Here is a 60,948-nt window from a genome sequence, read left to right as displayed (position 1 = left end):
ATTAAAACAAAAGATCCAAATTTAATAGGTGTTTTAGTTTGATCACTAAAATTAATTTCTCACTAAAGAATTGTTTTTGCAGCAGTACAATCTCTATTTGGAAGAATCAAAATGGTTGATGGGGATGGGGAAGGGAAGGGAAGATGGGGCCTTTTTTGCTGACAAGCAATTTTAATTGAATTTTTCCTCATAAATTTCTATGGATCATGTTTGAATTGGTTTTCTAAGTTCAATGTAGAAATATTTCTCTTATTCTATAACTTTGTGAAATAAGAAGATTGAGAAGAGAGAGAGATATAACATAACACGGTCTAATCTAATGGAGAAGGGAGAGTGGCACACTAATGAGGCATAGAGAACACAGAACTGCAGAAAAAGAGTAAAGAAAACTTGGGAAATTATGCGAGTTCAAGCAACATGAGCCATTAAATGTAGATGTGTATATGTGGTGTTTTGTCATTAAAAGCTTAGGAAGCTCCGCAAGTTAAAGAGGTTAGGAGAGGATCCGTGTCCTTACGAAAATTTTGATTTAATAATTTTTTTTGTTTTGAATTACATTTGAGAGTGTTGCTTGCTTTTTATTAGACCATATGTCACAAACTGAATAAAAAACTCTTAAGTGATAAATGAATAAATTTCGAGCACATATTGTGAATATAAATCAGATTTTGAAACACCAATTTAAAAAAAAAAAATTGAAAATGAATCATTTTGGTTTGGAATTTTCTATACAATTTATTATGCTTTCCATCACAATGTACGACAAGCCTCCATCTCTAACGTCTCATAAAATGATTTGACATTGGACATGATATTGCGTGCTAGAGTGAATTCTTTAAAATTTTGTAAAGAACAGTGAATAAGTAAAATTCTTAAACGCAACGTCTCCATAGCATAGGTCATTGGAAATAAACATCACAAACGTGTGGATTGTTTTCTAGTGTTTCATGCTACTTTTCCTAGAGGAAAATTATGATCTTCATGGCTTCACTCATCCCCTTTCCTTCTGTAGTTACTATTCATCTCCCTTTCTCCCTCTCACTTGATTTGCAATCAAATCATGTGAATAGTTATATATGCAATAAATCAGGTGAGAGAAAAACAAAGAAGCACAAGGACAAGGAGAAAAGGGTGGTGTGACTAGTGATTAGTGAGTGGTGACAGGGGTCTAGTCGATCATCTATTCCAGTCTTCCTCATTGAGGAACAATGGTCAATGGAGGTGACTGGTGAGTGGGTGGGCGGTATGCTATTCCTCACCAGATGTGGACTGCTGATGAAGGGTCCAATTCAAAAACTCATTGGGCTGATTCAACGTGCTGCCGAAATCCATTAGCTTCTTCTTTCCTTTACCACCACCACCACCACCACCACCTAGTATGTAACCCAACGATGGGGTTGGAAGTGTGTTCTTCCTTTCTATGGATGGCTGCTATTAGCTGCATGTGGAAAGGTCAGTGCTGGTGATGCTCATAATGATCGACCACTTTCCGTTTGCTGTTTGGGTTATGATTACAATTGAGAGAAACACGTAGTGCAAGGCAATCAGTGGACGAATTCTGTGATGCAGACCCGATTTGCATTATTTCTGACCGCTTTCATCATTGTCAATCCTGTTGGGATCGTTCGGGTCAAAAGGGCTACCTTTTTTAAGGAAGTCCGATTCCCCACCAGCACGGCCTTCCAGTTGCATACAATTATGTGTTTTTATCTCTTCTAAATAGTAGTCACTCGTCATGCACAATAAGAGAGATTTACACATGGTTGACTATGTCAACGGTGATGGACAGCAGTCGATGATTTTGGACGTGTAAGAGACGAAGGCACTCCTGGTATAGATTCGAAGAGAAAATGAAACATTTCAACTGGCTGGGGAAGAACATTGAGGAACTAGAAATAGAATGAAAAATTTAACCTTTTTTTTTTTTTCAGTCAATGGGTATTTGAAACTGTAATTGAACCTGACAATCAATTATGATGCAAATAATTTACACCAAGAATAGAATTGATCATCTTGATCATTTTCTATAATTCAGATACACTAAGCAAACTTCATGCCCTATGCAACAATCTTTGAAGAGGTATTTATCTCTGAATTCACATTCATCAAACCAAATCAAAGATAATTTGGGAAATAAAAATGCATAAACTTTTATATCACATCAAAACGCTGCAGTAGCACTCTAAAATCTAAACCATTTTGAAGCTGGAGATTGTCACTTGTTAGTCAGGATGCCAAAGATATACCCCGATAGAGTCTCGCCATGGGAAATGGATGACAAAAAGCATAATTTTGAACCAATCATCGTTTTACCAGCAGCCTCAAATTCTCAACCCTCCAGCAAGAAGCTGATCCACACCTCAACCATTGATAAACATGAATGAAGTAATTCTGTAGAGATATATAAAGTAAAATTATGCCAGCACATTGCCGAACAGCTCAACTACTTGCACAAGCAAGAGCTTCTTCATTCACGATGTTATAAAAAGAACTCAATTTGCTTATAGCAATTGCCTCTCCATAGAGTGACGCTCTTGTAGACTTCTGAATACGGACTTCAACATAATCACCCACTTTGGGATTCCGTTCCTCATTTGAATCAGCATCTCGATCTGGTAATGGCACATTGATGAAAGAAACTCTATGACCTCTGTCACTCTTGCCAATGAGTTCTGTATCCGGAGCTCTCTTATTAGGTCCTTCTACTAATACAAGTTGGGTAGTTCCCACTTGTGAGTCATAACACTGGCCTGTGCTCTCACGGAAAGCTTCAATAAGTTCAGTCAGCCTCCTCTGCTTCACTTTCTCCAGAACATCATCATCATAGTTTCTATTTGCATGGGTTTTATCTCTCATGCTATATGCAAACATGTAAGCCATATCATAACCCACAGCCTTTACAAGGCTTATTGTCTCTTCATGGTCCTCCTCAGTCTCCCCACAAAATCCTGAAAAAGATCAAACTAGTTAAGAGGGAAAGCACTACACATGCTAAAACAAAAGGAAAAAAGTTTAAGTAACAGTTTAGGCATGCAAACATGTATTAAAATCTTCTAGTGCAAAAAAGGGTGGAAAATTGTCAAGAAACAACATTTCAGCTTCTCATCTCAGATTCATAAAAGCCAGATCAAACACTGAAATTAGGCAATAGAAAAATGAAATGGCCTTGCAAGCAAGTAACAATGCAGTTGAATTAGAAAATGATCCATAAAATAAATATTAAAAAAAAAGAAGAAGAAAAAGAAAAAGAAGAAGCAAAAAGCATAAACTAGAGAAGAGCGGGCAAACAATATACACCAAAGTATGACTTGTTCGACTGTTCCAATTCTTTAGACAAAGGTAAAAAGAACAAAATATATCTCTAATGTGACAGGTTGCTGCTAAGAATCAGTCACTTTAGGGCAAAAATGCGTAGTTGAGAATGAAATTCAGTCCAACAAGCATTGTCCAAGTTCCATAAGCAAGTATATAGAAATTGTATACAACTGTTTTAAGACTTCTTACCACATATGAAATCACTACTGATGCCGACATCTGGAATAATCCTCCTTATCTTTTGCACGAGATCTAAGTATGCCTCCCGGGTATAGCCCCGACGCATTCTTTCTATAACTCTGCTACTACCACTTTGAGCAGGCAAATGGATAGAGTTGCAAATATTATGTCTGTCTCGCATTATATAGAGTAACTCATCAGGGAAATCTTTAGGGTGGGGGGATGTGTATCTGAATCTCATCTCTGGAAATTCTGTGGAAAGTCGGTCCAAGAGATCAGCAAAACGTGAACCTACTTTTTTCACCTTACACAAGCTGGAAAATCCTTCACTGTAGTTCCAATTAGTTCCTGCTTCAGCTTCCTTTTCATACTCAGAGGCATCATTATAGCTATTTACATTCTGGCCTAGCAGTGTCACCTCTTTCACACCTTCTTGCCAAAGCTCTCCCACCTCCCTGACAATTGACTCCACAGGACGTGAACGCTCTCTGCCTCTTGTGAAAGGAACAATGCAAAAAGAGCACATATTGTTGCAACCCCTCATAACAGAAACGAAAGCACTGATTGAATTTTTGGAGATTCGAACTGGACTAATATCAGCGTAAGTCTCTTCCAGTGAAAGAAGAGTATTGATCCCTTTCTGACCATAGTCCACATCTTGCAGTAACCGTGGCAAGTCCCTGTACGCATCAGGCCCACAGACCACATCGACCATTTTGTCTGCATCTAGTATCTTGTCCTTTAACCTCTCGGCCATACATCCCAAAACCACAACTTTCGGAGGGCGTGTGGATTGCGACCTCCCTATCTTAACATTGCTCTTCCAGTGCCTCTTAAGAAACCAGAAGTAATTAAGCCGTTGCCACACCTTCTGTTCTGCATTGTCCCTGATAGCACAGGTATTAATGAAAATGACCTCTGCATTCTCAGGAACATCCACAACTTCACTATATCCAGCCTCCTTCATAATAGACAGGACAATCTCCATGTCATTAATATTCATCTGACACCCGTAAGTCTCATGATAGATGCGGCCTATCGGAGGACCTTCAGGAGCTACCACATTCCTAGACACAAGAATATAAAAAAAAAATTCAAGTATCAGAGACTGTAGGATGGCAAAATTTCGGCACAGGTATTGAAAGATGTTGTTCAGGATACAATTCGAGATATCGATTTCCAAATTCTCCTATCAACGTATCAGAAGAACACATCACAATAACATTTCAAAGCATAAACGCAACATTTACTTGAAAATTCATTCATTCCAACTTATTTCCTAGCAAATGTTGTAATGCTTATAAGAACTTATTTCCTGCTACAGAAGACTATTGCTTCAACATTTGTAAACACAACACAATCACAGTAAAGCCCTAAATTTCATAATCCAAATCCATCTAAAACCAGAAACAGACGAGTGTGAGTGTGAAACTGTGAACTCACAGGGCCTGGGCCTCGGAAGCGGTGAGAGCGGCGGCCTGGGCGACGAAGTGGCGGAGGCTGGGGCCGTCGGAGTGGTTCGGAAGAGAAGAGCTCGACTGAGAGAAGCTTCTGGAGCCAAGACTCCTCCTTTGCAGCCGAGTAGTGGTCCGCTGCCGATGGTAGTAGCATCGGATTCCGGAAGCTTCTTCCGGTTTCCAATTCAGAAACCGGAGAGCAAAACGACATGGCTTCTGGAGCTTCAGGCGGAGAGCGCAGTGAGGTTGGTTCAAAATCGAGGACAGAGACGAGAGCGAGGTCGCCATTACTGTGACTAGTAGTAGTGTTCCTGCTTCGTTCTCATAGATAGGGATTTACTAGGACCATATCACGACGTGTCGTTTCGTTGGCCAGGGCTAACGGGTCGGGTCGTCGATGACCCTACAATTCAGTTGCGTATAACTACGTTACACCAAGTTTGTTGGGAAGCTGAAAAAATGAGAATGGAGAAGCTGAGAGCCACCGGTCGTTTTCTCAGATACTCACCTAAAGTTTCAGTCTTTGATCGGCGATTGAGCTCTAATTCCGGCAAGTCAATCCACAGCTCCGCTTCAGGTACTTTACTGTGATCATAATTTTTTTTTTTTTTTTTTTTATAGCCATTTTCGGTCAAACTTTTGCTCAGTTGTGGAAAAAGAGAGCTGGGTTTGATTTGCTAGCTACATGTCGTATGAGATGAAGGAATGTGGTTAGAATGGTCTAAAAGAATGCAAAAAAGAAGAGTTCTTTATGGTTATTGGAGCTCAATAATGCTGTTATTTTTGTTCCACTATCAATATGTGGATTTTGGTTTTTTTTGTTGTTGAATTAATAAGGAAATGAATCCCCACATATAGGTTATGGGAATGGCTTTGGCAAGAAATGCAGAGATGATGTTATCCGCAAGTGGAATGGTAGGGCATGTTTTGGCTTGTATGGATATCAGGGAAAAAATTTCAGGGATTGTATGGAAAGGGGTGTTCTTGACGATACAAGGAGAATCCAGCATCGAGGTTTTGGTTCGCTGGCCGAGAAGGTGCAGAGGAATGCTTCTTTTTCGACGTTGAATTCTGATGATATTAGCCATTTCAAGGGGATATTAGGTGAGAAGAATGTAGTTGAGGATGAAGAGAGGCTGACTATTGCTAATACAGATTGGATGCACAAGTACAGAGGCTCGAGTAAGCTTCTGCTGCAACCCCGGTCCACTGAGGAGGTAGAATTCTTCCTAATCTGGGAATTCTTCCTAATCTGGGAATTGTATTATTACTATACAAGTTTTTCAGGGTTTTTATACCTTTCTAGCTCTTAAAAGCATTAGTTTTCATGTGTATATGTCTCCGATTTGATACTCTTTTATGTTGTAAAATGATGACTTCCCAATAAGTTGAGGGCTTCTCTGTATTTATTTTTTCCTTGCAGGTCTCACAGATTCTTAAATACTGTAATTCCAGAAACTTGGCTGTTGTTCCCCAAGGTGGAAATACTGGTCTTGTGGGTGGAAGTGTTCCTGTTTTTGATGAAGTATGTAGTTCTGCTTATCTGATGATCATGGATATGAGTGCTTACTGATGGCATTTTCTATCCACCTATAGTTCAGATATGATAGCTTCATTTGTGACGTGATGTATCGTTATTTTAGTACAAAATATTGATAAGCTGTGTGGTTTTGTTAAAGATCTTACATAATTCTAATTAATTCACCTGAAAAGCTTTCTGTGGTGTCCATTTTCAGGTGGTTGTCAATATGAGTTTGATGAATAACGTAATATCTTTTGACAAGGTAGACATGCAGCGACACTTATTTATTTCTGGTGCCCAAACAATTCCTGAAGTCAATTTTAGCAATGGTTCCACACCAAATCTACATGCTTATGATGTGATTCCCTAATGCCTGCTTTCAGGTGAGTGGTATACTCGTATGCGAGGCAGGATGCATATTGGAAAATCTGATTACTTTCTTGGATAACCAAGGGTAATTTTCTGTAAATTATCACGTTGTTTGCTTACAGGCCGAATTTTTTCAAATGCCTATGGTACTTATATCTCCTCCCGACCTGCTCACATGCTCTTTTCATCATTAGTAATTACATCCATCTTTTAACAATTCTTATCTCTGGCTATGCAACGTGCTTGGTTCCAAGTTTGCTGTATACTCTTCTAGAGTGTTCTTAGACATCCCCTTTTTGTATTACACCTCGTGGAAATCTAACATATCTTCATTATTGTCATATTTAAGCACTTTATGCTTGCATTCAGATTTATTATGCCACTGGACTTGGGTGCGAAAGGAAGCTGCCAGATTGGTGGAAATGTTTCAACCAATGCGGGTGGTTTGCGCCTTGTGCGCTATGGATCACTTCATGGAACCGTACTTGGTGAGAAATTTTGCTCTTTTTGATTTGATGTTGAACAGTTATTTGCTTCAAACATCAACAGTTATCTGAGTTTAGGATGCCCTCAACTTTTTTTTTTTTCCTGACTTCGGCTGAAAGGAATAAGTTTTTACTTCCAAGTTCTGACATATTCAAAACTTGCTAGAAACTTAATATTTCTGCAGCTTTAATGTCCATGGTTCTTAGTGAATCCTTCCTAATATTTGTTCTGTACTGACGTATATTTTATGTATCTTACAGGTCTGGAAGTTGTTTTGGCTAATGGTGATGTTCTTGACATGCTTGGGACTTTACGGAAAGATAATACTGGATATGACCTAAAGCATTTGTTCATAGGTGTGTACTGAACACTTCATTTTTATTTGTGTGGAAGACGATGATTTGCAATTGAGAATGTGATCACAAAATTCTTGTTTAACACTGATGCAGGAAGTGAAGGATCTTTGGGAATTGTGACCAAGGTTTCCATACTTACCCCTCCAAAGTTATTTTCAGTGAATGTAGCTTTCCTCGCATGCCAAGACTACTTTAGCTGCCAGGTAATTAGTTTCTTGGAAATTCTTGTCCTTCTTCAGAATCTTAGCAGAACAAGCCCTATAGTATGCGGATGTTGATATCCAGTTTTCGTAGTTGTTTCAATTTTATCACTTTGTTTAGCCAATTTCCCCCTTCCAAAGGGAAGAAAAATTGTGGCTCTCACCTTACTCTCTCATGTTTATCAGAAACTTCTAGTGGAAGCAAAGAGAAAACTTGGGGAGATTCTATCTGCTTTTGAATTCTTGGATAGCCATGCTCTGGATTTGGTCAGCTTTCTTTGGCCGATTTTATTTTTTCCTAATTGATGCATATCAGACTTTCCCTCTTTTTTTTGTTGTGGATTTTTTGAAATTCTGTGGAATTTAATGTGTGGTTAACATCCTTACTTACAACTAGAAAACTACATTAACTCTTTCAAATGCAATGCTAATATAGTCCTGTTCAGATATCAAATTTGTAGCACTTGTAAAATTGCATGTTCTGTGCAAACTCAATAATTTTGAACACTTCTTGTTTTGACCAAGCAGGTTCTGAATCATTTGGATGGCGTTCGCAATCCATTACCTCCCACAATTCACAACTTTTATGTTTTGATTGAGACAACGGGCAGTGATGAAACTTGTGATAGGTAACCTCTTTTCCATTTGTAATTTTTCACCTGCTTGAATGAGAGCGCTTCTGCCCTAGCTTATATTAATTTTCTTTCGGGTTCTGTTATATTTCCGAAGTGGCTGAACCAAAGTTTTCCGATTGTTGTTTATATTATTTTAAATATCTAATCTTGAAACAATTAATGGTAAAAAAAAATGACCCCTCATTATTTACACAATCATGTGACATATTCGGAGACAGAGAGAAGCTTGAAGCCTTCCTAGTTCATGCCATGGAAGGTGGTTTGATTTCTGATGGAGCTATAGCACAAGACATAAACCAAGCATCAGCATTCTGGTATATACGCGAGGTAGGCTTTGTTTATGGAACAGAGAATTGTGATATTTACGGTTATTCATGGGGTGCTTTTTGTTCATGAGTGAAGCATTGATACTGAATCTTCATATAGACAATCCTGATGAGTTTGCTTTTTACTGCCTTTGGTCCTAGATATTTTTGTTGATGATGCTAAAAGTTTATTTCCCTTATATTAACAATGCTCTCCATGGCCTGCTTGGCTGCATTAATCCTCTCATTAGCAATTTAGTTAAGAAAAATTCAGCATATCAAATTAACAGCCTTTGCTTCCTTGAGAGTTTCATGAGTACTTTTCCTTTATGTTTCTATTGATTCTTATCCTCGCTATTCATCAACAAATTGGGGGCAGGAAATGTTGTTGTAGGAGTATTACTATATTCCTTTTTATCATTTTCTTTATATTGGTCATTTAGCCAGAGAAATAAAGGTGTGCGACCATCTAATTTTTTCCTTAAACATCCTATTAATATATCCTTCAATTGTCTCTGTATATGGTGGCAGGGAGTCCCAGAAGCATTGATGAAAGCTGGTGCTGTTTACAAATATGATTTATCATTACCTGTTGAAAAGATGTACGATCTTGTAGATGAAATGAGAACACGACTTGGTAAGTGACCGTTTCTTGTTGCTTACAGTTTTTGAAATATTCTTTTGCTTCTTGTTTCAGTGGCACTAGGCATCCTCTTTAGTGGTAGGGTGTGATCACTTGATATCTAGGCTTCGGTGTCTTTGGGTTTCAGAAGTTTACTGTTTCTATTAGTTTGAGAATACTCTTTTTTGTATTTGTAAATCTGTAGGTGATTCAGCTAATGTAGTTGGATATGGCCATCTTGGAGATGGCAATTTGCATCTTAATGTTTCAACTCCACAGTATGATGATAAGGTGGAATCCTATCTCAGCTATAAAGCAATTTGTGTTTTATTTATTTTTTCCAGCTTAATTAATGATCTTCAATGAACTTGCAGACTTTGGCACAAATTGAACCCTTTGTCTACGAGTGGACATCTGCGCATCGTGGAAGCATTAGTGCAGAGCATGGCCTTGGACTGATGAAAGCTAATAAGATTTTCTACAGCAAGCCAACTGCTACTGTGAGTCAGAGTTTTATGTGATTGACAAGATGGAGATCTACTTGGTCCCTCTACCTCCATAAGATTGTACATTTGATTTGTAGAAATGCTAAAACACCAAATCTGCTTGAACAGGTGAACCTGATGGCTTCCATCAAGAAGATGCTGGACCCAAAAGGAATACTCAACCCCTATAAAGTTCTTCCGCACTCAATTGATTCTCACAGCTGAAGTAAGAAACATCACATGGGATTTGTGGGATTTGTAAATACTCTTTTTGATCCTTAATGTTCACATAGAGGACTAATTATCGTGGGATACATTTTCTGAAGATTAGGTTTTGATAGTCATGTGATCTCATGTAAACAAAAGTGGGAAATAAACTATCCTGAGTTGTAACTACCAGCTATGTAGTTCAAGCATAGTATCTTTTTTTTTTTTTTTGTCAAGTAGTTCAAGCATAGTATCTTGATCAGTCTGGCCTCCATAACCATAATGCTTGCCTCCAGTTGTAATGGTTTTTCCTTGTTCCTATCTCTAATCGTGTCATATACGAACAATTCGATTAAGATAGACATGTGTAAATAACTATTAAAATTTGAAATGACATGATTCTGTAGGCGAAGCTTGTTATTCCTAGACATGATTTAGGGTATGGTCGAGGAGTGGAAACAAAGTCAGATTATTACTTCTAATGAATTTTAAGCATCTCTCCTTTCCAAGCCAATCATCAACGTTGGAAAACTGAGCCTGAGAGGTTTCCAATGGATAAACTGTCCTGGAAAATTTCCATTAATCAAGTTTAGAATATGTTATTCCTACTTCCTAGTTTGCATTAGGCAGAGAATTTCATATTGAAAACTTAAGAGAAAAGTCAACCTGGGAGAATTTCATCTTTACTGAACTTTCTTTTTACCGTTTAGTGTGGAAAATGGTATACTGATAGACAGCTAAAAAAAAAAAAGCAGAAGAAACCACTTTCAATGGAATATATATGCACAGTTCTGGCATTAATAGGGATATACATGAATTTGGGTGGAAGTAGTGATGTGTTCAAGCGACAGTGGTCATTTCAAGTGGCCAAGGCATATACTGAAGTACGAAAGTCGGCCAACTTATTCCAAGATATATAGGAATCAATACAAAGTAGTTACAATAGGATCCAATTCCCAAATCTTTCGAACAATGGAAAGATCGATCTTTGAGCAACTGTTTTAAAATCAAATTGGGAAAATTCATCAAAGATAAAAACTATCCGGCGGAATAGTTTAAGCAAGGCTTTGTCGAAGCATAACGAGCAAGAGCATATGCAATATGATTGTGTTGATGCATGTATACATTTGTGTAGTGAAGTATCTGTTTAATCATTCAAAATGTCAAGGAATGTATTATTACTGGAACTAGAAACCCTGAGATTATAGTCAAAGAGTCTCTACCAGCAAACTGAGCACAGCTGGGATAACGAGTCACAATCCTAGCTAAGCTATAATGGCTGCTAGAACGCTAGGAAGGAAAGTAGGAAGTATATGATTGTTGATGATGACTTTTCACTATGTGCAGAATACAAGATTAAAATCTAGGCCAATACATTTATTCTTCACTAGAAATCATTAATAATATGCAAAGAATCAGCTTATTTTCCACCAGAAGCAACCCTCCCCCCCAGCGTTCTTTTTTCTATGCTGTTAAGGTTACTCCGACCTAAACTAAAGCAGCTCTGACTTCTGGTTCTAAAGCCGCCTTCTTTCTTTTTTATTTTATTTTTATTTTTATTTTTATTGTTAAGGGTTGGGCTGCTTTCGAGGTTTTTGTATATCAAGTCGTAGTAGTAGTTTTCTTACAAAAAAAGAAAAGAAAAGGATTTTTTAAGCAAAATTGCATAAATAATGCGAGGGTGTTGTACAAGAGAGCGAAACGACGTCGTGTGAACAAGGTGCTTGGCTTGTCACCAGGAGAGAGGCCCACTTTGTCAAGATAAAGATGTGAATAATAATTCAATAATTTAATAATGGAGAGCAAAGAATAATATATATAAATAAGAACAAATTGGATATGGTGGGGAGCACAGAGGCGTTGTGAAACCGTGGCCGCCCGGACCCTCTCTTCCTTTTCGTCAACACCACCACCATCTTCACATTCTCTCTCTCTCTCTCTCTCTCTCTCTCTCTCTCTCCGCTTTTTCAAGCATGACCAGCTCCTCCGCCTCCTCCCGCAAGGTTAGTTCAATTGCCCTAATCTCCATTCACCGCACAATCCCACTCTGTCATGGTTTTGATTTTTTTTTCTGTCTCTGGATTTTGATTTCTGATTGTTTTGATTGATTGTGTAGATTTTGAGTAAGATTGCTTGCAATCGGCTCCAGAAGGAGCTCGTGGAGTGGCAGGTCAATCCTCCGGCCGGCTTTAAACACAAAGTCACTGACAATCTCCAAAGGTCTTTTCTTTTCGCTTTTCTTGACTTTTTATTATCAAATTGCCGAAATTGAATAGAACAATCCACACCTCTTTATGAATCTCCTTTTGTTTTTGCTAGGTTGAGATATTCGACTGTTCGAGTTTTGTGTTTTTGCTTGGTTGAGTTGGTTTGATTTTGTTCAATTCAATTACTGTTGTTGTTGTTGTGGAATTTGTGATCTGAAGGTGGGTGATTGAAGTGAATGGAGCGCCTGGGACTCTGTATTCGAATGAGACCTATCAGCTTCAGGTTGATTTCCCTGAGCATTACCCGATGGAAGCACCACAGGTCTCTGCAAATTCATCAATTATTGTCACGTGTATTTTGTTCGGGTGATTATTATTTGCATAAAGTTGGTCATGTTAACTGATTAACAATCTGCAATCTTGTGGTGGGATGAACAGGTTATCTTTGTGCCTCCGGCTCCAATGCATCCTCATATTTATAGCAACGGTCATATATGTTTAGGTAAGTGTTTAACGGTTCCATTTAAGCTGTTGCTGGAGTTTTATCTGTTGTGTGGTATCTAGTATCTGATTCTTGTGTAATCAGTCAGTTACAGCATTGATACTCTTTTTCTCTCCCTATTTTCCTAGACCAGGATTTTCTTTATATACCCAATCTTTGAAAGCGATAGTCCTGTCCTCGTAATGAGATTAACCCTTCGTTTTATTGCTTTATTTTACACATTTTTATTTCCACTAAATATGTGGTCAATCTTGGCTGTTAGCAGAAGTGAATTTTGTTTGGGTGATAAATCTTTCTTCTGTAAAGTTGTTTTGATTACTTGTGAAGCCAAGATTGTTAAAAGGGGAGGCAGAGGGAGAGACAGATAGACAAGTAATCTCAAATTGCTTGGTTGTGTGATACTTTGTTTTGGTCATGAATATTGCCTAGTCCTAAGGAATCCTAACGAGAGTTGATTTTCACTTTTTGTTAAATTGGTCACCCCCTACTTAAATGTCCTGTCGAAGCCAAGGAAGTTACTTCGAAAATTCCTAACAAATGATGGTTGAGACAAGATTCAGCATTGAATATTTTGAAATTAATAGTGATTTTAATGGTATAATGAACATCAGGTTTAGGTCTCATTCACATGAATATCGGCCACGTTTGGCATCTAGGATAGGAATGGATTGGATTGGATTAGGATAAGATTAGATTTGTTTTAATGTTTTCATGTGTTTGGTACCCGAGGATTAGAGCTGGAATAGATTAGTACAAGAACCAAATCCGTTGTCAACTCCTCTTCTCTACCACCTCCAATACTCGGACGCAAACTCACCTCCTCTTCACTGACCCAACCTGACCCTAACCCATACCTGAGTCCATGGCCTCCACAACCAACCCCTTCTCTATCTCACTCTCCTCCAAACCACCGCCAAAGCTTCACTCTTCAAGCCCAACAACCCGGCGGAGCTTTCTCTTCGAGGTCAGAGCCACGATGTCGCGGCTCTCCAGTCTTCGTTCGTTTTGGATAGCTCCGTTGAGTGTAGGGAAATCGAAGTCGAATTCGGCGCAGCTGGTGGGCCGGCACAGTGGAAGAGAAAGACGCCGGCGCAGTGGAAGAGAAAGACTGAGGAGGGATGTCTAGCTCGCGCCGCCGCCGCCAGAGACTGAGAGATTGAGTGGAGGGATTTTTGGGTTCGATCAGATCGCACTGAGGAGGATACAAGGTTGGTGTTCGTATTTTGATTGAAGAAGGATGGTGGTAATTTGGTCAAGATCCAAGGATGGTCATCGTTATAACTTTGTACGATTGTGCATATCCCACCTCTCCAACAGGAGTTGATATCCTTCCTTGACAAGATTTAAATTTCCAATTCTTGAGGAATCTGAACCACCAAACACTAGCTTGGATTTTTTTTAGTCCTATCCGATTATTAATGCAGGCAAACAAATGCGGCCATCGTGTCCATTATTGGATCCAATTATTCTATTTAAGTTGCAATATTTTTTAACAGATATAATTTTAGTTCACTTTACCTCAGCTATATGATTCACTTTTGGATTTGCTGTTTGTAGATATTTTGTACGATTCTTGGTCGCCAGCCATGACTGTTAGTTCCATCTGTATTAGCATTCTCTCAATGCTATCAAGCTCCACTGTGAAGGTTTGTATTCCACCATCTCTGTGTCTTTGGTCCGTTCAGTTCTTTTTAGATATAAGTTTTAACTAGCAAGTTTAAATCATGGGTATTACTCTTCTTTTGTTTTCGTTTTGTAAATATAACCGGGGGTGGTTATTATTGGGGATGTGTATCTGAAGGCATCTTGTTTTATCTATACCTGCAGCAACGCCCTGAAGATAACGACCGGTATGTAAAGAACTGTAGAAATGGCAGATCTCCCAAGGAGACGAGATGGTGGTTCCATGATGATAAAGTGTAAGATAAATATGCACTCTGTTCCATCATTAGTGGTTCAAGAAATTAGAGTAGTTGGGTTTCATGTTCAGAGGACAGCTAAGGCAAAAAAGAAAGAAGCATTATAAAAAAATGGGATTTGTCCCTAATTGCTCAATAACTCTCTTATAAGTTGACTATGGCTGGTACTTGTAAAGCAAGGGGAGCAATTTGTGTTTCTACCGATTTGTAAGGAACAAACGAGGTCACAGGATGTTGGTATGAGTTCATAATTCAAGTTCCTTTCTCTTCGTGTGTTTTCTGGAGGAGGCAATTCTCCCTCACTTCCTTAGTAGTGTTGGTTTATATGTCTACTATCATTCTGACCAAGATTGATTTTAGTATGTTAATGATTTTGTTGGTGTTTTCTGCAATTTGCAGGCTTGTGATTTCATATTAGATGGTTTGATCCCATTTTTTTAACAAGATACGGTTACCAAAAGATTTCAGAGCATTCATTAGCATGGAAGTGATTATACTTGCAAAATACTTAAATTTAGAAACAAAAAGTTTTTTTTATTTTTAATTTATTTATTTTTAAATTAAGCTACCATATTGACTAATTGATTGTTTATCATATAAATTTCAATATATATATATATAGATCCCATCCAGAGCGAGGCCTCGCTTTGAAATTTCAGATCGAGGTTAGGGTTTAGGGTCATTTTTCGGTCGCATATCCATATTTCAACCGTTCAATTTCTAAGTACTAATGTATAGATTATCTCTGTAAAATTTTAGCCAAATTGATGGTCGTTAAGGTATTGATAACTGTTTTAAAGCTAGTACGATTCAGATTGGACAAATTCAGTCTTCTATTTGTTTAAGCGAGTTAGATACCTTAAAGACCATCAATTTCGTTGAAATTTTGCAGAGATAATCTATACATTAGTGCCTAGAAACTGAACAGTTGAGATGTGGATGTGCGACTTAAAAGTGACCCTAAACCCTAATCTCGCTCTGAAATTTCAAAGCGAGGCCTCGCTCTAGATAAGATCTGATATATTATATATATGTAAATGATTAAACTTTTTAATATAGGTGGTTGTTCGGTAATTTCAACTTTATGTCATTGCTAACAAATAATTAAAAAAAAAAAAAAACTGAACTCATGTCAAGTTTGGATTTAGGGTAATCTCTATTTGATCCGAGTTAGCTGTCTCGACTCATGCTAGTTATGGTAGGTTCCACAAGGCAATGATAGATAAATGATTATTTCAAAAATGTCAAGGCAATGATAGAAACATGATTATTTGGAAAATCTGGTTGATATCTATGAGATAGGTAAATACATTATTAAATGCAGCAAAACTTTTTCCCCACGGAAAGGATTGATATATTGCCCTGAATTTTATAGTAGTTTTTTGAATTGAAATACTTATTCAACTTATGCAAAATCCTTCCTATTTAGTATAATAACTTTTAGTATCTTCTAATATTTCATAGTTCATTTTTGTAACACATGAAAAATTGAAATATGTAGGGGACGACTTCAACAATTTGTTAAACTACTGAGATAACTTTTATCTATCCCCATATCTTTGTATGGCTGAAAAAAAACAGAACTTTGGTCTGTGGTTGATCATTGTAATGTTTACTATACGTTCACAACTGATCACGGAATGCATGCCTCGTGTTCTCACACTGAACTTTATGTTTAGAGTAGAACTTCCACCTACTCAAAAGAAAGACATCTCAAGCCTGTGTGAGCTAATAAAAGCCAAACGATGAGCCTTTTTATGTACTACAGATATTCAAGAAAAGAGTATTCTGAAAAAATAGATATTCAAGAAAAGAGTATTCTAAAAAAATTCATAGACTTAGGAGAACTCCTTCGTCTGGAGGAAATGATAAAGGAATACCCAGAAACGCATTTACACATTATCGATCATATGGGAAGCCCTACTCTCCTAAAACAGTTTCGGGTACCATGCACAACCAAAGGAATAACAATGTACATCTTCTTCTAAAACAGTTTTTATAAACTTCTGGAGCCATACATCCGAAATCATCTATGTCAAACATGATTTAACAAACATGAGCCCTCCTCCTTTCAAAAAAAAAAAAAAGAGTCCTCGTATAGTGTGTGTTTGTTATTGCATCCCGAAACTTTCTTAATTGTTTAGAAATGTATATTTTTCTTGGGTTTTTGTGATATTGACACATTCCGGAATTGCTTGTCAATCATATGGGAAGCCCTACTCTCCTCAGTTGGGGACATAGCCATCTTTTACAGAATCGACCCCGAAGTCATTATCCAAAGCTTGACATGTGTAGAAGTACGGGAGAATGTTCCTTTGAGGTTCCTTATTTCTACATTGAAATGAGTAAAACCTTGAAATGGTAAACCTCGACAGATTAATAAAAACCTTGAAGTCGGTTTTATTTTTGACTGGCAGTATATTGGGAAAGCTACTAAATTATTGGTACTATGACACTGCTTTAACTTTTCGATATGTCACCATTATTGTAAAGCAAATAGAGTAGTCGATATGACACTCTTTGCTATTAGGTGCATGTTTGAATACATTGTTGTTGTAGAGACTCCTGTTATTAGTCGGGAGGTTTTATTGAGACTTGAGGTGTGTTGTAATCAGGGGTTTAGGCATCATATCTACCCTTATGTATTTATCCGTTTCATTAGTAAAGGCCTGAGGGCAGCCGCATAGCCCTTATTTCAACAAAAAAATAGAAACGAGAAATCTCATTGTTGATACAATATTCATAAACAGAAATCTATAATCCTGTAATATCCATGTTTCGCAGAAAGTACAAAATATGGAGCTGTTGATACTAACTAGGATGCTTAGCATCTTCATATTTTTGTTTTTCCAGAAGTAGCGCACCTCGCTTCTCTACTAGCCCACCAACAAAAAAGGTTGATTCCAGATATTTCCCTTAAACAGCGAAACTAAACTCTCCACGTACATATATAGCTGGTTCAAGTGCCAAATTAGCAGGAGTCTCAAGAACATTCACACATGCCCTTCCGTTTGGATTATGCAGCACCAAGTACTTCCCATTACAGTTCATCAAACTTCCCCGTTCTCTAAAATGCATAAAGGAGAAAAGTAGATCATTTCCGTTTGAGGAAGTCCAGGTATCCATATCTCTGTACAAGAAATTTTTATCACTTTAGTCCAAGATTATTCCTTGACTCTATATTCTTTCATCACCCACAGTGTAATTTCACTGCCGGTATAGAAATATACAAACGCATCAGAATTGAAGTAGGGTTTTGACTGGGAGTCTTGATAGTATTTCAATAAGGAGATCATCGAATTCGATGCGAGGTCGACAGGCGGAAGGGACTAGTCGCTGCTTTCGGTGACGGTGACTGTGTTTGTCAGCCATGATTTTCTTCTCTGAAGATTCGTCCGAAATTTGAAACTTAAGTTAACGATTGAGCCCTTACTGGAGCTGAAATTTCATTAGAGATCGATAAGTCTTAACGATTAACATACTGATGATCAGATTTCCTTGTGAAAATGAAAAGAGCAATTGAAAACTTATTACGTATATATACTTACGAGCAAGACTGCAAGAACGAGCACAAGAAGAGTTTTGGGGATCGAAACTAGCTAGGTTCCTAGTTCTACGTTGAACCCAAGTTGTCCTCAGATTTACATTTGTTTAGTGAGATTATATAGACTACTTGTACAATTACCTGCTTCCGAATTTTAAAATTTAGCAATTATAATGACCATTTACACAATTTTTGCCTAAAAATTACTCACTCACTCAACCAAGAGTTTTTTACTCCCATTTACCCAATCTAACATCTGTTGACAGTATTGCCCTCATTTCACTTATCTCTCTCTCTCTCCCCTCCCCTCTACGATCTATATATTCTCTCTCTCTCTCTCTCTCTCTCTCTCTCTCTCTCTCTCTCTCTCTCTCTCTCTCTCTCTCTCTCTCTCTCTCTCTCTCTCTCTCCTCCTCCTCCTCCTCCTCCTCCTCCTCCTCCCTCACCGATACTCTCAACTTGTCTCAGACTCTCTCTCTCTCTCTCTCTCGGCCTCTCTCTGTCACTGGACTTTGCCCCCCTAGGCGACTCCGGCAACCCAGACTGCGACAGCCTCCCTCTCACTGTCACTGACGCTCAACCCAGGTCTCCATCCAACCAGGCCTCCGACGAATCAGACCGCGACGGCCTCTCTCTCTCTCTCTCACTGATGCTCAACCCAGTCCTCCGGCGAACCAGGCTTCCGGCGAATTAGGCCGCGACAGCCTCCAAGTCTGATTACGGCCTCTTGAATTATCTCCTTGGATTAGACGGCTTCTTCTCCCCCGGATTTAGGGTTTCCCAGTGGTGATCCAGATCGGAATTGGCCTAGACGACTTGGTCCAGATCGGAATCGGCCTCGACGACTCGCTGGTCCCAATCTAGATCGGAAAACATGCAGAACCGGAAAGAGAGATTTCCGGATCCTGATTTTGATTTTGGTCTGCATTTTGAATTTTCCATTTGAAATTGATTGTGATGGATTGAATGTATAAGATGGTAAAATCTGGTGAATTCAAGCCTTGAAGAAGGCAGGTCTGCAACCATCGAAGTCGAAGATGGGAGGAGAAGAAGATGTGGGTGCCCAGAGCATTTTCTGGGTGCCCAAATCAAATTTTTTTTTTTTTGGTAAAATTGGGGCAAAATGCCCAGAAGGAAAGAAAAAAGAAAACAGAAAAAAAATTTAAGGGGCAATAATCTGATTATTGGGGGGGTAATAATACGATTATTAGGGGGTAATAATACGATTACTGGGGGCATTAATATGATTATTGGGGGCAATAATACGATAATTTGGGGGGGGGGGGGGCAATAATATGATTTCTGAGTATTATTAGGGGCAATAAAATCGGATGCCGGATTCAGGTCACCGGAGTCTGCGGCCTGCCACCCATCACCTGAGTCCGGCGAGGTCTCCGATGACTTCTCTCTCTAAGTGACAAAGAAGGAGAGGGCAAAATTGTCCTAAAAATAAATAAAAAGCAATAAAAAAAAATACTTAATTGGGTAAATGGGCAAAATATATATAAGATATTGTGTAAGTGGACAATTTCTTAGAGTGTTTGGGTAAGTGGGGTTAATTAACCCCAAAATTGTGTAAATGGTCATTATAAAAAACTGATGTTAAAGAACCAAAATAACAACTATTTCATTCTTCATGCATGCAGCATTAGGGCTGTCAATTTCGACACGACCCGATAACACGACTCGAAACCGGCACGAAATAAAGCGGGTTGAACCCGCACGATTAAAAAGCGGGTTAGCCTCGGGTCAACCCGTCATGACCCATTTAATAAACGGGTCGGCCACAGGTCAACCCGCCAACACGAAATGAACCCATATAACCCGATTATTCTATACTTCTTCTTGAAATTTTGGACGTTGGGAGTATTTGATCCTAGGATCGGACAATTTGAAATATTTTGCTTCATCAATATTGGATTTAATTATTTATGAATTATATATAATTATTTATATTCTTCGTTTTATGGAGTTTTTAGTGAATTTAATCAATTTATACATTTTTTTAGTTAAATGGGTCGCAGTGTTAACCCTCAAATGGGTCATTTTGTCCAACACGACACGACCTATTTATTAAATGGGTTAAGCGGGTTGGAAACGGGTAACCCATTTAATAAATAGGTTGGGTTTAAATTTTCGACACGATTAATAAATGGGTTGAGTTTGGGTTTGTCTCTTGTGACACTACATATACCTTGACCTAACACGAACCCAACCCGACACGATCCATTGACAGCCCTATGTAGCAGCATGCTCCTTCTATCAGAGCCTCAATACTAAGAAGATGGAAAACAAGGTAGATGCAATTGTTCACCTATATCTACAACCAACTGGAATAATCGTAATGAAATCCCAATTCATATGTCCGTAGTAAACATATCTCATAATCGATCTCATCAACGAAGAAATATATATCGTCAAACCAAAACTTAGGCACCATATATATATAAAGCAAAATTTAGCCTATCATAGTAGCAAGCAAATTAGGTGGAGATGGATTTAGTGAATAATTTAACTAGTACTACATCACATTTATAGAAGTACGTAATGGCTTAACCATACCTTTCCTTTAGAAGTCGTAAACTTCTTATTTGTTGATCTTCATACTTGATCATGTTGAAATGTTTAGTTTCTTCCGATATTTCTTAAGAAGTTAATTGAATCTAATTAATTATATATTTATATAAACTAAAATGATAGGACACATAAATACCATTCATTTTACTTGTTGTAATCCATCACTGATCATATACTTTCCCATGCAACACACAGAAACTGAAAATCTTTCATGAGGATTCGTCGGTAGGTCTTCTCACTTACATCGTTGATGTTTCCTTGAATCTGAACAATGAAAAAGAATCTGATTCAAATTAATGCAATTTTCCTTTACATTCTTGATATCCAAGCATAACTTATATATCTTCCTTAAATTTGGGGTTATAATGTAACCAAGATTCAATAGAGATGTGATTGGCATCGTTTCTAGATTTATGAGCTTGTATCGTGCGTGTGGTTGTGAACTCTACGACACTTTTAAGGTGTGTAGCCGACTGTTGAAGTTCTAGGTTTGTGCACTTTAATAATATATAGCTACATGCCAACATCATCCGTTGGCACATATATAAGATTTTAATGATTTTAATGATGCACGCATGAGATTTATTATATTTTCACCTTGGTCGACCCCCTTCTGAAAATTAATTTTTGGAAATTGAATAAAGATGGTGTCTTATTATGCAAGTGATCATAATCGTAGTTGTAATTGAAGTTGTTAGTTTCTTCTAATATTTCATATGAGTTGAGAGTTTTAATCATAAACACATGATCGAGACCAAGATCCAACATGCCCATCTTCTCGATCACAATGACATGTTAATGAATAACCAACTAATAAGAAGAAAAAGGAAGGCACTAAAACTACAAGTTGTCATTGATCCATTCTCCATCTCTTCAAATGGCAAAAATCTCCACATACTTTTTTCATGGTTTCTCGATCATAGCCAGGTTAAACAAATGTATGTGATCGAACAACTACTCAATCACGCAATGCATATATTGTTAAGGGTATATAAGTGTATTTTGCAATCTACTTGACACTCTTGTATAAATAGCTGACTAGTACTCTCATTCTGAAGTAGGTTCTCGTTCTGAGTTGAACACTATACAGACCTCTTGTTCATCATTTCCTTTCTTTTTGTTCAAGAAAATATACAAAGCTTTCATATATGCCTCATGTTCTCATAAAAGTGGTATGATCAAGCTACATGATCTCATTGTGTAGCAGTGGCGGATGCAGGAATATATATAAACACTATACAGACCTCTTGCATGTTCATCATTTCCTTTCTTTTTGTTCAAGAAAATATACAAAGCTTTCATATATGCCTCATGTTCTCATAAAAGTGGTATGATCAAGCTACATGATCTCATCATGTAGCAGTGGCGGATGCAGGAATATATATAAGCAGGGGGAAAAATTAGAAGCAAATGAGTGGAAAGATTGAAGCAAATATATAAATCTGCTGTGTACATCATATAAAGTTGTTGTGTACAAGAAGCAAAATAGAAAGGAGATCCTAAAGCTGCCGTGTACAACCTATAGATAGAATTTGAATCAAATTCAACAAAGCAGATCAGTATCTTTGCAGCTACTTTAATTTGACAAGTTTTAAATCAAGCAATGATCAACATAGATAAACTATGAGATATAGTTATATAGGTAATCCATTAGAACAAACTAAATACAGGGTACAAACCAATTAACAAGAAGCAAAGGAAGAATCGCTGTTCAAAAAAAGAAGAAGGAAGAATTGCATGGCAGAGATTGAAGACTCAAAGAGTCGATCAGACTCGAAGACTAGAAGTTTGGTAGTTTGAGGATTCTCAATAGAACAAAAAGAATAGGTAAAGGTCTGGCCGTCTCGGAATTGGGATCACCCTTTACATATACAATTATATACGAAGAGAGATTTGGCGATAGGAACGGGGCCTAATCAATTATATGTTATATGTATCAAAATATCGACCCAGGTCAATTTGGAAACTGTGTCGGTAACCCAAAGGGTGAAAATAAACACTAAAAAGCTGTGAATATTAGGTGACCCGGTGACTCAATGGGTGAACTTACTCTAAGATTGTACATCAGATCCATATTGTGGACCAGCTCCAAGGCCAGCTTCTAGTTTTCTTGGGTACTTATTCAATTATTATAATTTTTGAAATTGCTTCTTTAATGATAATGAGAAAGCCTTCCGTACCCTCTTCTAGCTTGAACTAGTTCCATCTTTTATTAATTCAACCCTCGTGATTGTATGACAATATGCTTAGCTAGACATGTTTGGAAGAAGCAGAGGAAGAGGAGGATGTTCTTGTAGGATTCCTAAGAACATATAACTTCCCTTCACCTCTGGATCCATGTTGTCTGTTTGGTTTATAACGATTACCTATACGATTTAGCTTGAACCAAAATGACAATTATTATTTTTCTTTATTATTTTTTTTTTTGAAATTTTGATGCCAAAACATGCACAATAAAACAAGAACATCCTCCCGATCCGTCAGTAATCGCATAAACAAATTTGAAATAACAACAGTAAATTAGATTATCTTAATTAAAGCAAGCACAAAGTGTCTCAATTAAACAAATTGTAAATCACAATTGATCGACATAGGAAGATGTAGTATAGAAAACTAAGCAAAATTAACCCTAAGAGGACACAGCGTTGTCATTTCAGGCAATAGAAATATTGCATCCCAAAACTCAGCGCAGGCCCTGAAACTAAGATAGATATTCTAGATTTACCTAGTTATTGAGGACTACCAACCTTGATACTTAGCCACAATGGTACATAAATTCTTGTGTTACATGTTTAAGTTATCTTATAAACAAAAAAACATGTAGTCAACCTAAAAATTTCCCGGAATATTAGAAAACATATGATGTTAAAATGAAGGGAAAAATCCTCATATGGTACCTAGACTATTGTCTATTACATTTTTTGGTACCTTAACTTTTAAAACTACCCTAATGGTGCCTAAACTAAAGCACCGCTTTCCCATATGGTACTTCCATCCATTCTGCCGTTAAGTTTGCTTACGTGGTGCCAACGTGGAAATAAAGTGCCAAATAAGTTATGGGCAAATAGTAAAAAAAAAAAAAATCCTCATATGGTATATGGACTATCGTCTATTGCATTTTCTGATACCTAAGCTTTTAAAACTACCCTGATGGTACCTGAACTAAAGCGCTGTTTCCTCATATGGTACTTCCATCCATTCTGCCGTTAAGTTTGCCTATGTAGCCCATACTTATAGAGGCAAATTAATCATAACAACCAGTCCAACAAGCCAAGTCACCAAGAACACACATAGTTTTTACTATTTGCCTAGAGCTTATTTGGCACTTTTATGTCCACATTTAGGGGTCATCATTTGGCCCTAAACCCGCCTGGGCTGAAGGCCTACCCGGCCTTTGCACTAGGGCAGGCCGGCCCGACCCTTTCTCAAATATGGTAGGATATGGGCCATACAAATGAAGCCTGGTTTGTTTGAGCCCTTTAGGGCCAAGCCCGACCCGGCCTTTTAAGCCAGCCTAATTAAGCCCTAATAATTTCTTATTTTTTTATATGTTCTCTTTTTTCTATAACATACAATTTATATCTTCTTTGTAATTGACTTCCCAAGCTTTATTTTCTTTAATTTTTGTTTCCATTGTTAAATAACAATTAATTTTGGGAGATTTAGATACATAGTTAATTGAATATAACCACCTTAACTAATATTTATAAATGTTATATGTTATTTTTGGGGCTGTGACCACTTACCCAATTTTAGACAGAAAATTGCCCACTTACTCCACCAAGTGTTATTTAACCTCATTTACCCAATCTAACAGTGTTTGACAGTATTACCCTCATTTTAATTAATAAATTACATTAATCTCTCTCTCTCTCTCGCTCCCTCCCTCCCTCCCTCACGCTCACGGCCCAGAACCTCGATGCCTGGTGATGATCCTCGTCGCCTCGATGCTCGGTGATGATCCGCGTCGCCGTCGTCTCCGGTCACGAAAACCAAACCTCCTTCACTTCTCTGATGGTGGCGATGTCGAGGCCTTCGGAATCCGACTGAAACTCTGTCTCTGTCAGATCCGATTGGCGGAGCAGTACAGCCTGGTGATGATTCTCGTCGCCTCGATGCCCGGTGATGATCCTCGTCGCCGTCGTCTCCAGTTACGAAAACCAAACCTCCTTCACTTCTCTAATGGTAGTGATGTCGAGGCCTTCGGAATCCGACTGAAACTCTGTCTCTGTCAGATCCGATTGGCGGAGCAGTACAACAATCGGAGCAACCATCTCGGTGCCGCGACGCTGTCGGAGCCAGTCGGTCATTCGGACCGCTACCTTCTTTGGCGCGGTCAAGTATGGAGGCCGCGCATTCTGCTTCTCTAAGATTGGTGAATGGTTGCGTGGCACTACTGTTATGGTTTCTTCTCTAGCGCCTGGCGTTCGAGGTGGTCATGCCTTCTGGTGTTGCACGTCTCAAGGTGATGGCATGGATTGTTTTGACTGGCTACTCTGGGATTGGTGTTGATGTGTTGGTGGCTCCGAGCCCGGTGGGTAGGCCACCAGATCGAGGTTTCTCTTAACATAAGGGATTTATCTACTTGATCAGGCACTTGGAAATGGTTATTTGGAAGATAATAATAAGATTATTGGGAGGCAGTAAATAGATTATTGGGAGGCAGTAAACAGATTATTGGGGGGCAATAAAATGTTTACTGGGGAAATAATAAGATTACTGGGGGGCAATAATAAGATTATTTATTCGGATAACCCTACTAAAACTTTCAAAATTATAAACATCTTCATTTTTCATTCATTATTGATCCCTAATAAACTTGTTATTGGGGGAAATAATATGTTTACTGGGGGGCAATAATATGATTACTGGATATTATTAGGGGGCAATAAAATCAGCCACCGGAATCCAGGCACCGTTCCGATAGCCGGATTCGGAATTCCGGACAAAAGTCGCCTGATTTTGGTGAACAGTGGCCGGATTCCGTCATCGGTCGCCTGAGTCCGTCACCGGAGTCGGTGGCCGGCCACTGTTGACCGGAGTCTGGCAAGGTCTCCAATGACTTCTCTCTCTAAGTGAGAAAGAAGGAGAGGGCAAAAAAGTCTCAAAAATAAATAAAAAGAATTAATTGGGTAAAGGGGAAATAATCCCTTAGAGTGTTTTGGGTAAATGGGTTAAAAAACTGTTAGTGGAGCAAGTGGGCAAATTTTAAGCTAAAATTGGGTAAATGAGCATTTCCCCTAATTTCAATATGTGTGTGTGTGTGTATTAAATATGATCAACAAAAATAATGAGTCTTGTATTACTTATATAATTATTAAGCCACATTTTGAGGAAACAAAAATGTATTTCTTTTAGTTAAACAAAATAAGACCATTTTCAGCCCATTTCGGCTCTATTTGGCCCTATTCGGAAGGTCGGCCCGACCTGGCCCTTTCAACCCTAGCAGCTCCGGCCTTTTGGGCGGGTAAGAGTTATCCTATTTAAGCCCTGACTCTAAATTTTGTTGACTTTGACTAGGTCATGTCCGACCCAACCCTAAGCCCTAAAATTTAGGGTAGGGCTAGCCCTAGGCCGACCCATGTGTTGTGCGGAAGCGTAACAAACACAATATTGATATGGAACTAGATGAGCAACCGAACAATGAAAAAGAAAGCAAACACAAGAACACAAGAATTTATAGTGGTTCACTCAATCAATGTGATTGAGCTACGTCCACTTCGGAGCCGGCGAGAAATTCCACTATAATCAATTGGAGAGAATACAATTAGAGTTTGAGAATAAACTCTACCCAAAACCCCAAATACAATTAGGTTAATTGTCTAATCTCTCACACCACTAAAAAAATCCCAGCGGCAGCAAGGCATCTCTATATATATATATTCCCTAATTAACATAGGGATACATACATAGCTTAATTAACCTAGGGGCCTTGCCCACGTGATCACCATGGGCCATTCAATTGGATTTTGCCCACCAATTAAATAAAGCCAATATTCACTAATCTCCACCTTGGCTTTATTTTGATGTAAATTCTCCAAAATAGAACTTCAAAACCAATCACCGCTCCGACATCCCCGTAGGGAATTTCAAATTCTACAAATACCAATCAATGCTTGAACTTGCTCAATGGAACCGACTTTGTCAACATATCAGCAGGATTATCTGCAGTTCCAATTTTGAGGAGTTGAACATCACCATCCTCCACCATCTGACGAATCTTGTGAAATTTGACATTTATATGTTTAGTACGAGCATGAGTAACTTGGTTCTCTGCTAAATGAATAGCACTTTGACTGTCACAAAAAATATCCACATATTCTTGAATAATTCCCAAGTCCTCAAGCAAACCACGTAGCCAAACTGCTTCTTTTGCACCCTCTGTTACCGCCATATATTCAGCTTCTGTAGTCGACAAAGCAATTGTAAATTGCAAATTCGACTTCCAACTCACCGGTCCACTAGCAAGAGTAAACACATAAGCTGTAGTAGATCGGCACTTATCCAAATCACTTGCGAAATCAGAGTCCACATATCCAACAACACATTGACTTGTCTTATCCTGCTGAAAAACTAATCCAACATCCACAGTACCAAGAATATACCGTAGAATCCACTTCACTGCTTGCCAATGACCTTTACCTGGGTTATGCATATATCTGCTCACCACACTTAAGGCCTGTGAAATATCCGGTCTAGTACACACCATACATCAAGCTACCAACAGCACTAGCATAAGGAACTTTAGCCATATATTTCATATCATCATCTGTGCTAGGAGACATAGTAGATTTAAGCTTAAAGTGAGAGGCAAGAGGTGTACTTACAGGTTTAGATTTATCATTCATGCCAAACCGATGCAGTACCTTCTTCAAATATTGCTTCTGTGACAAACAAACTTTGCCTCTTGATTTATCTCTTTCCATTTCCATGCCCAATATCTTTTTAGCTTCTCCCAAGTCCTTCATCTCAAATTCACCACTCAATTGTGATTTTAATTTATTTATCTCCACCTTGCTCTTAGATGCAATTAACATATCATCAACATATAAGAGCAAATAAATGAAGGTCCCATCCTGTAGCTTGCGAAAATAAACACATAGATCATAAAGACTCCGAGTGTACTTCTGACCGAACATAAATTTATCTAACTGCTTGTACCACTGCCTTGGAGATTGTTTCAAACCATACAATGATTTATGCAGTTTGCAGACCCAATTTTCTTTACCAGCAATTTTAAATCCTTCTGGCTGAGTCATATATATCTCTTCTTTTAATTTACCATGTAAGAAAGCAGTTTTTACATCAAGTTGTGCTAACTAAAGATCAAACTGTGCAACCAAGGCCAATAAAATACGAATAGAAGAATGCTTAACAACAGGAGAAAATACCTCATTGTAGTCAATTCCTTCTTTTTGTGCGTAGCCTTTAGCTACCAATCTAGCCTTATACCGTGATCCTTCCTTTTTAGCAAACACCCACTTGCAACCAATTGCTCTCTTCCCATGCGGTAACTGAACCAACTCCCATGTTTTATTCTTGTGAAGAGACTTCATCTCCTCACCCATAGCTTTTTTCCATTCTACACAATCTGCATGTATGACAGCTTCTTCATAAGTAGTAGGAATTTCTTCTTCAGTAACTGGAAGTGCATAAGTCACCATATCATTAAGCCAAGCTGGCTTTTGAGCATTCCTTTTTCCCTTTGTAGTTGCAATTGGTCCATCTTGCTGTGTAGGCTCTTGGGTTGGAGTCTCTACTTCAATACTCATGTCCTCAATATTTAAATCATCTGAATCAACATTAGGACTCACTGGATCAATTGGAGTTTCAACAATTTTTTTCTTTAACTCCACCTGCTGCAAACTCTCTACGGTCATTCTCTGCTCATCAGAATTTTTCTGCTTGTTCTTATCAACCATAATAGCCTCATCAAAAGTCACATCTCTGCTTACAACAACTTTCTTCACATCTGAACACCAAAGCTTAAATCCCTTAACACCCTCATTAAATCCCAAGAATATAGCTTTCTTGGCCCTTGGATCTAGCTTGCTTTCCCTGACATGAAAATAAGCAGGACAACCAAAAATATGTAAATAATGATAATCAGTAGCAGGTTTACCAGACCATACCTCCATGGGAGTTTTTCCCTCAAGTGTAGCAGTAGGTAACCTATTAATGAGATGGCTTGCACACACAACTGCCTCAGCCCAAAATTCTTTGCCTAATCCAGAATTAGACAACATACACCGAATTTTCTCCAATAAAGTCCGATTCATGCGCTCTGCCACCCCATTCTGTTGTGGTGTCTCTCTAACTGTGAAGTGTCTCACAATGCCCTCATCTTGACATAGTTTCGAGAACGGATCAGATTTGTATTCACCACCATTATCTGACCTGAGCCTCTTAATTTTTCGACCGGTCTGAGTCTCAATCATCTTCTTCCACTTCACAAATATATCTAAGACTTCATCTTTATGCTTCATGGTGTACACCCATACTCTTCTAGAGAAGTCATCAACAAAAGAGACATAATAATGCTTACCTCCCAAAGATGCAGTTTTGGTAGGTCCCCATACATCAGTGTGAACATAATCTAGAGTACCTTTAGTCTGATGAACTGCAGTGCTAAATTTAACTCTAGTCTGTTTTCCCAAGACACAATGTTCACAAAATTCTAATTTTCCGGTCTTTACACCTTTCAATAGACCTTGCTTCACTAATCCCTGCATTGCTTTCTCACCAGCATGTCCAAGACGCATATGCCATAATTTTGTATTGTCTACATCATCATCTATAGTCTCAGATATTGCTGTTTCACCTGTCACTGTGCTCCCTTGTAGAAAATATAAATTTCTGAACCTTTCACCTCTCATCATCACAAGTGAACCAGAGACAACTTTAGCAACTCCACTTTTCAATGTAATTGTGTGCCCTTTTGATTCTAAAGTTCCCAAAGAGATAAGATTTTTCTTCAAATTTGGAACATACCGGACATTAGTTAATTCTCTTACTACTCCATCATGCATCTTGAGACGAATTGTACCAATCCCTCTTGTTCTGCAAGGACTGTTGTCTCCCATCAAAACTACTCCACCATTCAACTCCTTGAAAGTAGAGAACCATTCCCTATTAGGGCACATATGATGTGAATAACCTGAATCCATAATCCACTTGTCAGAATAACCAACTGCAGATGAACTAGCCAAAGCAAACTCAATCTCTTCTTCTTCAAAATCTTCAAAAGCTGATGAACAACTCCAAGCAAAATCAAAGTCGTCATCTTCATCATCTCTTACAACATTCACTTCAGAATCCTTCTTGTCACTATTCTTCAACTTAGGACAATCTTTCTTCCAATGACCTTTGTTGCAACAAAAAGCACACTCATCTTTTGCAGGAAATTTACTTCTTGACTTGGAACGAGATTTACGTCTTTTTCAAGTAGGTTTTCTCTCATCAGATCTGCCCCTTACTACAAGTGCTTCACCTGAAACATTCTGAAGTTGCTTCTCTTTCTTTCTGCACTCATTATTTATCAATGAATTACACACATCATCAAATTTCACATCATTCTTTCCATGCAACAAAGTTGTAATCAAATGCTCATACTCGTCAGGAAGAGAATTTAGCAAACACAACGCTTTATCCTCATCACTAATTTTCACATCCAAATTAGCCAAATCTGCAAGTATCTTATTGAAATCACTGATGTGTTCAGACACAGAACGATAATTAAATCGGAAAAGCCGCCTCTTCAGGTGAAATCGATTTTCAGCACTCTTGATCATATATTGGTCTTCTAATTTCTTCCACAACACTTTTGCAGAAGTTTCTTTCATGACAAAGAATTTCTGATCTTTAGCAAGACACATTCTGATAGAACCAGAAGCCCACTTGTTAATTCTCGCCCACTCTACATCATCTATGTCTGCAGGTTTATCTTCCAGAGCTATATCCAGTTCTTATTGACACAAGACATCCATCATCTCACACTGCCACATGCCAAAATTGTTGGTGCCATTAAACTTTTCAACTTCAAATTTGGCATTACCAATTGATGGCCTAGAAGTAGACCAACGCGAAGAACCTGAAGACTCAGTCCCTTTCTTTTTCTCGTCAACCATGATTTCCAATCAATGAATCAACTCCCAATTCAGAACCAGAGTTCTAATACCAGTTTGTTGTGCGGAAGCGTAACAAACACAATATTGATATGGAACTAGATGAGCAACCGAACAATGAAAAAGAAAGCAAACACAAGAACACAAGAATTTATAGTGGTTCACTCAATCAATGTGATTGAGCTACGTCCACTTCGGAGCCGGCGAGAAATTCCACTATAATCAATTGGAGAGAATACAATTAGAGTTTGAGAATAAACTCTACCCAAAACCCCAAATACAATTAGGTTAATTGTCTAATCTCTCACACCACTAAAAAAATCCCAGCGGCAGCAAGGCATCTCTATATATATATATATTCCCTAATTAACATAGGGATACATACATAGCTTAATTAACCTAGGGGCCTTGCCCACGTGATCACCATGGGCCATTCAATTGGATTTTGCTCACCAATTAAATAAAGCCAATATTCAATACCATGCTGACCCCTATCCACGTTAAACTAGTTCCAATTCGAGATTGGAGAAATATTATTAATTTATCGAACATTCATTTATGAAGATTTTACTTTAATGTTGAATTAATGACGGCTCTCAGTTTATTCTGAAGTAAATATCAAGCAAGTCCGTAGAGGTTTCTAGAAATTTTGATTTACTAAATCAAGCATTTATTGCTAAACAAATCAGGATTTTATTTCTAAACAATTTTTTTTGGCTTGGAGAGCTAGCCTACTATTAATAGCGGACTTTGGGTCGATCATCAAACCTAGGCCGAAGGCCTTTTTCTCTTTCCTTCTGTGATGAAAAACCCTAGTAATTTGTGTTTCTGATAGGCTGATAGCATTAGCAAAGTCTTCCATCTATCTTAAAATCATGGTTCAGCTAATGAACCCCTTTAGTCTTTTGGCTGCGAAACATGTCAAGGATCTCGTTGGTGCTGTCGAGGAAAAAGCAGAGGCTTCGTTTCTAGCAGCAGAGAAAAAGGAGAATGATGAGAAGAAGGAGAAACAGAAGCAGAAACAGAGACCGCGTCGACGTCCTGTTTCTTCAGTAGCAAAATCAAAATCTACCATCCCAATTAGTACTAGTACTGGCGGCACTGTGAAGTCCTCCAATGGCGGCCAACACCAACAGGAAGATCCTGCGGATTCTGTTTCAGTCTCCAGTATTACTAGAACTCGAGAGAGTAAGAGTGAAGAAGCAAAGAAGACTACTAAAGAGGCTGATCCTGATGCTGAGGGATGGCAAATAGTACAGTATCAAACTCGAAAGAAAGGCCCTCGCAGTGGTAATCATGAGTCTGGTCAGACTCAGGGAGAATCAAGGAGCTACTGGGAACAATCACGTCAACGTGGAAGAGGGAATCAGGCAATTACAGGAGGTTGCTAGAGGAATGAATGGAAGCCAGGGTGTTATGCCCAGAAGGCCAAATATTAATGGAAGTGCGCGGCGAAGATTGCAAAAGAATAAGGCTGGAGCTGGCCAGGATCAACAAGTCCAAGCCAACAAGAATACTGCTGCTGCTCCTCCTGATGCTACTGAAACTGCTCCTGCTCAGAAGAAGTCAACTGTCACATACACCTTGAAAGAATTTGAGATGATGAAGAAGAACGACCATAGCGACAAATCTGATGAGTGGCCCCATCAGTCTTCAGAGAAAGATTATAGCTACAAAGGGCGGCGGAAACAGTGGGGTGGTAACAGATTCAATGGTGACATTGAAGATGTTTCACGAGCCACTGTAGAGAAGGATGATGATACTTCATTTAGCTTGAATCCTGGTCAGTTTCCAGTCCTTGGAAAAACCCTGTGAATTTCCAGCCCTGGTGATTTCACCCAGGAATTTCCAGTTCTTTAGGATATTTTCTGTTCCTCTTAGAGTCTTGAAGCAGACGTGGCCATAGAGGCAATTTTGGATTGAGACGAAAACTGGTTGAATTTTTTTTTTCTTGAAATAAAGGTGGCGTGAGGATTTTTTTCAGACATGAATGTTTTTCTTTCTTTTTGTGTTTTGAACTTATGTTTATTGTCCATGATGATGATGATGTAAGTGAGAGATCGAAAGAGCCTTATATAGCTCTGAGGATATTGATAAATAAAATTCAAAGAGTATAAGATTCATAGCTCATGAATAGGTTACATATGTCGTGTTCATATATAAATACCAACACACAACCAATACGTACAGCACAGGTTGTACGTTCTTGGTTTACTTAAACTACAAATCCAAATACTAATACCTTTTAAGTCCAACAAGGAGCAGAAATAGTCCAAAGTAGTCAAGGTCATAGGCAAGTTTGATAAATGTCATTTTGAAGTTATTCCAAGGAGGATATCTAGCCTCAAGTTCAGGGAAGAAGCCTGCTCGCAGAACTGCTTTCTCATGGCTGAAAGTATCAAAAGAAAACTTCCCATGGTACCTCCCAAATCCACTGGAACCAACACCACCAAAGGGTAGATCATCACAGAGAAACTGTACACAGCAAGATGTTCAAATAAGTTAGTCTCATGTGCCCCATTTAATGGCAAAACTAATAAAAATAGAAGAATTGGAAGTGGTACTTGAATCAAGACGTCATTGAAAGTCACGCTCCCTGAGGATGTTTCTGATAAAATTTTCTTCTTAAAGTTTTCATCTTTGGTGAAGGCGTAAATGGTTAGAGGTTTTGGCCCTTCATTTATGAATTCAATGCTTTCTTGAATGTTCTTCAACTGCAGAAGTTTAGGCCATTCTTCAGAACAATATTTTCAAAGAAGTTGAAAATCACAAAAGCAGTATATCAATTCTCACAGTGATTACTGGAAGTAGTGGGCCAAAGATTTCTTCATTCATGATTGCAGCATCAAGTGGTGGATCTAACAAGATTATTGGCTCAATGAACCTGGACAGTTGGCACAGAAAACAGATTGATAAATCATAAATGTAAGCTCTGTTTTGAACTGAAAACTACATTCTCTGGATAGTAATCATTTTATTGGAACACCATAACAATTTTGCTTCCGAACTAGTACAACTACAACAGCTATGCTTCAGAGTTATCTTAACCAATTCAAATAGTCTGGCTAAACAGGATTGAGAACTTACAGGTTTTCTTCATCCAGTGAACCACCATGTACAATGGAAGCTTCAACAAGAGGGTCTTTGAGGAGATTCTGCACTCTCTGAAAGTGGTGCTTATTTACAATTCTGGCCATACAATTTGCATCTTTTGGGCTTTCAGTATAAAATCTCTTCATCGTTTTCTTTAACAATTCGATCTAAATGACATAGAGTTAGGACACTATTCATCAGAAAGGCAGTAGACTTCCATTATTCAAAGTGAACATTACTCATGACCATGCTTACCACAGTAGGAGCAAGCTTTTCCTCAACGAGCATATAATCTATTCCTATACATGCCTGCCCACTGCAAGGTCCCCACTTTCCACTTACAATTCTTTTGATCGCCACCTTCAGGCCAACACAACAAAAGCAAACTCAGTAACATTATATTTTGCAACTTCATTCCTACAGGCCAATCATTAAACTATGTAGTTAACTCAAAACCTTTAAATCCGAAGGATTGGAGAGTGAATCAAGGATGACAGGGCATTTTCCACCCAGCTCTAGTGTAACAGGTGTTAAATGCTTGGCAGCTGCAGTCATGACAACGCGCCCTACCTGCGGACTTCCTGAAAGAGGCAATATGACCATAGCTATGTAAATTTCTATGCCACATTTTACTTTTCTTGAATATGAGGCGATTGTGAAATTCAATCTGTACCAGTAAAGAATATCTTATCCCACTTATGCTGCAGGAGTTTTTCACAAATTTGTGGTCCACCCTCGATGATTCTTACGGCTTTAGGGTCCATGTATTGAGGTATGGTTTTAGCAATTAAAGAAGAGCATGCCGGTGCTTGGTCTGAAGGTTTTAGAACCACTGCATTCCCTGCAGCTATTGCTCCTATTACAGGATCCAAAGCCAAAGCTGCATCATAAGCAGAAATTTAGTTTTCCTTCTTGGTGTACTACCAACTGTTGATATGTATATTAAATAAAATTACCATATGTCCTAATCTCATATTGAGACCATTGAGATGAACTGATTTACACTCTTTTACTATTTTAGTTAAGATTGCTGAAGAAAAATGTAATAGGCAAACAGCCTTGTTAATTACAAGTTGAGAATGGATCACAGCATTCATAGATCTATAGAAGTGTCAAAACTCGAAGAAACTTTCCATTTGCACATCTTAATTATCATCACTATACAGAGTCTATAAGTAAAAACTAGTCTCAGCTGGATACAAATCATTTTATTGGAACACCATAACAGCTTTGCTTCTGAACTAGCACAACTACAACAGCTAATCTGATATTGAGAGTTTGACAGCATTGAGATGAACTGATTGATTTTACACCTTTCAATATTTTAAGTAAAATAGTATAGGCAAATACCCTTGTTAATTACAGATTGAGAATAGACAATATTTATACATCTATACAAGTGTCAAAACTCGATCGAAGAGACTAAATAATTATGTTGCAAAAGTTGCGGTCAAATTATAGATGGTGCTTATAATTAAGGAGATAAGTGGACTCACATATTGGGAAGTTCCAAGATGCAAAGATGAGAACTACGCCGAGTGGTTCCGGCAGCACCTCTCCCCTTGTCGGAAAAATAAACAACGGTAATTTACCCTGCCAAAAATGACAGAAATTCACAAAGATAACAGAAGTCACAGATTTAAACTTCAATCAGAAAAAGCCTAAAACCTTTATGGCCTTCCTATCAGAGTACCTTTGTAGGTGCCACCCATTTGTCTAAATTGCTCAAAGTATGATTGATTGTTTTCACCACAACTCCAATCTGTAATGAAACATATATACCAAGAATCATTGTGGAAATTACACAAATATAAGCATATGCATATACACAAGGCTTAAAATAAAGTAACAAATTAAGAACACCAAGCTACCTCATCCCTGTAAGATTCAATTGGGTGCTTGCCAAGATCTTGATAGAGTGCTTCAAAGACCTTTTCCTCATTATCTTTGACGAGCTGACGAAGAGCATTGAGTTGGGTTTTCCTCCATGCAACACTTTTGGTTTTACCACTCTTGAAGGTTTGCCTCAGCTCACACAGTGTTTCTTCTACTATTTCTGTCATTGCTTCAATGGTGATATTACAGATTAACTTCTGACAATGTTTGTTTCTCTCTTTCTAATTTTCGTGTGCCTCTTGCCAACTTTCTCATGGATATATCACGGATACTACAAAACGAGCTTTAAATGGCATTGAAGGCACCCAACTACAAAGGCCACGATTTTCCACTTTAGTAACTAGGAGAGCGGCTCACAGTTAAGAGACAAATGACCACCGTGTATAGATATCATCTATAAAAATTATCGAAGCCGCGGAATTAGGAAAGTTGTTTTTAAAGGACCGAATAATGAGACAATTATAATTTTTTTTTGGGGTTAATGCTCATACACTCCTGATCTATGAAAATACTTCTTATACACCTCAATGTCTTATTTTTGTTCCTCTTTACACAACATTTTCCCCCTTTCCTTCCTACCTAGCCATCTTATCAGAATTCCTACCATCAATACCCTTCCCTGATGTTTGTTGCTTTTTCTTTGCTGTCTATTTCAGTATTTACATTATAAAGTTTTGTTGAAAACATGGTGGGCCCATCAGAGTTTTATTTGTTTAAATATATATGCAGATACTAACAGTCATCCTCTATTTTTCAAAGGTAAACAGTTCAAATTACTATTCATAATTTCGATCGTTGACAGAATTGAGTTCATTGCTATCTGTAAAAATACTAGCAAAGAATTGCAAAAGGAGGAGTATTGCTTCATTTATTTATTTTTAAATTAAGCTACCATATTGACTAATTGATTGTTTATCATATAAATTTCAATATCTAATATATATATATATATATTATATGTAAATGATTAAACTTTTTAATACAGGTGGTTGTTTGGTAATTTCAACTTATGTCATTGCTAACAAATAAATTTTTTAAAAAAAAAACTGAACTCATGTCAAGTTTGGATTTAGGGTAATCTCTATTTGATCCTAATTAGCTGTCTCGACTCATGCTAGTTATGGTAGGTTCCACAAGGCAATGATAGATAGAAAAATGATTATTTCGAAAATCTGGTTGATATCTATGAGATAGGTAAACACATTATTAAATGCAGCAAAACTTTTCCCCCACGGAAAGGATTGATATATTGCCCTGAATTTTATAGTAGTTTCTTGAATTGAAATACTTATTCAACTTATGCAAAATCCTTCCTATTTAGTATAATAATTTTTAGTATCTTCTAATATTTCATAGTTCATTTTTGTAACACATGAAAAATTGAAATATGTAGGGACGACTTCAACAATTTGTTAAACTACGGAGATAAAAGGAAATCTATCCCCGTATCTTTGTACGGCTGAAAAAACACAGAACTTTGGTTTGTGGTTGATCATTGTCATGTTTACTATATGTTCACAAATGATCACGGAATGCATGCCTCGTGTTCTCACACTGAACTTTATGTTTAGAGTAGAACTTCCACCTACTCATAAGAAAGACATCTCAAGCCTGTGTGAGCTAATAAAAGCCAAACGATGAGCCTTTTTAGTTTTTACGTACTACAGATATTCAAGAAAAGAGTATTCTAAAAAAATAGATATTCAAGAAAATAATATTCTAAAAAAATTCATAGAGTTAGGGGATCTCCTTTGTTTGGAGGAAATGATAAAGGAATACCCAGAAACGCATTTACACATTATCGATCATATGGGAAGCCCTACTCTCCTAAAACAGTTTAGGGTACCATGCACAACCAAAGGAATAACAATGTACATCTTCTCCTAAAACAGTTTTTATAAACTTCTGGAGCCATACATCCTAAATCATCTATGTTAAACATGATTTAACAAACATGAGCCCTCCTCCTTTCAAAAAAAAAAAACATGAGTCCTCGTATAGTGTGTGTTTGTTATTGCATCCCGAAACTTTCTTAATTGTTTAGAAATGTATATTTTTCTTGGGTTTTTGTGATATTGACGGAATTTTACACATTCCGGAATTGCTTTTCAATCATATGGGAAGCCCTACTCTCCTTAGTTGGGGACATAGCCATCTTTTACAGAATCGACAGTCATTATCCAAAGCTTGACATGTGTAGAAGTACAGGAGAATGTTCCTTTGAGGTTCCTTATTTCTACATTGAAATGAGTAAAACCTTGAAATGGTAAACCTCGACAGATTAATAGAAACCTTGAAGTCGGTTTTATTTCTGATTGGCAGTTTATTGGGAAAGCTATTAAATTATTGGTACTATGACACTGCTTTAACTTTTCGATATGTCACCATTATTGTAAAGCAAAATAGAGTAGTTGGTATGACACTCTTTGCTATTAGTTGCATGTTTGAATACATTGTTGTTGTAGAGACTCCTGTTATTAGTCGGGAGGTTCTCTTGAGACTTGAGGTGTGTTGTAATCAGGGGTTTAGGCATCATGTCCCCTCCTATGTATTTATCCGTTTCATTAGTAAAGGCCTGAGGGCAGCCGCATAGCCCTTATTTCAACAAAAAAATAGAAACGGGAAATCTCATTGTTGATACAATATTCATAAACAAAAATCTATAATCCTGTAATATCCATGTTTCGCAGAAAGTACAAAATATGGAGCTGTTGATGCTAACTAGGATGCTTAGCATCTTCATATTTTTGTTTTTCCAGAAGTAGCGCACCTCGCTTCTCTACTAGCCCACCAATAGAAAAGGTTGATTTCAGATATTTCCCTTAAACAGCGAAACTAAACTCTCCACGTACATATATAGCTGGTTCAAGTGCCAAATTAGCAGGAGTCTCAAGAACATTCACACATGCCCTTCCGTTTGGATTATGCAGCACCACCAGGTACTTCCCATTACAGTTCATCAAACTTCCCCGTTCTCTAAAATGCATATAGGAGAAAAGTAGATCATTTCCGTTTGAGGAAGTCCAGGTATCCATATCTCTGTACAAGAAATTTTTATCACTTTAGTCCAAGATTATTCCTTGACTCTATATTCTTTCATCACCCACAGTGTAATTTCACTGCCGGTATAGAAATATACAAATAAGAGACCATTTTCAGCAATCCCAATCCGAGCAGAGATATATTTTTCGTCACGACTAGATACGACAATGGAATGAACTCCTGAAATATTGTCTCCTCTGCTAATCCAAAAGACATGATCCTTGAACTAATTAAGTACCGGCTGAATCATCACCACCTCTTCCCATTTCATTTCTCTACCCAATGTAGAGCACCAATTATCAAGCACCCCTGCCCATACAAATTAACATGATCGAGGTCATCACTCATCAATACTCCTCCATGTCTCTGTTTTGAGCTGAAACATCACAACTGTAGTTGCAAGAGTACCATTTCTTTTGCTTTTGCTGCCAAATATAAACTTGTAGTCATCAATGGTGGAGTCATAACCAAACCATAAAACATTACAGTACCCAAATCAAAGTCATTGGGCATTGGTAAGAACCTGGCAACTCTAGCACTAGGGTTCCACAAGATAACCAAATCCGAGATTCCCAGTAAACAGATCAAGCCGTTGCAAGAACCCACAATTTTCAAAATTCCAACAGATATAGGTAAACAAAGCTTACTGCTTGAGTGGCAAACTCCGTCGTTTAGTGCTTTGATGTCGATGGATTGGAAAGCTGCGACTGAGATCGAAAAGCAGCCTGCGGTGGCGGTTGGCGTTGCAGCAGCGTAGGTGCTTCATAGCCAAGTGAGAACTGGAGATCAAAGCACGCCATGACTTGCAAACGCATCGGAATTGAAGTAGGGTTTTGACTGGGAGTCTTGATAGTATTTCAATAAGGAGATCATCGAATTCGATGCGAGGTCGACAGGCGGAAGGGACTAGTCGCTGGTTTCGGTGACGGTGGCTGTGGCTGTCAACCATGATTTTCTTCTCTGAAGATTCGTCCAAAATTTGAAACTCAAGTTAACGATTGAGCCCTTACTGGAGCTGAAATTTCATTAGAGATCGATGAGTCTTAACGATTAACATACTGATGATCAGATTTCCTTGTGAAAATGAAAAGAGCAATTGAAAACTTACTACGTATATATACTTACGAGCAAGACTGCAAGAACGAGCACAAGAAGAGTTTTGGGGATCGGAACTAGCTAGGTTCCTAGTTCTACGTTGAACCTAAGTTGTCCTCAGATTTACATTTGTTCAGTGAGATTATATAGACTACTTGTACAATTACCTGCTTCCGAATTTTAAAATTTAGCAATTAATTAAAACTGATGTTAAAGAACCAAAAATAACAACTATTTCATTCTTCATGCTTGCAGCATGCTCCTTCTATCAGAGCCTCAATATTAAGAAGATAGAAAACAAGGTAGATGCAATTGTTCACCTATATCTACAACCAACTGGAATAATCGTAATGAAATCCCAATTCATATGTCCGTAGTAAAATCTCATAATCGATCTCATCAACGAAGAAATATATATCGTCAGACCAAAACTTAGGCACCATATATATATATATAAAGCAAAATTTAGCCTATCATAGTAGCAAGCAAATTAGGTGGAGATGGATTAAGTCAATAATTTAACTAGTACTACATCACATTTATAGAAGTACGTAAATTTAGGGCTGTCAATTTTGACACGACCCGATAACACGACTCGAAACCCGCACGAAATAAAGCGGGTTGAACCTGCACGATTAAAAAGCGGGTCAGCGGTGGGTCAACCCGCCATGACCCATTTAATAAATGGGTCGGCACGGGTCAACCCGCCAACATGAAGTACGTGAACCCGTATAACCCGATTATATTATACTTCTTCTTGAAATTTTGGATGTTGAGAGTATTTGATCATAGGATTAGAGATAGAGTTTTTCTATTGGAACCTCCAAATTTACTCACTTGACATCCTATGCTTTTTACACCTCCTATCAAATTTTCTAATACTAAATTTACTCATTAAACCTCACTGAATTTCCTCAAATAACCTCACTCATATAATTTGCAAACAAACTATTATCTTTAAAAAAAAAAACTTAGTTAATTCAATGAATTAATTACTCTATAAATCTTAATTACATATATATTCCTTAATTAAACAACATTAAAAAATTTTCAATAAAAAAATTAAACACAAGGTATTGAGTTTTAAAAATTAATTTCTAATCAACAAGAAAATAACATGAACTATTTTGTGTTTTTTTTTAACTTTTTTTTTTTTTCTGTTTTAGTTCTGCAAAAAAATATGAAGATTAATCATTTTTTTTCTTAACCTTTATTTTATGTATCTCAAGATTAATTATTTAAATATTTATTTTAAAAAATTGCTAGCTCATTTTATTTTTTTTTGTAAATATAATGGATAGACTTAGATTTAGGTTATAATATGATTTGTTTTGTTTTCCCTTTTCCCTCACTAATACACGTTCAACTTATATATCATATATTTTTATGTCACATAATCATAGTTTTAACTCTTATTAAATATATATGAATGCTTTAATGAATATGTAGTGAAATTGGAAAATTAAAATAGATGAGGAAAATAATAAAAGATGCAATCTAATATTATTGAATTGGAAAACTATAGAAAATCAATGCAATATATTTTTGGTATAATTATTGTCCTTAATAGTCATTTTATAGTTATATATGTCATTTAATAATTCATAATAGAGTGCGGTCAAATGAGCAGATTTGGAGGTCCCAATAGCAACAATCATTTGAAATATTTTGCTTTTTGTTCTAGAGAAACTGAATTTGAGAGGAATTTGCTGTGTATTCTCATTGATAATATGAGCCTCTTTATATAGAGGATTACAATGCATAGAATCTCAATCATACAAGGAAAGTAATTCTACATTGAATAGGATTCTAGATCCTTCTAATTAAATCCTATTACCACTAGGTCAAGTAACCTAGAGCTTGGGCTAAACACAAATTAGGTTTTCCTTGAACACTCCCCCTTGTGTTGCCCAAACGCGGTGCTTCTCTCGTTGCCTCATTAAAAACCTTGCCGAGTAACAAAAACCCAGTGGGACAAAATAACCTCGGTCGAAGGGGAAAAAGAGCACAACACACCCTTCACGTTTTGAGGTGAACATGTAGACATCTCCCCCTGATGTCTGCGCCTCCCCCTGATGACTACGATCATGGGAGTTCAGATAATTTCTGCAAGCCAATTCTTGTCACATGTTTCTCGAACGTGGATTTGGGCAATGACTTAGTAAACAAGTCTGCCTCACTGTCCTCAGATTGAATCTAGTTCACTTTGATCTCGAGGAGTGTCTGTTGTTGCTGATTATGCTTGGTGTTATCGCTTTTGATGTTGCCTTGCCTCATTTGTTCAAAACAAGTAGCATTATCCTAAATGCTCGTAGGCTCATCTGTGGTAGATTTCAAACCACAATTGTTCGAACATGTGAAATTATGGATCCAATACATTCACGAACCACTTCGTGAAGAGCAATGATCTCTGCATTGTTCGAAGATATAGCGACTAGAGTCTATTATGTAGACCTCCAAGATGTCACGGTCTTTTCCCATGGTGAACACTTAACCGGATTGGGAATGACCATTGTGTGGGTCAGAGAGATACCCAACATCAGCAAAACCTTCCAAAACACATGTCGTTTTGGGATGGGGATAGTGGACGCAAGCCAGCGTTGGCGGCGTTTCTGGTGTGTGATGGGTCCGAATCCATCATCTCTTTGTAGGGATAGAACAAGCCCATATCATTCATACATCTCAAGTATCGAAAGATATCTTTTACACCAATCCAATGGCGTCGATTTGGCGCAGAGCTATATCTAGCTAACAAGTTCACAACATATGAGATGTCCGGTCTTGTGCATTGGGATAAGTACAATAATACGCCTATTGTACTAAGTAAGGCACTTCTGCCTCTAGCACATCTTCGTCATCATCCTTTGTACGAAGATGATCCTTTTCAGCATCAAGACTACGGACGATCATGGGGGTGCTCGAAGGCTTGACCTTGTCAAAATGCCTAAGCATCTATCGACACGATGCTCAAGTTCCAAACCGAGCCATAATCGTGTTCTCCCAAAATCCTTCATCTCAAACTCGGATTTCAAGTGTTCAGCGGTTTCCCTTAACTCTTTAAGGGCTTCTAATGAAGATCATGTCCAACATGAACCGCGATAGAATCCGAAACTTGTCATAGAAACGCGTGGGCATATCCCTTCCCAATCAAGTAGTCACTTTAGTGAGCATTTCAACCTTATTGTAAACGCGCTCCATGGTTTAGAGCCACTTGACTTGGGTAAATGAAGTTCGCCATGAACCTTCATATATATTCCGTATCTAGATCCCTATAGAGATACGTAGTGACCATATTTGTAAGCTGCATGTTCAGTTATTCGGAAACTACCAAACTGACAGGGTAGTGGAGTGCAATGACATCCATTACGAGAGAATATGTCTCATCGTAGTCGATTCTAGGGCGTTTTGTGAGAAGCCTTGCGCCATAAGGCGAGATTGCCATCTCTTTTTCTCATCACGCTTTCTAACGAAGACCCATTAGTCAACAGGTTCTATGTTAGGAGGTGTTGGCATCTCTAGCTCGAAAACCTTCCTCTTCGTTAGAGAATCCATCTTAACCTGGATCGCATCTTTCCATTTAGGCCAAAAACTCTCTACGTTGGCATTCATTCATCAACGGAGCGTGGTTCGATATCATCTAACTCAAAAACTCATGGGCAACAAAATACGCAACTATATCATCAATTCTGATGGAGTTTCTATCCCACGTCTCATGTACACTAGTGTAAGTTTCATAGAGCTCTATATTCTCAGGAATAGGTTCTAACGTTGAGGCGTCCCCCAACGATAACCATAACCTGGAAGATACTCATGAGACGGATTTTGAGTCTTGATGATCAAAGGATTGGAATGTGCCAAAGTATCCTTCGAACCCACGAGCCTCCCACGCATCCTAGCTGGGGCCATGGCCTGTAACGCCAGAGTGCCACTCTCTTTGGCGTTGGCGCCATGCCTACCTCCGTGTAGGGTGGCGCTACATCCTCTCGTAGGGACGTCCTTCCTTGCAGGCATGTTTGCAGCATATTTGTGTGATCTCGTCACTTTAATAGGGATCAAGATGAGACATAGTGGGGACAGACTACGACAATTCCTGTCGTTCCTGTTGAACATTCGTGTTCTTATCTCCCCCTAACGACGGGAAGACTGTCTCATCAAAGTGACATCCGCAAATCTAGAATAAGAAGATCGCCTAGCAAGGGCATTTAAGTGGCGGACGATTGTTGGAAGCTCAAATCCAACGTAGTTGCCCATTCGTCTGTAAGGACCCATCATAGAGCGCTGTGGCGGCGCAATTGGCACATAAATGGCTCACTCAAATGTGCGTAAGTACAAAATACGTGTACCCAGTTACTAGCTGTAACGCAGAGGTACCATTGAGTGGCGGTAGGTCATAGACGAATTAGCATAGCTGCATGCGATATTGCATCACCCCAAGCGGATGTAAGAAGATTGGTGCGCATTACCAATGTTCGGACTACCATCGTAGTCGTTTCCGCGAGACCATTTGGGTGTGCTCATGGGAATATGATGTCTAACATCAGTCCCAAATGCAATAACCATCGAAAGTCTTCGATGTAAACTCACTAGCATAGTCAAATCCAATTGACTGAGTAGGATGATTTGGAGGGTGAGCCCATTGTCATATGATATGTGCTAGGAGTGTAGCGTAAGCAGTATCAATAGGTGGACAATGGCACAACACGTGACCAGCGTGTTTGCGTGTCAACCAACATCATGAAATATGTAAGCGTCCGCCAGTTGGTTGAATCAATCCACACAATCCCTACGGATTCTTTCTAAGAACAGAATGAGTATTGTCATATCCTTTGCAGAGGACGGTCTTAGTCCTAATTTCCCTAAGGAACTGGCTTTGTAAAGATGTCCGTGTGAAGTCTTTGTAGACGGATCATCATATCATGACTAGGATCATCGATCCTGTCATGACAAAGCCAATATGTGTCTAAATCCGAGAGATCTTCTCTCATAACTTTATTGGATTTAATAGCTCGAATAGTGACATAAAGTCCACTAGAGAGACACATAAACTTCTCTAAGATGCGACTTTGTTCGCAATCATTAGAGGTAACGCAAAGGAACTCATTTCCGTTCTCTACATGCATTTTCGCATGGAATTCATTGGCTATTCATAGGTGTGATTTTCCCTATGAGCGTAGAGAGCTTTTGCGACAACTGTAATCAAGGTGCCATTTGGCAAGTGGAACTTGGGCTATTCCATGTCCTTGAATTAATACTGATGGCCCAGCCATCGTAGTCACAAAGTCATCTGCTCAGAATCAAAATTGAGTCATAATGAAAAGAACTCGAAATTTTATTCATAAGCCAACGGAATACATCATTGTTTCTATGATCAAAGAAAATCTAATCCAATAAAAGTAATATGGCAATCGCCTACATCTCTTGGAAAATAAAAAGACTTAATCAAAATCGCCAATTTCTGGGTCTTGATCCTTGTAGTCTTCCACCCTTAGATCTAGATCACTATCTTGATCTTCTTGTGCCATGTAATTTGCTGCCCTTGCTTCACGATACGTCTTGTATGCGTTTGCAACATTCTGGGGTGCGGTACATGTTTTGGCCCAATGTTCAGTTGATCCACATCGAAAACAAACATCATTATGGTCAGGCTCCCTTGATCGAGGCGCCATTGGGGCGCGATTTGGACGACCTATCCTCTTGGTGGCGTTACCACCATGGTCGGAGGCTCTGCCTCTCTCTCTCTTCACACGTTGACCTCCACGGTTCCGTGCACGCCTCTCTTGGCGATTTCCTTCCTCTTTAGGGCGAACATATGGACAAGAATGTCCAGAATTGTCCCTATCCTTAGGGTTTCGCTCCTTGCGTCCTCCTAGGGGCGCAACTATAGTTAGACTCCGGAATAGGCTTAGTTCCCACGGGTCTAGCATTATAGTTCTTCACAAGGATATTGTCGTGCTTTTCAGCTACGTTCATGGCGCCAATGAGCTCATGAAACCTTGTGATACGTCCTGCATTTACATCAATCCGATAATTCTTTGAAATCATCAGTGCAGAGACGGGGAAGGTAGAGATAGTCTTCTCGATCAACATCGTATCAGTTATGGCTTGGCCACAAAACTCTATCAGAGACTTGATACGAAGAGCTTCCGAGTTATAATCAAGCACAGACTTGAAATCACAAAAGCGGAGGCTATGCCATCACACTTCTAAATCAGGAAGCAGGGAATCACGAACGTTGCCAAATCGCTGCTCAAGTTCTACCCATAGCTTTCTTGGGTCTTCCTCATTGAGGTATTCATTTTGGAGCGCGTCATTCATGTGCCTTGTCATGAGAATTATGGCTTTAGCTTGTTTTGCTTCGAAAGCAGTAGCTTGCTCAATGGAGAGCACGTTCTGACCAGGCTCTTGGATGGCTCCCAGAAGTCCATCAGCCTTAAGATGTTGGCGCACATCTCGGACCCACCTATGGTATCCTGCGCCAGTTGTTTCTAGTGGAACGAAGTTCAACTTGTTCAGGTTACTCATCCTGAAAAACAACACAAGATTAGGGTTAGTTTCGGAGCGAAAAGGCTACCACGAAAAACTATTAAATTTCTGAGCCTAGTCGCTTCCAAGAAATTAGGGATTTTCTGAGCGTAGTCGCTTCCAAGAAAATCATATTCCAAGAGGGGTTTTGGATTAGATCGAAACAATGATGTATGTGGTCGATCGTTTTCTTCTCAACAAACTTTAAGTTTGGAGGACTCTACAAGCTCCAAGCTTGGAGTGAGCACGAACCCCCACAGTTCGGCTTTTGGTCTCCCCTTAAAAGATGGTCGGAAAAGTCGTCGCCGGAAGTTACTGTAGCTGACCGGAAAAGTGGCTCGAAAAATCACCAGAAAAGTGGCCGGAAATGTCGCCGGAAAGTGGCCGGAAAAATGTTGACCGGAGGGTTGACCGACGTTGACTGACCATTGACCGGGGGAGCTGACGTGGCTGTCTGGTTGATGACGTGCCAGCTGACTGGATGCTGACTGTGTGGATGCTGACGTGGCAAACTACTGGCCTGCTGGGCTTGCTTCCGTCTTCTGGGCCTCTAGGTCTGATTGGTTTTTGGGCCGAAAGCAGGGCTGGATCAGTTGGGCCGCGCTGCAGGTTGACTGGGTTGGGCTGACTGGAGAAAATTTGGCAGATGCAGACCGGCAAGGAAACGTCAAGTGATTTACCGGATGGTTCGGGGTCTTGCCGACCGGTTCCCGGAAAAGTTCCACCGGTTCCTGGATCCTGGGGTGGCTTGGCAGCTTCTGACAAAAGATGGCGGTGATCGGTGGACGGGAAGGATGCGAAATCAGGCAGAAGATCGACGGATTCTTCTTGGGGGCCGATTTGGTCACTTCCAGTGGCCGGTTCAGGTAGATTCAGGCCGGTTCTGGGGGTGGGGCCGCCGGTTCTGGATTCCTGGAGTTGAGATCTTCAAGGTGGGCGGCGGTGGTTTCTGGGATTTGAAGGCTACGAATTTAGGATTTCAGGGTTAGGGCTCGTGCTGATAACGTGTTCTAGAGAAACTGAATTTGAGAGGAATTTGCTGTGTATTCTCATTGATAATAGGGGCCTCTTTATATAGAGGATTACAATGCATATAATCTCAATCATACAAGGAAAGTAATTCTACATTGAATAGGATTCTAGATCCTTCTAATTAAATCCTATTACCACTAGGTCAAGTAACCTAGAGCTTGGGCTAAACACAAATTAGGTTTTCCTTGAACACTTTTATAATTATTGGATTTAATTATTTATGAATATATATAATTACTTATATTATTCGTCTTGTGAAGTTTTTAGTGAATTTAATCAATTTATGCATTTTTTTAGTTAAATGTGTCGCATTGTTAATCTTTAAATAGGTCATTTTGTCTAATACAACACGACATGTTTGTTAAACGGGTTAAGCGGGTTAGAAACGGATAAGCCGTTTAATAAATAGGTTGGGTTTGAGTTTAAATTTTTGACAGGATTATTAAATGGGTTGGGTTTGAGTTTGTATCTTGCGACACGACAAATACTTTGACCCGACACAAACCCAACCCGACACAACCCATTGACAGCCTTATACGTAATGGCTTAACCATACGTTTCCTTTAGAAGTCTTAATAGCTACATGCCAACATCATCGGTTGGCACATATATAAGATTTTAATGATGCACGCATGAGATTTATTATATTTTCACCTTGGTCACTATAATTTTGGTTGACCCCCTTCTGTAAATTAATTTTTGGAAATTGAATAAAGATGGTGTCTTATTATGCAAGTGATAATCGTAGTTGTAATTGAAGTTGTTAGTTTCTTCTAATATTTCATATGAGTTAAGGGCACGTTTACTTACTTGGAAGGAAAGGGAATGATTACGGGGTAAAAACATTCCTGCGTTTACTAACACATAAAGGAATCGGAATGATTCCGGGTAAAAGAATTCCTACGTTTACTAACACATGAAGGAATCGGAATGAATGTAGGTCCCACCTCCTTATCAGGAATCGATTCCTGAATACTCAGGAATTCAATTACGAAGGGGGGTGATGGGTTTAGGAATCATTCCTCCGGAATCAATACTGATTTCTTTCTTCTCCCATTCCACTTGTCTCCGATTCATGATTATTTTCCATTCCAAGTAAGTAAACGTGCCATAAGAGTTTTAATCATAAACACATGATCGAGAGCAAGATCCAACATGCCCATCTTCTCGGTCACAATGACATTTTAATGAATAACCAACTAATAAGAAGAAAAAGGAAGGCACTAAATTAAACTATAAGTTGTCATTGATCCATTCTCCATCTCTTCAAATGGCAAAAATCTCCACATACTTTTTTCATGGTTTCTCGATCATAGCCAGGTTAAACAAATGTATGTGATCGAACAACTACTCAATCACGCAATGCATATATTGTTAAGGTTAAAAGTGTATTTTGCCATCTACTTGACACTCTTGTATAAATAGCTGACTAGCACTCTCATTTTGAAGTAGGTTCTCGTTCTGAATTGAATACTATACAGACCTCTTGTTCATCATTTCCTTTCTTTTTGTTCAAAATATACAAAGCTCTCATATATGCCTCAGGTTCTCATAAAAGTGGAATGATCAAGCTACATGATCTCATTGTGTAGCCAGTGGCGGATGCAGGAATATATATAAGCAGGGGCAAAAATTGGAAGCAAATGAGTGAAAAGATTGAAGCAAATATATAAATCTGCTGTGTACATCATATAAAGCTGTTGTGTACAAGAAGCAAAATAGAAAGGAGATCCTAAAGCTGCCGTGTACAACCTAAAGATAGAATTTGAATCAAATTCAACAAAGCAGATCAGTATCTTTGCAGCTACTTTAATTTGATAAGTTTTAAATCAAGCAATGATCAGTATCGATAAACTATGAGATATAGTTATATAGGTAATCCATTAGAACAAACTAAATACAAGGTACAAACCAATTAACAAGAAGCAAAGGAAGAATCGCAGTTCAAAAAAAAAAAAAAGAAGGAAGAATTTCATGGCAGAGATTGAAGACTCAAAGAGTCGAAGTCGGACTCGAAGACTTGAAGTTTGGTAGTTTGAGGATTCTCAATAGAACAAAAAGAATAGGAAAAGGTCTGGTCGTCTCGGAATTGGGATCACCCTTTACATATACAATTATATACAAAGAGAGATTTGGCGATAGGAACGGTGCCTAATCAATTATATGTTATATGTATCAAAATAGAGAAAATTTCAGACCACGTCCCTAAACTATGCTGCCAAGGCCAATTTGATACCCGAACTCTTAAAAGTATCAATGTGATACCCAAAGACGTATTTTGATATCAACGTGATACTTCCGTCAAAAATCTCTAACAGTGTCGTCTGTTTGCTGACGTGGCAAGCATGTGGGCCCCCCAAAAAAAGTGAAATGACTAATTTACCCTTTTTTTTTTGTTAATTCATTTTTTTTCCTTTTCATTTCTTTTTCTTCTTGTTCTTCTGGGATTTTGTTCTAGCCAAGAAATCAAAGAAAAATGGCTTCTGCTTCTTCTTCAACCTCAATCTTCTTCTTCTTCTCTCTCTCTCCTCTCCTTCTCCTCCGCCCAAACCATCACCAATGCTGCCATCATCCTCTCCAATTCCTGCAAAAAAATCAAATCTTTCTGCACCCAGAAAACTGCTCTGGGCACCCGGCAGACGCCCATATCTTCTTCTCCGCCATAACCCAGTACATCTTCACTGATCATCAAAATAACACACCTACTGGATCCACTATCACGATTCAACTACCACCTAAAATGAAACCGAAACATTTAAACACACTTTCAAGCAGAGCTCTTTACCATTCCCAGGAATCCCAGCACCACCGGAAATCCGAAACCTGAAACTCAAAACTCTCTATCACTGATTCCTTGCCAAAATAGAAGCCTCGGCGTCGTCCCTGAGAATTGAATAGAAGCAATGTACCTTGAAGCATCAAGAACTCTGAATTGGATTCTTCTTAGCAACTTGAGAGTTCCACAACATCCACGCTTCCCTATAATGTGAAAACAGCTCCTTCATTGCTTGGTTCTGATACTGAGGCCGATAATAAGCCCCAAGACTCTCCCAGCAAACCTTATTGATGTCAACACCCTTCCTAGCTCTTGGAACCACCACCGGAGTGAAAGAACCAAACTGGTAGCTCTTCGAACTCTCCTTCGCCCCACAGCCATCCGAATTGCAGTTCTCAACCTCACCCTGATCTTGAACTCTCTTCTCCACAACCTTGCTCCTCTTACTACTCGCATCCATTAGATCTGTCCCAAAGCTCCTCTTCTTAGCCTGCTCCAAATTCGACTCCGAATTCAAATTCAAACCATCTCTTCTCCCATTCAGGCCCAACCACCTGTACGCCGGCTTCCCTGTATCTGCCGTATGAGTCTTCTCAATCAAATTCACTGACGACAACACATTCGCAATGTCATAGATCCTCCTCATCTTCGTCCTCATCACCGATACATTCTGTGCATCCCTTACTCCAAGCAGTAATTTCGCAGCTTCATCAACAGAAATCGATTTTGATTCCGATCCGGTACACACGAACAGCTTCACGAAATTCTGCGCCAGAGACTTTTCCCTCTTGGTCTCATCCAGGGGATTGTTGTTGTTGTTATTGCAGGTCGCCGGGATCGGAGTCAGATCCAGGCCTTCTTCTCTGAGCTCCTTCAGGGCGTTAGGGACCGCGCCGAAACCCTTCCACAAGTACGTGTTCTTGGACTTTCTTGAAGTCTGGGGGTTTCCTGGTAGGAGGAAGTGGCCATGGTTTAGAGCGAGCTCACAAATCCACAAATCCATTCCCAATTTTGTGATAGAAAGGAGAGAGAGGATCAGATTGGGAAAGGGAGAGAGAGAGAGAGACAGAGACAGAGACAGAGCTCGATATGTTTTTTTTAATTTTAATTTTAATTTTTTATTTTAATTAATTAGTAGAGAAAGACAATTTTACCCTTGATAAAATATCACATGGGACTCAGATGCTTGCCACGTCAGCAAACAAACGGCGGCGTTAGAGATTTTTGACGGAAGTATCACGTTAATATCAAAATACGTCTTTGGGTATCACATTGATACTTTTGAGAGTTCGGGTATGAAATTGGCCTTGGCAGCATAGTTTAGGGACGGTGACTGAATTTTTCTCATCAAAATATCATAACATTAGTTTAACAAAATTGTAATTCTACAATTACTGTACATTTTTTCTCCTCCTCAGTTTGCTGCATAGACTTTAATTATCTACATTCTCACTCCCATTATGACCTCTGTTTGTATTTTTCCTCATATTACCTGTAAGAACAATAAGCTTCAACCACACTGGAGAGTATCTTGCTTGTAGTATATAATATATATGATATCAAACCTCACTGGGGGCTAAGCTAAGAAAAAGAAAAGAAAAAAAAAATACTCAGTTGCCAAATGTTAAAACCTGACTGGGGCAGTGGCCCCCACTCGTCCTGCTATGCATTCGCCACTGCGTGTAGCTAAGAGCAAGTTCACTGGTTGGGTCACCAGGTCACCTACTATTCACTGCTTTTTACTGTTATTTTCACCCTCTGAGTCACGGGCACAGTTTCCAAACTGACCTGGGTCACCGAAATCACTTTCTGGGTCACTTTCGTGACCTGCAAACTGACCCAGTGACCCAGGTCAATTTGAAAACTGTGCCGATAACCCAGAGGGTGGAAATAAACACTAAAAAGCAGTGAATAGTGGGTGACCCGGTGACTCAATGGGTGAACTTACTCTAAGATTGTACATCAGATCCATATTGTGGACCAGCTCCAAGGCTAGCTTCTAGTTTTCTTGGGTACTTATTCAAGTATTATAATTTTTGAAATTGCTTCTCTAATGATAATGAGAAAGCCTTCCGTACCCTCTTCTAGCTTGAACTAGTTCCATCTTTTATTAATTCAACCCTCATGATTGTATGACAATATGCTTAGCTAGACATGTTTGGAAGAAGCAGAGGAGAGGAGGATGTTCTTGTAGGATTCCTAAGAACGTATAACTTCCCTTCACCTCTGGATTTGGTTTATAACAATTACTTATACGATTTAGCTCGAACCAAAATGACAATTATTTTTTTTTTTGAAATTTTGATGCCAAAACACGCACAATAAAACAAGAACATCCTCCCGATCTGTCAGTAATCGTATAAACAAATTTGAAATAACAACAGTAAATTAGATTATCTTAATTAAAGCAAACACAAAGTGTCTCAATTAAACAAATTGTAAAGGGCTAAATACTGGTTACTACCCTGTGGTTTAGATCCAAAATCAATTCAGTCCCTGGACTTCTAATTTCATCAAAAACATATTTGTACTTTCAATTTTGATCTAATAGGTCCAATTCGTTAATATTTTGTTATGGATTCAAGTTATACTTGGATTATTTGTTGAAAAACTATTTATTTAATAAATTTCTAATAGTGGGACTCACTCCTAAATTGACTATGTAGACCACCTAAACACTACATCACAAAATAACAGAGGCCATATATGAGTCACGTCAACAAGTTAAATTACTCAATTGTCGGAAGACTAACAAATTGGACCTATTAAACTAAAATTGAAAGTGCAGGGGTGTTCTTGATGAAATTAGAAGTTTAGAGACTGAATTGATTTTGGACCCAAATTACAGGGTAGTAATAAGTATTTAGCCCAATTGTAAATCACAATTGATTGACATAAGAAGATGTAGTATGGAAAACTAAGCCAAATTAACCCTAAGAGGACACAGCGTTGTCATTTCAGGCAATAGAAATACTGCATCCCAAAACTCAAGGCAGGCCCGATACTAAGATAGATATTCTAGATTTACCTAGTTATTGAGTACTACCAACCTTGATACTTAGCCACAATGGTACATAAATTCTTGTGTGACATGTTCAAGTTATCTTATAAACAAAAAAATGTAGTCACTAAAAATTTCCCGGAATGTTAGAAAACATATGATGTTAAAATGAAGGGAAAAATCCTCATATGGTACCTCGACTATTGTCTATTACATTTTTTGGTACCTTAGCTTTTAAAACTACCCTGATGGTACCTAAACTAAAGCATCGCTTTCCCATATGGTACTTCCATCCATTATGCCGTTAAGTTTGCTTACGTGGACATAAAGTGCCAAATAAGTTATGGGCAAATAGTAAAAAAAAAAATCTTCATATGGTACCTGGACTATCGTCTATTGCATTTTTTGATACCTAAACTTTTAAAACTACCCTGATGGTACCTGAACTAAAGCGCTGTTTCCTCATATGGTACTTCCATCCATTCTGCCGTTAAGTTTGCCTATGTAGCCCATACTTATAGGGGCAAATTAATCATAACAACCAATCCAACAAGCCAAGTCACCAAGAACACACATAGTTTTTACTATTTGCCTAGAGCTTATTTGGCACTTTTATGTCCACATTTAGGGGTCATCATTTGGCCCTAAACCTACCTGGGCTGAAGGCCTACCAGCCTTTGCATTAGGGCAGGCCGACCCGACCCTTTCTCAAATATGGTAGGATATGGGCCATACAAATGAATCCTGGCTTGTTTGAGCCCGTTAGGGTCAAGCCCGACCCGGCCTTTTAAGCCCGCCCAATTAAGCCTTAATAATTTTTTTTTTTTATATATATGTTTCTCTTTTTCTATAACATACAACTTATATCTTCTTTGTAATTGACTTCCCAAGCTTTATTTTCTTTAATTTTTGTTTCCATTGTTAAATAACAATTAATTTTGGGAGATTTAGATACATAGTTAATTGAATATAACCACCTTAACTAATATTTATAAATGTTATAAGTTAATTCCAATATGTGTGTGTGTGTGTATTAAATATGATCAACAAAAATAATGAGTCTTGTATTACCTATATAATTATTGAACCACATTTTGAGGAAAAAAATAATAATGTATTTCTTTTAGTTAAACAAAATAAGACCATTTTCAGCCCATTTCGGCGCTATTTGGCCCTATTTGGAAGGTAGGCCCGACCCGGCCCTTTCAACCCTAGCAGCTCGAGCCTTTTGGGCGGGTAAGGGTTAGCATATTTAAGCCCCGGCCCAAAATTTTGTTGACTTTGACTAGATCATGTCCGACCTGACCCTAAGCCCTAAAATTTAGGTTAGGGCTGGCCCTAGCCAGGCCCATGATGACCCCTACCCACGTTAAACTAGTTCCGAGTCGAGACTGGAGAAATATTATTAATTTATCGAACATTCATTTATGAAGATTTTACTTTAATGTTGAATTAATGACGGCTCTCTGTTTATTCTGAAGTAAATATCAAGCAAGTCGTAGAGATTTCTAGAAATTTTGATTTACTAAATCAAGCATTTATTGCTAAACAAATCAGGATTTTATTTCTAAACAATTTTTTTTGGCTTGGAGAGCAAGTATAGCCTACTATTAATAGCGGACTTTGGGTCAATCATCAAACCTAGGCCGAAGGCCTTTTTCTCTTTCCTCCTGTGATGAAAAACCATAGTAATTTGTGTTTCTGATGGCTGATAGCATTAGCAAAGTCTTCCATCTATCTTAAAATCATGGTTCAGCTAATGAACCCCTTTAGTCTTTTGGCTGAGAAACATGTCAAGGATCTCGTTGGTGCTGTCGAGGAAAAAGCAGAGGCTTCGTTTCTAGCAGCAGAGAAAAAGGAGAATGATGAGAAGAAGGAGAAACAGAAGCAGAAACAGAGACCGCGTCGACGTCCTGTTTCTTCAGTAGCAAAATCAAAATCTACCATCCCAATTAGTACTAGTACTGGCGGCACTGTGAAGTCCTCCAATGGCCGCCAACACCCACAGGAAGATCCTGCGGATTCTGTTTCACTCTCCAGTATTACTAAAACTCGAGAGAGTAAGAGTGAAGAAGCAAAGAAGACTACTAAAGAGGCTGATCCTGATGCTGAGGGATGGCAAATAGTACAGTATCAAACTCGAAAGAAAGGCCCTCGGAGTGGTAATCATGAGTCTGGTCAGACTCAGGAGAATCAAGGAGCTACTGGAAACAATAACGTCAACGTGGAAGAGGGAATCAGGCAATTACAGGAGGTTGCTAGAGGAATGAATGGAAGCCAGGGTATTATGCCCAGAAGGCCAAATATTAATGGAAGTGCGCGGCGAAGATTGCAAAAGAAGGCTGGAGCTGGCCAGGATCAACAAGTCCAGGCCAACAAGAATACTGCTGCTGCTCCTCCTGATGCTACTGAAACTGCTCCTGCTCAGAAGAAGTCAACTGTCACATACACCTTGAAAGAATTTGAGATGATGAAGAAGAACGACCATAGCGACAAATCTGACGAGCGGCCCCATCAGTCTTCAGAGAAAGATTATAGCTACAAAGGGCGGCGGAAACAGTGGGGTGGTAACAGATTCAATGGTGACATTGAAGATGTTTCACGAGCCACTGTAGAGAAGGCTGATGATACTTCATTTAGCTTGAATCCTGGTCAGTTTCCAGTCCTTGGAAAAGCCCTGTGAATTTCCAGCCCTGGTGAATTCACCCAGGAATTTCCAGTTCTTTAGGATATTTTCTGTTCCTCTTAGAGTCTTGAAGCAGACGTGGCCATAGAGGCAATTTTGGATTGAGACGAAAACTGGTTGAATTTTTTTTCTTGAAATAGAGGTGGCGTGAGGATTTTTTTCAGACCTGAATGTTTTTCTTTCTTTTTGTGTTTTGAACTTATGTTTATTGTCCATGATGATGATGATGTAAGTGAGAGATCGAAAGAGCCTTATATAGCTCTGAGGATATTGATATATAAAATTCAAAGAGTATAAGATTCATAGCTCATGAATAGGTTACATTTGTCATGTGTTCATATATAAACACCAACACACAACCAATACGTACAGCACAGGTTGTACGTTCTTGGTTTACTTAAACTACTCGATCCAAATACTAAAACCTTTAAATCCAACAAGGAGCAGAAATAGTCCAAAGTGGTCAAGGTCATAGGCAAGTTTGATAAATGTCATTTTGAAGTTATTCCAAGGAGGATATCTAGCCATCCAAATACTAATACCTTTTAAGTCCAACAAGGAGCAGAAATAGTCCAAAGTAGTCAAGGTCATAGGCAAGTTTGATAAATGTCATTTTGAAGTTATTCCAAGGAGGATATCTAGCCTCAAGTTCAGGGAAGAAGCCTGCTCGCAGAACTGCTTTCTCATGGCTGAAAGTATCAAAAGAAAACTTCCCATGGTACCTCCCAAATCCACTGGAACCAACACCACCAAAGGGTAGATCATCACAGAGAAACTGTACACAGCAAGATGTTCAAATAAGTTAGTCTCATGTGCCCCATTTAATGGCAAAACTAATAAAAATAGAAGAATTGGAAGTGGTACTTGAATCAAGACGTCATTGAAAGTCACGCTCCCTGAGGATGTTTCTGATAAAATTTTCTTCTTAAAGTTTTCATCTTTGGTGAAGGCGTAAATGGTTAGAGGTTTTGGCCTTTCATTTATGAATTCAATGCTTTCTTGAATGTTCTTCAACTGCAGAAGTTAAGGCCATTCTTCAGAACAATATTTTCAAAGAAGTTGAAAATCACAAAACAGTATATCAATTCTCACAGTGATTACTGGAAGTAGTGGGCCAAAGATTTCTTCATTCATGATTGCAGCATCAAGTGGTGGATCTAACAAGATTATTGGCTCAATGAACCTGGACAGTTGGCACAGAAAACAGATTGATAAATCATAAATGTAAGCTCTGTTTTGAACTGAAAACTACATTCTCTGGATAGTAATCATTTTATTGGAACACCATAACAATTTTGCTTCCGAACTAGTACAACTACAACAGCTATGCTTCAGAGTTATCTTAACCAATTCAAATAGTCTGGCTAAACAGGATTGAGAACTTACAGGTTTTCTTCATCCAGTGAACCACCATGTACAATGGAAGCTTCAACAAGAGGGTCTTTGAGGAGATTCTGCACTCTCTGAAAGTGGTGCTTATTTACAATTCTGGCCATGCAATTTGCATCTTTTGGGCTTTCAGTATAAAAGCTCTTCATCGTTTTCTTTAACAATTCGATCTAAATGACATAGAGTTAGGACACTAATCATCAGAAAGGCAGTAGACTTCCATTATTCAAAGTGAACATTACTCATGACCATGCTTACCACAGTAGGAGCAAGCTTTTCCTCAACGAGCATATAATCTATTCCTATACATGCCTGCCCACTGCAAGGTCCCCACTTTCCACTTACAATTCTTTTGATCGCCACCTTCAGGCCAACACAACAAAAGCAAACTCAGTAACATTATATTTTGCAACTTCATTCCTACAGGCCAATCATTAAACTATGTAGTTAACTCAAAACCTTTAAATCCGAAGGATTGGAGAGTGAATCAAGGATGACAGGGCATTTTCCACCCAGCTCTAGTGTAACAGGTGTTAAATGCTTGGCAGCTGCAGTCATGACAACGCGCCCTACCTGCGGACTTCCTGAAAGAGGCAATATGACCATAGCTATGTAAATTTCTATGCCACATTTTACTTTTCTTGAATATGAGGCGATTGTGAAATTCAATCTGTACCAGTAAAGAATATCTTATCCCACTTATGCTGCAGGAGTTTTTCACAAATTTGTGGTCCACCCTCGATGATTCTTACGGCTTTAGGGTCCATGTATTGAGGTATGGTTTTAGCAATTAAAGAAGAGCATGCCGGTGCTTGGTCTGAAGGTTTTAGAACCACTGCATTCCCTGCAGCTATTGCTCCTATTACAGGATCCAAAGCCAAAGCTGCATCATAAGCAGAAATTTAGTTTTCCTTCTTGGTGTACTACCAACTGTTGATATGTATATTAAATAAAATTACCATATGTCCTAATCTCATATTGAGACCATTGAGATGAACTGATTTACACTCTTTTACTATTTTAGTTAAGATTGCTGAAGAAAAATGTAATAGGCAAACAGCCTTGTTAATTACAAGTTGAGAATGGATCACAGCATTCATAGATCTATAGAAGTGTCAAAACTCGAAGAAACTTTCCATTTGCACATCTTAATTATCATCACTATACAGAGTCTATAAGTAAAAACTAGTCTCAGCTGGATACAAATCATTTTATTGGAACACCATAACAGCTTTGCTTCTGAACTAGCACAACTACAACAGCTAATCTGATATTGAGAGTTTGACAGCATTGAGATGAACTGATTGATTTTACACCTTTCAATATTTTAAGTAAAATAGTATAGGCAAATACCCTTGTTAATTACAGATTGAGAATAGACAATATTTATACATCCATACAAGTGTCAAAACTCGATCGAAGAGACTAAATAATTATGTTGCAAAAGTTGCGGTCAAATTATAGATGGTGCTTATAATTAAGGAGATAAGTGGACTCACATATTGGGAAGTTCCAAGATGCAAAGATGAGAACTACGCCGAGTGGTTCCGGCAGCACCTCTCCCCTTGTCGGAAAAAAAAGCAACGGTAATTTACCCTGCCAAAAATGACAGAAATTCGCAAAGATAACAGAAGTCACAGATTTAAACTTCAATCAGAAAAAGCCTAAAACCTTTATGGCCTTCATATCAGAGTACCTTTGTAGGTGCCACCCATTTGTCTAAATTGCTCAAAGTATGATTGATTGTTTTCACCACAACTCCAACCTGTAATGAAACATATATACCAAGAATCATTGAGGAAATTACACAAATATAAACATATGCATATACACAAGGCTTAAAATAAAGTAACAAATTAAGAACACCAAGCTACCTCATCCCTGTAAGATTCAATCGGGTGCTTGCCAAGATCTTGATAGAGTGCTTCAAAGACCTTTTCCTCATTATCTTTGACGAGCTGACGAAGAGCATTGAGTTGGGTTTTCCTCCATGCAACACTTTTGGTTTTACCACTCTTGAAGGTTTGCCTCAGCTCACACAGTGTTTCTTCTACTATTTCTGTCATTGCTTCAATGGTGATATTACAGATTAACTTCTGACAATGTTTGTTTCTCTCTTTCTAATTTTCGTGTGCCTCTTGCCAACTTTCTCATGGATATATCACGGATACTACAAAACCGTCAAAACGAGCTTTAAATGGCATTGAAGGCACCCAACCACCAAGGCCACTGCTTTCCACTTCATTAACTAGGAGAGCAGCTAAGAGTTAAGAGACAAATGACCGCCGTGTATAGATTTCATCTATAAAATAATAAAAATTATCGAAGCCACGGAATTAGGAAAGTTGTTTTTAAAGGACCGAATAATGAGACAATTACAATTTTTTTTTATAATCCAAATCTGTTTTAGGAAATCAGAATTTAAGAGATAATGAGTTGTGCTCTAATTGATAATGAGAGTATCTTTATATAGAGGATTACAATCATAAAATATAAGTCTTACAAGAAAATTAAATCATACAATGAATAAGATATCTCTGAGAATATCTGTAAGAGTAATCCTATTACAACTCAAACAAGTAATCAGAGTTTAGGCCAGACACACCAACTAGGTGTCCTTAAACACTCCTCTTGTGTCGCTCAAACGTGGTGTTTTTTGTTGCCTCGTCAAAAATTTTGCTGAGTAACAAAAACTCAGTGAGAGAAAAAAAACCTCGATCGAAAGAGAAAAAAAGTACAACACACCCTTCACATTTCAAGACCATACATGTAGACATCCCCCCCATGATGTCTGCATCTCCCCCTGATGACTACGGTCATGGGAGTTTGGATAACTTCCACAAACGATGCTACCAACATGTTTCTCGAAAGTGGATTTAGACAATGACTTAGTGAACAAGTCTGTCATATTGTCCTCAAATTGAACCTACTTCATTTGAAACCGAAGGGCCCAGGGAAAAGTATTGCTGCTCGGCGTACTAGGGTGAGCCATAGTGACAGCACCTGCTTCCGCCATCACATTCTGTAGGTTACCTGTTTAGCCTACTGCACTCCTTGTCCATTTACATTCCTAGAATGCTCTGATTACTATGGGATATGTGACCCAGACTTGTATGAATTATATTTGAGGTCTATGACCTAACTTTGGTGATTGTGGTATCTTTTACCTTTTGGAGATTATGTATGATGTTATTATCTTTGATATGGGATTTGTTGAATTATGGGAGCAGGGTGGCTCCAGGAGTTGTGGTTGGATCATTAGAAGTGAATTTTGGATTTCCGCAGGTTATTGGGTTGTCCATTTTTAGGGGAGGTTATGCCGAAATTTTCGGTAAACCTTCTTTAAATGTGGGTCCCGCAGGGCCACTTCGGATTCCAAGGTGGAATTCGGGGCGGACCCTGTC

General features: G+C 38.5%; 4 protein-coding genes across 5 annotated transcripts; 2 read left to right on the top strand and 2 right to left on the bottom strand.

The window, feature by feature from the left end:
• Window positions 1–1,986: 1,986 nt before the first annotated feature.
• LOC112183702 (CDK5RAP1-like protein) lies at window positions 1,987–5,388 on the bottom strand. Its single transcript, XM_024322053.2, has 3 exons — window positions 4,939–5,388; window positions 3,505–4,562; window positions 1,987–2,948 (listed from the first exon to the last, which is right to left on the bottom strand). Exons 1-3 carry the CDS (start codon window positions 5,238–5,240, stop codon window positions 2,440–2,442), a joined length of 1,869 nt encoding a protein of 622 aa, XP_024177821.2. The 5' UTR covers window positions 5,241–5,388; the 3' UTR covers window positions 1,987–2,439.
• A 3-nt stretch (window positions 5,389–5,391) lies between these two features.
• Window positions 5,392–10,334, top strand: LOC112186438 (D-2-hydroxyglutarate dehydrogenase, mitochondrial). Of its 2 annotated transcripts, XM_040514251.1 has the most exons (16): window positions 5,392–5,529; window positions 5,811–6,169; window positions 6,376–6,477; window positions 6,689–6,736; window positions 6,858–6,928; window positions 7,213–7,331; window positions 7,590–7,685; window positions 7,779–7,888; window positions 8,072–8,152; window positions 8,414–8,514; window positions 8,739–8,847; window positions 9,357–9,462; window positions 9,653–9,738; window positions 9,822–9,947; window positions 10,062–10,185; window positions 10,244–10,334. In XM_040514251.1, exons 1-15 carry the CDS (start codon window positions 5,412–5,414, stop codon window positions 10,155–10,157), a joined length of 1,728 nt encoding a protein of 575 aa, XP_040370185.1. In that variant the 5' UTR covers window positions 5,392–5,411; the 3' UTR covers window positions 10,158–10,185; window positions 10,244–10,334. The 2 variants fall into 2 exon arrangements, with proteins under 2 accessions (XP_040370185.1, XP_024180638.2); XM_024324870.2 differs by having other exon boundaries at window positions 10,062–10,328.
• Window positions 10,335–11,973: 1,639 nt separating this feature from the next.
• Window positions 11,974–15,159, top strand: LOC112189896 (probable ubiquitin-conjugating enzyme E2 18). The gene is made up of 6 exons (XM_024329280.2): window positions 11,974–12,142; window positions 12,256–12,359; window positions 12,566–12,668; window positions 12,785–12,848; window positions 14,406–14,494; window positions 14,676–15,159. The coding sequence occupies exons 1-6, from the start codon at window positions 12,113–12,115 to the stop codon at window positions 14,769–14,771; spliced, it is 486 nt and encodes a 161-aa protein (XP_024185048.1). The 5' UTR covers window positions 11,974–12,112; the 3' UTR covers window positions 14,772–15,159.
• A 17,955-nt stretch (window positions 15,160–33,114) lies between these two features.
• LOC112190240 (aldehyde dehydrogenase family 3 member F1) lies at window positions 33,115–59,686 on the bottom strand. Its single transcript, XM_024329664.2, has 11 exons — window positions 59,419–59,686; window positions 59,241–59,309; window positions 59,044–59,140; window positions 58,221–58,427; window positions 58,004–58,128; window positions 57,803–57,907; window positions 57,542–57,714; window positions 57,248–57,338; window positions 57,020–57,169; window positions 56,698–56,930; window positions 33,115–33,254 (listed from the first exon to the last, which is right to left on the bottom strand). The coding sequence occupies exons 1-11, from the start codon at window positions 59,608–59,610 to the stop codon at window positions 33,248–33,250; spliced, it is 1,449 nt and encodes a 482-aa protein (XP_024185432.1). The 5' UTR covers window positions 59,611–59,686; the 3' UTR covers window positions 33,115–33,247.
• Window positions 59,687–60,948: the final 1,262 nt, after the last annotated feature.

The sequence above is a fragment of the Rosa chinensis genome, chromosome 2 (genome assembly GCF_002994745.2).
Source record: "Rosa chinensis cultivar Old Blush chromosome 2, RchiOBHm-V2, whole genome shotgun sequence".
Lineage (NCBI taxonomy): Eukaryota > Viridiplantae > Streptophyta > Magnoliopsida > Rosales > Rosaceae > Rosa > Rosa chinensis.
This window is presented reverse-complemented; position numbering and strand designations above follow the sequence as displayed.

What these genes read in the sequence shown, in the direction of transcription:
- LOC112189896 (XM_024329280.2), top strand. Translation starts at nt 12,113, where the DNA reads ATGACCAGCTCCTCCGCCTCCTCCCGCAAG. An exon ending in CCTCCGCCTCCTCCCGCAAG is followed by an intron (nt 12,143 to 12,255) that starts GTTAGTTCAATT and finishes TTGATTGTGTAG; the next exon opens with ATTTTGAGTAAGATTGCTTG. An exon ending in ACCCGATGGAAGCACCACAG is followed by an intron (nt 12,669 to 12,784) that starts GTCTCTGCAAAT and finishes TGGGATGAACAG; the next exon opens with GTTATCTTTGTGCCTCCGGC.
- LOC112183702 (XM_024322053.2), bottom strand. Translation starts at nt 5,240, where the DNA reads ATGGCGACCTCGCTCTCGTCTCTGTCCTCGATTTTGAACCAACCTCAC. An exon ending in GCTTCCGAGGCCCAGGCCCT is followed by an intron (nt 4,563 to 4,938) that starts GTGAGTTCACAG and finishes TCTTGTGTCTAG; the next exon opens with GAATGTGGTAGCTCCTGAAG. An exon ending in CAGTAGTGATTTCATATGTG is followed by an intron (nt 2,949 to 3,504) that starts GTAAGAAGTCTT and finishes GATCTTTTTCAG; the next exon opens with GATTTTGTGGGGAGACTGAG.
- LOC112190240 (XM_024329664.2), bottom strand. Translation starts at nt 59,610, where the DNA reads ATGACAGAAATAGTAGAAGAAACACTGTGTGAGCTGAGGCAAACCTTC. An exon ending in GGATAAGATATTCTTTACTG is followed by an intron (nt 58,129 to 58,220) that starts GTACAGATTGAA and finishes TGCCTCTTTCAG; the next exon opens with GAAGTCCGCAGGTAGGGCGC. An exon ending in AAAAGCTTGCTCCTACTGTG is followed by an intron (nt 57,715 to 57,802) that starts GTAAGCATGGTC and finishes TATGTCATTTAG; the next exon opens with ATCGAATTGTTAAAGAAAAC.
- LOC112186438 (XM_040514251.1), top strand. Translation starts at nt 5,412, where the DNA reads ATGAGAATGGAGAAGCTGAGAGCCACCGGTCGTTTTCTCAGATACTCA. An exon ending in AACCCCGGTCCACTGAGGAG is followed by an intron (nt 6,170 to 6,375) that starts GTAGAATTCTTC and finishes TTTTCCTTGCAG; the next exon opens with GTCTCACAGATTCTTAAATA. An exon ending in GTGTTCCTGTTTTTGATGAA is followed by an intron (nt 6,478 to 6,688) that starts GTATGTAGTTCT and finishes GTCCATTTTCAG; the next exon opens with GTGGTTGTCAATATGAGTTT.